We start from the raw sequence: 72,089 nt of genomic DNA on the forward strand, positions 1-72,089 counted from the left end.
CCTTAAAAATACATTTATTATCAGGAAGGATTATTCATAAATGCTATTTCTAGTGCATGAAAGAATGACAAATAGAATATTTATAGAGCCTCAAATTATCCTCCCACAAGATAATTATTAATTACAAAATAAAAGTAAGATTTTAGTTAGAAAACCTGGCAGATAGCATCTTAAGCAAGAGATGAATATCAATATTACTATTAAAGAATTACGTAATCCTGGTATGATGCATGGAGGAAATAATAATGTTACTTTTTTGGTGTTCTTACCTAAAATTTAAAAGCTTTAATATCAACACAAAAAATATCAGACAAACCCAAATTGAAGGACATGCTACAAAATAATGGGTCCATATGCTTAGAGACTATAAGGTCCTAAAAGACTGCACGACTCTCTCAGATTGGAAGAGATTAATATTAATGCAGTGTGGAAGACCAGAAAAAGGACACCAGGTTGTTGAAGTGTAAACAAAATCTTTAAGGTATTTAAAAATTTCTTATCGATATTAACTTCCTCACTTTAAAATCTTAAAAGGCTTATGAAATATGTTAACATTTGGGTGAAACACACACAGGAGCTCTGTGTACAATTTTCCAAACTATTTTTATAGTAAAAAATTATTCCAAATCCAAAAGGTTAAAACAAATTTAAAAATCTATGTATTATCCTTATGCAGCTCTCCTTTTATATACCTCACCTCTGCTTTTATAATTTAATTTAAAGATATTTTTGATAAATGTTAACTTAGTTTTTCTAACTACTTGAAGCCAAATTGTATAAATTTGATTTATTATTGGTACATGAGAATATTCTTTTCTAATGTGTGAATTTGAGTTTACTTAAAATGTCAACTACTGTAAATAGATATAGCCAAATTACTCCATAAGTAAGTAGCTAGTCTTTACACCAGATTAAATTTTATAAAATAATGCTTCATAAATTAGATATAATAGAAATATGGGATTTCCATTTTAAATACTTATTTTCTAATCAAATGTAGTGGAGTAAGAAAGCTCCCATTTTACCATCCACCCTATATTTTGGCCTCATTTTATTTCTAGGTAAAACTCACATTATACTTCAACTATAATGTGAAGTAATTTAGAGGAAAAGACAAGTCTATAATCAGTTTAAAATCTCTAAAATATTTTCCTGTATCTTTAATTTAAGTGGGCTTTGTGTTCGAGTTCTAAACAATAATAGTTTAGTTTTCCTCAATACAGTGTGACATTCAAAGTTTGTGTTTACGTGCAACAGTAGAACAAACAAACAAACAAACAAACAAGCAAATAAAATTATGTAGTGATGGCTTACTATGTGCCAGGCTGTGTGGTAAACACATTGCATATAGTATCCCCTTATTACTTGATAGAGCCCATTAATTTTGTTTTCCAAATTTGGCTTGCAAAAGATTACATATATGTATACATATATGTTTTAATATCCTATATAATAAAAGGGTAATATGCAAATTGACCCTAATGGTGGAAAGACCGGTTGCTATGATGAGCACTGACAACCAGAGGGCAGACGCTCAATGTAGGAACTGCCCCCTGGTGGTCAGTGCGCTCCCACAGGGGAGCTCCACTCAGCCACAAGCGAGTGCAGCGGCGGTGGAGGGAGCCTCTCCTGCCTCCTCAGCAGCGCTAAGGATGTCCAACTGACGGCTTTAGGCCCACTCCCCCCTGGGCCTAAGCCAACAGTTGGACATCCCCCGAGGCTCCCAGGCTGCCAGAGGGATGTCTGACTGCCAGCTTAGGCCTGATCCCCTGGGAACATCCCCCGAGGGGTCCCGGACTGTGAGAGGGCACAGGCTGGGCTGAGGGACCCCCCCACCAAGTGGCCTCTAGTATTTTATATGTTTACTTATGTGTATATGCAAACATACATATATACATATGTAAATATATATACACATATACATATGTAAATATATATATTGTTTTAAAATTTCAAAAGTAAGATACTAAAATATCTAATGAAAACAGGCATGATATTTTAACAGATATTTACACTAGAAATATTCAGGTGGCAAATAAGCGCTTGAAAATGGCTCAACATCTTTAATTATAAGAAAAATGGAAATGGAAACCATAAGGAGATACCACTCTATAGCCACTATACAGTCTAAAAATAAAAAAGACTGACCATTGGTGAGGGTGTAGAGAAATTAGAACTCTTATACACTGTTGGTGGGAATATAAAATGGTACAACAGCCCTAACCGGTTTGGCTCAGTGGATAGAGCGTCAGCCTGCGGACTGAAGGGTCCCAGGTTCAATTCCGGTCAAGGGCAGGTACCTTGGTTGCGGGCACATCCCCAGGAGCGGGTGTGCAAGAGGCAGCTGATCGATGTTTCTCTCTCATCGATGTTTCTAACTCTCTATCCCTCTCCCTTCCTCTCTGTGAAAAATCAATAAAATATATTAAAAAAAATGGTACAACAACCTTGGAAAACAATATAGTGTTTTTGGGTTTTTTTAGAAATTGGAGGTCCTACCATAGATCTAGCCATTCCATTCCTAACTATCCAACATATGTTCACACAAAAATTCATACATTAGTGTGCATAATAGCTATATATATAGTAGTCCAAAGTAATTTTTTTAAAAAAAATATATTTTATTGATTTTTTTATGGAGAGGAAGGGAGAGGGATAGAGAGTTAGAAACATCGATCAGCTGCCTCCTGCACACCTCCCACTGGGGATGTGCCTGCAGCCAAGGTACACGCCCTTGACCGGAATCGAACCCGGGACCCTTCAGTCCACAGCTGACGCTCTATCCACTGAGCCAAACCGGTTAGGGCTTAAAATTTAATAACAATTGAGTAGAAAAATAAATTATGGAATTTGAATTATAAAATAATTACTCTGAATTTTAGAAGCCAAACAAAAAAATTACATACTGTGTGATCTCTTCTTTAGAAAATTCTACAAAATGCAAACTAATCTCTGCTGATCAGTAGTGAAGCAGATCAGTGGTTGCCTGGGGAAGGAGCAGGATGGGGGTTGATGGGAGACTCTAAGGCAGTGGTTCTCAACCTTGGCTGCACATTAGAATCACCTGGGAATCTTTTTAAAATCCTGATTTCTGGGCCCCATCCTCCGGAAATTCTGTTTCTTTGTTATGGGGTGGGGCCACAACATTAGTAACAAAGAAACAGAACTTCCGGAGGATGAGACCCAGAAATCAGGATTTTAAAAAGATTCCCAGGCGATTCTAATGTGCAGCCAAGGTTGAGAAGCACTGCTCTAAGGAGTATAAGGAAATTTTTGTGAGTGATGGACATGTAGATTATCCTGTGTGATGATGGTTTCATCATGTATATATGTGATTTCATGATGTATATAAACATAAAATTATCACTTCAAAATTTCAGTTTATTTCATGCTATTTATACCTTAATAAAGCTGTTTTAAAAGGGAAGTAAAAAATACATGTATTATTATTTTAGTGGACTTTGGGAGGGAACAAAAGTAAATGTGCATTTTCAATCCACCATCACACGTTTTAAACAAATCTTAACATTTTGCCATCTTTGCATGAGATATTTCTTTCTGAAGAAATAAAACATCACACAGTCAGTGAAAGCTCCTTTGACCTTTCTCCAGGATCATTTCTTTCCCCACCCCACCATGAAGATAACCATCTTGAGGTCAGCTTATAATGTTTTCTTCCATAGTTATCTACCATCATTACACATGAATGTATCCATTAAAATGCATACTGTTGTTCCATATGTCTTACACTTTAGATAAGTGATGTTATATTATATGTAGCTGTATTCAGTTTTCTTTCTTCACTCAATATTCAGTATCTGAGATATATACATGGTGATAGATTGAGCTCTAGTTCATTCTTTATTGCCTAAGGATATTTTATTGGATAAATACTGTCAAACTGCTCTCCTGTGTTTCTACTAATTTATATCCCCACTAGCTGTATAAAAGAGCTCCTATGTCTCCACATCTTCTCCTACACCTGGTATTGAACAAGTTCCTTAAATGTTCAATGGTGATAACATGGGTTGTGTTACCTGTGCACTAAGTGACACAAAACATAACATTAGAACTGTGTCTTTTCAAGAATCCCACAGACTACAGCAGAAGGTAATATGGAGTCTGGGGACACCTGAGTTCTTTTGTCCTGACTTCTCTGTACCTTAACTTCCTCGAATGCTCTTGGATCATGACTGCTGCTATTCATGATGATACAGTGCTTTTGCTTAAATGAGCAAAGTTTGAGATGTGGGAATTTTGGGATTTGGGTACATCATGTAGGGGAAGGGTAATAGTAGTCTTCAAACAGATGGTGAGGCTGTTCTAGGAGTTCTCTCTCTCATTATCTTTCAACTTTCAGATTCTGATGCCAAGGTACTCATTAATCAGCGAGACATGGCTAAGTGACTAGCTCTTAAGAAGAGGCTCACTATTTGACTTGTGCTTCCTGGTGTGAGCACATCTTTAGAGAGACAGTGCAGTCTGGCTACTGTGATAGCAAAGTCTGTGTATAACCTTTATTAACACAATCAGCTCTTCGTTGCTAAGGGGGAAATATCTTCCCTCACCAAGATTTTCCTTCACTTTCCTCATCTTAGGCAGGTCTCTAATAGCAGAATGCAACAGGAAGTTTTAACATTGCTCAGCCATACTTCAGCCCTTTCCTTGCCAATAGAAATGGAGTTTCAAGGCCTCTGGGTATTTTGCTAATTTGGTGGGTTTTTCTTGTTTTTTTCCCAGCGAAGACTGAAACATATCTTTCAAATTTAATGTATACCTGAAAATGTACAAGGAAGTGAAATATATGAAAGTTGAACAACAAACACACCTTACAGGAGAAACTCAGTCATAAAGAGCAAAACCTATTTTCCATTTTCTAATTACATCTTTCTTTTTGTATATAATCTTCAATATTACATTTCCAATGTCATTTAGATGTTCTTTCTTTTTATTTTTCTTTGTATCTGAATGCATAATAAGTTGGCTTATGTCCAGCAAGAATTTAATTCAGATTAATGATTTTCTGCTATTGGCATGCCTGATAAGTTCCCTCTTTGTCTCAACTGAATAAGTGTATGAGACCTATGCATTTTATTGCTAGTCAGCTATTTAATGTTTTTTACCCTTATTTATACAATAATAGGGAAAAGTTTAAAAAATGGAATAATTGCATAAATAATGCTGTGTACACAAATACAGTGAGGTTGCTGAAATGAAACATTGGCTGAGAGGTGACTTGGAGAAGAAGTCATTTGTCACCTGAGATATGAATGTCCAAGTTTGGCATGGAAATTTATTAGGATTACATATATCTGTGTCTATCTATATCTATATTATCTATCCATCATCTATCTATCTATCTATCTATCTATCTATCTATCTATCTATCTATCTATCTAATCTATTTATCTATCTATCTATCTCACTAGCTGTCTAGGTATCTATCCACCCATCCATCCAGATATGTGAGTGGTTTGAAAACGGAATGCATGAATATTGAGACTGTCTGGATTGCTGCTCTCTCATCCTTTTATATACTTTTAAAGCTCCATGTCTTTCCCTTTCCAATTATTGGTCTATCATTCTCATCCATACATTTCCATTACAGAATTTATTCACATCTCTACTATGGCAGGTGCCTTTTATATAAAAGCCCATTTGATCATCCTATGTTGGCCAATCCACCAACCCCTTGTGAATTTCAGGAAAAAACTGAAGGATCCACAAATAAGCATGTAAGATCATCAGAGCTTAGTATATCTCAAAGGCTTGGGACCCACTGGTGATGTTAATTTTCTTTGACTCTTGGCTGCAGAGCATCAAGCATAAGGAGCCTAAAAGGTGAAACATCAAGTGCCTTAAATGCTCAATGTAGCACAAATGGATAGCACTTTAAGTTCCTGTAGCTATAGTATCTTCCGAGAATCTGGCAACAAAAGAAATAAGATTGCTATCTGAGAGTTAAATATTTAAAACAAACAAAATGAATTTTCTCTATAAGAAGGAGACTGTCTTGCTTGTCCATAAGATCAGAAAGAAAACTTACTGAAACTATTAACATATGAAAGAAAGTCTAAGTCAAGGTATGAATATGACTAAAGGTATTTGAGAGAGAGAGAGAAAGAGCACTCAAGAATTTTTAAAAAATATGTTTTTATTGATTTTTAGAGAGAGAGAGGAAGGGAAAGGGATAGAGAGATAGAAACATTGATGAGAGAGGAACATCATTGATTGGGTGCCTCCTGCACTCCTGCACACCCCCAATGGGGATTGAGCCACAACCCGGGCATGTGCCCTGACCCAGAATTAATTGGTGACCTCTTGGGTCAACATTCAACTGCTGAGCCACACTGGCGGGGCCCTTCCCAAGAATTTTATATATATGGTCTAATGACCTCCCTATTGTAGAGATTAATATATTATGTAAGTTTAGCCTAATGCTATTAAACATCCACCTCATTAACTCTCTTAGTTTTGATTCTATGTTCACCAAGTTACTTTGTTATTACAGCTTGGTTACCTGCGTAGTTAAAGCGCCTATTGAAAGAGAATGCCTGGACCAGTGGGTGTATGGGCCTTTTGGCATTTCATTTAACTGTAAATAAATAAGTTAATATTCTGGTTTCAGATATTAGACTTAGAGTTCAGTTAATATAAGTTCAGCTCTGAGCAATGGATCTTAAAAACATTTACTAAAGTAATACTCTGGGAGGCCACTCTTGACACACTCCCTTCAGTTGGTGTTAAGAGCTGAGCAAGTGTACCTGTTGGACACAAGACCTTCTATCATAAAGGAGGAAAATACAGGAAGGTACAAACTGTCCTTGGGGTATTATACAGATCTGGCTTTAGCTCATATTTCACAGGACCAAGAGGTGCTATATACATGTATAGACCTCCATTGTTCATTCTTCTTCCATGTTTTTCCTGCTTCCATTTTGGTTATTTTAGTAACAGACTGTTTCCATATTATAGGCTCTCTTCATTCTGTCTTCTTGTACTTCCCCGAATGCAGTTGTTAATGCGGCCCCCAATTTTCATAGAAGGGCCTCTATTCAGAGGGCAAATATCAATACCAGGGATTTTTAGTTTTTCTGTCACAGGAATTAGGATTGCATGCAACTCAAAGAAAGCCCCAGATTCCTTTCCTATGGCAGGGCATAAAGATCCAAGAACAGGGCTTCAACCGAGGGAATTTTATTATATATATTTTATTGATTTTTTTACAGAGGAAGGGAGAGGGATAGAGAGTCAGAAACATCGATGAGAGAGAAACATCGATTGGCTGCCTCCTGCACACCCCCCACTGGGGATGTGCCCGCAACCAAGGTACATGCTCTTGACCAGAATCGAACCTGGGACCTTTCAGTCTTTATCCACTGAGCCAAACCAGTCAGGGCTGAGGGAATTTTCTTGAGCAAAAGAGAAGTAAGAGGCAGAAGGTTGCAGCTGCTCCCTTCTAGTCATTGATTTTGGGGAAGACCATGCCTGTGGGGCCAGGTCAGTTAGGAGGGTTCTTTCAAGACAAATGAGTACCTTCTGAGTTCTTCCTAATCTGATTTCAACATCAGTAGTATCCCTACAGATAGTTTTAAAATCCTAAACAAACCAAAACAAAAAAGAAAGAAAAAATTTCCAGGATTATAAATAATCAGACATCAGAAAACAGAACTTTCTACAAGTAATAAAAGAAAAGAAATTACATGTCAAACTATGCCAGGCATTAACTTACATAATTTTTACCCTGACTGTTGTAAAGGGCCCATCTTCATAAGCCCTTTATCTGTCACAGTTTTATTGTTTAGTCTTTATGGGTAAGATCATAAAAGTGAAAAGCCCAAATCCAGTCTCTCATCACATGGCACAGGTGTCAGGCCCAGATGATGGATCTCAAGTGCAGGCGCATTGCTGGTTCTGAGGCATGGTGCCCACCACTGGCTTCTGGAGCTGTAATTTCACATTCTCATTATATTCAGATATTCCAGTCTCATTGGCAAAATTTCAGAATCTTTTAGTAAATAAAACCAAAGTTTCTTTGGCTCAGTTTACAAGTAATTGAAACAGCAAAACGGTATGGAGGTTGAGCTTATAAATGCCCATGTTCACGCGAAGGATGATTGATAGGTTATGCAAATTTGATGTCTGAGACTTACTGCCACTTTGAGGAGCTGGCCCTCCTCAGGAGGTCACGTAAACATACATTCATTTGCTGTGTCCCAGGCTGTTCATCTGGGATGTGTGAGCTGCTGGGCAGAGGAAGCAGCCCTGAATTTAGAGGTGGCGGTTTGGGAGATGGGCTGGAGGAACAGGCTTCCCAGTCTGTGAGCCTCTCCCCTTCCTGAGAATCATGTTCCTTTTGCCTCATGGGTGGGTTCCTGACTTGTCTCAAGTTCCCCCCAAGATATAGAGGACATGTGATTCAAGTTATACAGTCAGAATCTCTTTCCTGGGAATGGAGGAATTTGAACCTAGGAAAGTAATGTCTGTAATAGTTTGGTTAAATATTACCTTGTTCATGAGAAAGAAAGAGGCCTGTTTTCAAAGAAAAATAAGAATAAAGAATCTATGCAGAAATGGGGGAGGAGGGAGACAAGAAATGTAGAGAGAATACGTCTTAACGTTCTCCAATTTTCCAATTACTGCCTTCTGTCTTTTATTAAGAGCTGGTTATGTTTTTGCTTTTGGATTTAATGAGACACCTCAGTATATCCTTATAATAAAATCCTCCTTTGGTTTAATGCTTGAATTAGTTACTTGTAACCCAAAGAGTCTTAATTAATAGAAAGGAATAAACAGAAATTGACAGTCCACTTCCTTCTCACACCAGTGTTTCAGCCTTTCTCAGTAAGTGTTATTTGGATTGCATCTAAGAGAGTTATATGTGTTTTTGCTTTTTGTTGTTGTTTACTGTTTGTTTTTTTACTATTTTCTCTTCAGAAAATTGGGGTCCATCTTAAAAGAACATGTTCATTTGAAATATTGTTGCTTTTGTCTTCTCTGAGAAGCTGTTAATAATCCAATGCACATCTGATAATCAGTGCTATCACAGAATCAAGGAAATGCCGCATTTTAATGCAACAACACATTTTATGTCCCTGTTTATTGTATGAATATTTCTAAATTTCCAGATACTTGGCTGAAGGGAACAGCTGACCTACTTTGCGGACTCCTGTCAAAATGATTGTGCTTGTGGAGTGGTTGGTTTTATTTCCCTAAGAGATCTCATTTGACCTGGGCAAATTTTTCTTGTTCTATTATTTTCTTCTAACAAAATGAAGGCAATTAAAGTGGAAGGAGAACACCCGGTTTGGGAACCTGAACCCAAACTGGAGCCATTGCCACCAGCAGGAGAAAGCTAGTTGTCTTCCTGGACCTCCTGCAGGGTCTCCCAGTTAGTTGCCCCCTTCTCACATCACAGACCTGCATTTTCATTTTTTCCTGGCAATTAGATGGTAACAAACACATTGTGACTTTTCAGTGTCATTTTCCTCAAAATTAAAAAAAAAAATTAGGAAAACTTCAAACTTGATGTTGTTTAACAAGGATGACAATTCTCTGAAATATGAATGCTTTGGTTTTTAAATAGATGCCATTTACCTTCCATTACTTAGAACTGCTTCTTAGGATAGTTTGCAATTTAAATACATAAAACCACTAGAATGAGTAATAGGAAAATCAATCTTTATTCTTTCAGATGAAATAAACCTGCCCATGAAGAAAAAAAAAAAGAAATAAACCTGCCCATGGAAAATATCTTACATAAATTCCAAAATATAACTAGAGCTGTTTGTGTGTATATGTGTGTGGAGGGGGTCATTATACTACAATGGCTAAATCTTTTGAAGTAAGTGATTTCTTTATGTTTATGGGAAGGCTGATCTCAGGAGTGTGGGTCCAAGTACATACTCTGTTATGGAGAGGGGAGGGAATGGCGGGCTTTGGAAAAAAAGGTTTTTTTGTTTTGTTTGTTTGTTTTTTATGAATACTTGCTGCTGCACTAACTGGCTGTGTGTTCATATGTGACTCACTTAACCTTTCTGAACCTCAGATGTCTCATCTGTGGAATGGTAGTAATATTACTTATCTTTCAGGATGATCACATAGAACAGGGAAAGTGTGTAAAACAACCAACCCTGACTAGGACCACCACTGATCCTGTCATATGTGTCCCGAGTGGTGGGACCTAACGCACAAGTCCTTTCTCAAACTCAAAGCAAAGGAGATTAGGACATAGAGTTTTTATTTGTTTGTTTGGTTTTTGATTCTATGTTGAGAAGGTGGATTCACAGTATGGAAAATTATCAAAAGATTTTGGAAGCTACCAGTGACAGGTGTCCACTATAATGTCTTAGGTGTGTTAGAGGCATCTTATTCTTATCTCACCAAGCTGTCAGGGCATGAAGGCAATCCTGTAATCAAAGTAATGGCCACTGTCATCAAGATTTCCAGGGTCTATTTTCCTCATGTTGCTTCCCAGGTTACCAAGAGACAAATTGAAAATATAACTCATGTTTCACATGTTTTATGATTTATGAAGGTCTTTTCACAGCATTGAACTTTTTTTTTCTTCTCACAAACCCTGGAAGGTGGTTCTTATTAGTTCCATTTACATATAAGGAAATTGATGATTAATGAAAGTAAATTTTGCCAAAGGTCATTCAGCTAATAATAATTACGTCTAAATGTGCAATGGAGGTTTTATCCAAACTGGTTGTTTCTAACTCAAAATTCACAAATGGTTAAGAAAACAGACTTTTGGGTCTGGTACATGTGGGATTAGATCCTAGCCCTACCATTTATTAGTTTGCCACTTCACCTCCTTGAGCTCAAGTTTTGTCATCTGTAATACAAGAATGATGGTGGTATCTAGCTTGTAAGGTTATTGTGATGATTAAATAATATACCACAACTAAAGCATCTAGCACAGTGTCGCTGTAGGTAGTCAACGAATTGTGTGTAATATCATTTCTGCCATAGGGATAACCATTGTTTGCATTATACCACACCACCTCAAAAGAACTATGCATGCACATCTCTCATACCTTCATAAATGTGTGCTTTAAACAACCCTAGACAGGAAAAAGGCTTATTTACAGAGAACCCAGGCGAATAACACTTTAGGTCTATTTATTGATTTTTAAAATAAATGTCTTTTTAGAATTGTAAGTAGTTTTCTTTCTCCAGAAGAGAACATTTATTCATTCTTGGGCAGACTCATTTAGTTATGGGAAGGACCACCAAGTAACCTCTTTAAGGCATTGAGCTCCCTGGCAAACTCCACTCTAGTCTTGTATCTTTGCACAAATTTAGACGGTGCCCAAGGAGCCTTTGAAGTTCTGATGGATTGGGGTGAAGCCCACCTCAGGCAGAGCTCCAGAAAGGTTGGCAGGAGCTCTAAGAGGAAATCACTGGAGGGAAAGGGTATAAATGAATGACCCCAAGAGAGCACCAGGGCCAAGACTGTTGGCAGGTGTGTTTGGGACTCCAGGGTGGGTTTGGGTGGGAACATCATGGTGGAACCTGATGATGGGATTTAAGGAGTCAATACAAGGGATGGCATTGGGGCCATCAGCTTTGGGAAACCCCTTGGTTTGGGTGATGACACAGTGTCCCAGTAACCACAGCAACAGTAGCAACAAATGGGAATTACTACCAATTCCCAGGTTTTCTTAGTGCCTGTTCCAATGAACAAAGCTTTTGTTTCCCAGTGGCGCCTTCCTGATTTGGTAATAGTGTCAACATTGGCAATGAGCAAGACATTTCTTTGGCTTGCCTAGACCATTGCCTTTACCCTTAAAGCAAGAGAATCCAGACTGAATCTGAGGACCAAATAAGGATACCTGGGGGTTTTGATCATAACAGGGAGAGAGCTTCTTCATGTGATGGTGGGAAGTTTAGACTTCCGCTAATCTGGATGTGTGGGGATTCTGTGGCGCTGTAAATTGTTTAGGAAGGAAAAATGCAATGTTATGTTGTGAGCCCACTCTGATAAAGTCCAGGTTATATATATAAATAACTATTGTGAATGTACTTAGAAAACAATAAAGTGCTATTGAAATTGAAGATGGTATTTTATCCCAAACCAAGGAAAGGTTGAAGACTAACACAAAACAGTGAAAGTGGTGATTTTTAGCACACACAGGCTAAGTGCCACTTGAAATTCAGAAAGTGGATCAAATGTCTTTTTAAGGCTCGTCTTCCAAAGGGAAGACTCTGTTATGGCCCTAGAGCATGTTTATTTCTTTCATCCCTTTCCCCTCTTCTGTCTTCAGTAAGGGGGGGAAGTGGGACCTGAAGCCAATGAGGGCTTTCTTCATGCCACCAGCAGGCTTCCAAAGACTTTTCTGTTGATGATTGGATAGCTTTTCCCAACTCCTAAAAAAACCTACTTCTTTAGGGGCTTATGATTTGAAAATAGCTAGGAATTTTTATAATTTTGGGCTCCTTTATTATGTATTACTAGAGACCCAGTGCACAAAATTCATGCATGGGTAGGGTCCCTAGGTCTGGCTGGTGATCAGGGCCGATCTGGGCCTTCTGGCTGCTGACTGGGGCCTTCCTTCCCCAGCTGCCAGCTGCCATCCTGGGCCTTCGTTCTGCACTGCCCCCTGGTGGTCAGCGCACTTCATAGCGAGCTATCGAACTCCCAGTCGAACTCCTAAGGGGACGCTTTGCATATTAACCTTTTATATATATAGATGGAATTGGGCTAATAACGTCACGGGTGCCATTTCCACACTGGCAGTTTGCTTCTCATAAAACAAAAATCTGTTTCAGGCTGCTGTCTACCTTCTTCATTGGCGGCTGTGGGCCTCGAGTGAGTTAACTGGTGAGGGCACTGCAGTGAATCTGCTCTAGGCCATGAAATTGCATTCACCTTGAAGGGGAAGTCTGGGTAGGGATGAGGCTGCACAGAGAGGCCAGGCATGGGACAGCTTGCCATTACTAAGGGGCAAATTGAATCACAGCTGGCTCTCCAAATCTGTCCTTAAATGCCCAGTCCAGAGGAGGGATTTTTTTCAGTTCCATTTTATAGAAGAAAAAACTGAAGCTCAGAGTGGTTAAATGCCCTGTTGAAGGAAGTCTGGAGCAGAAATAGATATAATTTTATGGCTTCAAATTCAGACAGAGAGCTTATCCACAGGCAAGAAGAGCCCAAGGCCACGCCTTCTTCTTTTCCATTAAGGCAGACTCTTTCACTGCGAAATTTGTCTCGGTTCTTTAGACTTGCACCGAAATTAATAAAGGTCTCCTTTCCTAATTGCACAATCAAAATAAATTATGTCCACAAATTAGAAGGCAAGGAAATTGCATGCACATTTTGGGTGCCCTGATAATGTCCCGCAGTAAATTGTTTTCATATAAATTGCACGCTTAATTAATCGTTTTAAAAAATGCCCATGTATTTCCCTGCAAATACATCTCTGCCTGTGATTCATAAAACACAAAGACAAATTAAATTGCTGATCCCAATATAAAAGTGTCACCCTTGGTGTGTCCTGGCTGCGTTCAGTCATTCCACCTCCTTTTCAGCAAGTGCAATAAACCTGGTGAGCCTCTTCCTTTCTTCGTTGCCCCTAGGTAACTGATTCAACAGATTTGAGGTCTCTCTTAAATTACAGTCAGAGGAGGCAATAAAGTTAATGTGTGTGCTCCAACTGGTTGCATAGAAAATCTGGCTGGCTTAGGTGACTCCTGAGACCTCTCTCAGATGAAAGACAATGTGAGGCAGTGAGCTTTGGGAAGGCTAGCCACACATAAAATAAATAAATAACCCCCCAACATCCAAAATTAAAAGAAAACACTCCCCACACACAAAAAATTCATGCATTGTTTTCATGAAAATGGAGAAAAGTATAAAAAAAAAATTGCCTATCATAAATCCCAAGACCCAAACAGTCTCACAGACAATCATGTCCTCTTTGAACAGAAAAATACATGGTAAAAAAATTAATAATTGGCTGATTTAGATGATTTGTTCAGAAAATTATTTTCAGAGGTGAGTTTGAATTTGGACAATTTACATTAGTTAGAGAATTTTTCTTTGTTTTGAGCTCCCGCATACAGTATGCCTCTCAATAGGCAAAAGTTCATGCTTAGAAACAACCCTGGTGTGGCCTGCCTGCTGCCAGTCCTTCTGCTCTGATGTCTAGGAAGGAATTGTACTAAAAAAAAAAAAAAGTGAAGGAAATGTTTTGCTAGATATTAGAATTTATTTGCTAAAAAAGAATTCAATGCCTGAAAATTTTGTTTTTTAAAAAAATTTCAACAAGTGTTTTTGATATAGAAACCCTCCCTCTGGCTTCTCTTTCAACACAGGGGGGAAAGTTACCAGGTGACTGTTGGCTCCGCCAGTATTATCTGAGTCAGTGAGAGGGGACCCAGCAGAGCTGCTCATCAACCAGCACAGCTGGTCTTTAGCAGATAATTCTTGCAGCTGGAACTGGAGGGCTTGCCTTTTAAAAGCAAAGAAAACACAAGTCAGAGGGTGTTGTGATGGTCCAATTCGTGGGGTGTCTAAGCTGAGGTGCCTATTTACTCCTGTGGAGACGAGGGTGAACTTCCTGTTAAGCTAAATTTTATTGGAATAGTCAAAATGATGCTTGAAATTTACTGAAGTGTTATTTCCAATGATAGCCAAAAACAAAAGTCAAAACAGAACTGAATACTCTCCACTGATGAATTTTTGCAGATGTTGTGATTTGCCTTGCTTCTGGTTCCAGTGTTAATTCAGGATGCATCATGGGAAATTTGGCTTTAACAGGAGCCTAGCTCCTCCCTCATAAGGCAGCATCTGAGCTGTTGTTCAGAGTTAAGAAGCTACTGTCCTCCACACTGTACCATGATTGTATTGAGAATTTCTGGTTGACTCAAGCATCTATAGAGGTAGAGATCCTCTCAGGCTCTACAAAAGTCTGAAAAAGAAGTTGTTTTCAAGCAGAGTCTGCTTTGGGTTTTATAAATATACTAGAGGCCTGGTGCATGACATTCGTGCACTGGGGGGGTGGGGGGAGAGAGGGGGTCTCTCAGCCTGGCCTGCGCCCTCTCACAGTCCAGGACCCCTCGGGGGATGTCCAACTGCTGGCTTAGGGCTGCTCCCCAGAAATAGATGAGATAATAAGGAATTATTTCATGGAGGACCCTGGTCCTGTAGTATCAAGTAGAATCAAGAGTCTATGACACTTGAGTTGTCATTGTCACTATAACTGTTATAATACTCTTGGATAGATAAGGCCTAGCTGAATTTGGGTTTTAAAAATAAATATTACACTTCTTCCATTACCCCATTAGACAGAAAAATTTAGCACTTGAACCCAAATTCTCTCACATCTGTTTAGAGCAGTCACAACAGGGTAAAATTTTCTCAATTTCAGGCCAGTTATAAGTATAACAGTGTAGTGTGCCTGGTGCCAATAAAAAATAATATTTTGTACACCATTTTTCTTAGACTTTTAACTGTTACTGTTCTTTAACAGGACAGAGGAATATGATATCACCATGATTCTCTAACTTGCTTCCAAACCAAGATTTTAAGGGAGCTAGTTCATGGCCATTACCTTTATTTCTCCCACTCCTATTCCCTACTCCCATCCCTTGTTAAAATCTTTAACTTCTCCACAGATACCATAAGAAACTAAGCTCCACGCATCTGTTTTCTCTCATCTCAGCTGACATTATATTTTCAGAACTCTGGAATTTCAGCCATTGCTTAATCTTATATCCGGGAGCAGAATCTATGAAGCTTGGGCAGGAAGCAAAGTCTGTAAACTCTCTGGGATCCTGTCCTAAATTTTGCCTTTTGGAGGGGTGGGTGGTGGTGGTGGTGGCTTGGGAGGCGGGAAGCAGCTGTCAAGTTTCAATCTATCATCAGCTCCATGGAACTTCCAGCAATAATGGAACAATGATTTCTCAGGCCTCTGAAGGTGGTTAAGAGTGGGGAGCTGGGTAGAACCTACAAAGAAGGTGTCTGGCTTTGAATGAGTCCCAGTTTTGGAGCAGGATGTAGAAAATCAGAACCAGACAATAGCAGGAATGCAGGAAGCATGGCACAAGAGTAAAATTTATTGCAGGATCTTAGTTATATAAGTCAGCTTTCTGAGGCCCGTAAGTTATTGCTCAGAGAAGATGGAAGAGAAGGCAAATTATTATCAGGCAGGCATACAGCTCTTCAGACACATACTCCATTTAAATAGGATGCTGTTCAACATCATCCAAGAGGGTGATTCCTACTGGGAGGGAGAGTGGGGATTAGGGCAGAAAGCACAGGGCTTAGCACCAGGAGACCCAGGTTTTGTCATGATTATGCCAATTCATCGACAAAACTTCAATCCTTCTGTTTCAAGGTCTACAAAATGGGATTGAAAACCATCATATTATATATCTCCCAGAATTGCCATGAGGATCAAATGAATTCTCATGTGAAACAGACATAAAGCAGCAAAATAGCTGACCCACCAGATCTGATCACATTTCACCCACTCTCCCCACTCTCAGCTACCTTCAGAAACCCGAGAAATCATTGTTTCATTTCTACAGGAAGTCCCAGGGAGCCTGGCACATGGCAGGTTGAAACTTGACAGCTGTCCTCCTTCCTTTAAAAAGCAAAATTTAGGACAGGATTCCAGACATTTCACAGACTTTCTTCCTGCCCTTGCCTCATAGATTTTGCTCCTGGATGTAAGATTAAGCAACAGCAAAAAGAGTAAAGTGCAGGTCTGAAGTTGGGTCTGTGATATGTCATACTCATGGATAAAGCCTAAATAGACACCCATGATTCCAGCTGAACTCTTCCTTTTTCAGTTGGTCCTGTTGGCAACTTTGCTTCTTTTAGGTCTTGGACCAAATAAAGAACAGTTTTGTGGCATGGCCAAGTTGTTATTGAATAAATTATCCACGAAGTTGCTTAATGTCCAGGTCACTCCACTTCTCAGAGCCTATTTCTTCATCTGTAAAACGGACATAATAATGACCATATTGTAGGTTTCCTCTGAGTGTCCAGTGAGGGAATATCTGGCATATAGTCATGTTTAATCACTGCTAGTTTCAATTTGAATACAATACATCTCCACTTAACTTTTTTCCTCAACATTAAACTATTGTTTCCTGTGATGCAGGTTATGCTTTATTTTTATTAGTTAATAAGTGTTCTGCAACTCATTATGCCCGTAGAGGAGTAGTTCAAAGCTAGATTATAGGTTGTTGTGATAAATATACTTAGCTTAGGTTTTCTGCTACAGTGATCACTTCTTCACACTCCCTCATTATTCCACATCTCTTGTTCTTTTTATCTTTATCTTAATGGTTCTATTGTATGTGTCAAATGCGTTTGTTTTCCCCTTAGAAGCCAATACAAACCTCTATGGAATCAGGGATATGCAAGTACTAAATTTAAAAGGAAGGAGGGAAGGAAGGTAGGAAAAGAGAGAAGGAGAGATAGATTTCTCTGTCTTTTTGACTCTGTGATCTTGAATGTTTAAACTTGGACCCTTGATATCCGCCCAAGAATCCGGGTGTAGCTGTTTCCCTGGACAGTGTGTTGGACGGAGGGCTTTCAGGTCTTACCCACTGGCTTTCCCCTTTCCTCCTGCCTAGGGTTCCCTTTATTTCTGCCAGGGTCTGATTCATCAGCTCTTTTGCCTGTTCAGCCTCACAACTCTGAGCTAAGGTTAGCAATCCCCACCTCCCTGTCCATACACAGTTTGTTGGCGGACAACCTGGTTGATTAGTATAAAATTAGCTTTGAAAAAAGCCTTAAGTGCAAATTAACATATGAAATCAGATGTTCACTTCATAAAGGTAAATAAATCCTTTTTTAGCCAAGGGTATCTCTTCTTTTGTTCTTAAAGTGGGATGACTATCCTTCTTCAGAGGGACAGGAACCACTGCTTGGCCTCATTGTAAGCCCCTGAACTCTGTAGGAGCCTTCTCAAATTCAAGGTAAGGTGAGTGTGAAAGGTTAATGACTTTTTCTTTATATGGATACATAATTCATTCTAAAGTTTGTAAGTTTTGTAATCATTTGTTTTTTCATTGTAAAAATTGAATGGATGGACTTTGGCATGAAGAAGGAAACAGGGTGGCAGATTTTTCTGGCTGCCAGTATCAGACCTCTCAATGATGGAAAATGGATTTGGGAAAAAGCGTATCAATACACAAATGCTGAGTCCAATATAGAAACTGGAGCAAAATGCCAGAAGGCCCTGGGTTGTGTACTATTGGAACAGAGCAGCCAAGCCCTGAGGGGCCTCCTAAAGGAAGAGTCAGAAATAGAAGCAGACACACTTGCTGTTGGAAGGCATGGCGTTCTCTGGGGAATGCTGGAAGCAGCAGGGCGCCCTACTTTTTCTATTCTCTTTCCGGTCTTCTGATAATGGTCCTGGAATTCTTGTCCTAAATCCACTTGCCCTTTGATTGTAAGTGGATAGGGGGTGGGATGGGAGAATGAGTGTGTGTGTGTGTGTGTGTGTGTGTGTGTGTGTGTGTGTGTGAGAGAGAGAGAGAGAGAGAGAGAGAGAGAGAGAGAGGGAGATTATTGTGCTCGGATACTTCGCTAATGGCTGTTATGTTTCATATTCCTCACCTTGCCTTTAGGATCCTATGTGCTTTTATAGGAAGCCCATAACTAGAGAAGGACCCTCTGAATCAATCTCCCTATGAAATATGACTACCAGAGATAAGGTCTTAAAAATTGGAAGTACATCTAGAAAGCACATAGTTTCTGTAAGGTAAAATGAAGATTGTGAGACATAACAGCCATTAAGGAAATATAGAACACACATCTCAATCTCTTTTACACACACACACACACACACACACACACACTTACACACTTACACATTTATCCCCTACACCCACCCCTTACCACTTACAATCAAATGGCAAGTGAATTTAGAACAAGAATTTCAGGACCCTTATCAGAAGATCTGAAAAAAAATGAAAACAATTATTATATGATATAATTATATGATTTATATAATATATAAGTATATTATATATACATATACACACACATATATATATAGTAGTTGCTATTGTTAAAGTTACGTCTGTTTCTGTGTGTTGTATCATTGTGGAATAAAAAATTGTGCCTGCATAGTGACTTGAGCTTGAACATAGCATGACCTGCCTATTTTCCTGCCTGGGGTTTCCTCCATGGTTAGTTTCACTGGTAGCCATATTGTGCTCTCAATCAAGGTGGATTCACCAACTGTCCTTTACACATTCCTGCATACGTGTGCACACACATGCATTACCCACTCATTTTCACCTGCTCGTTCATGCCAGAAATTCCCTAATACACAAAACCTGAGGGGTGTGCATGAGCTTCTGTTTGTCTTGTGTGGATGTGAATAAGAAGCTTTCCTGAGGTCAGTTTCTAATGGGGAGGTGGCACTGAGTCTTTGTGTAGTAATAATGCTTCCCATTTGAATAACATTTCAAAATGTACAGAATATGTTCACATCTCTTTCTTATGCTCACCTGCTATGATTGGGTCTTCTTGGACGTTCTCTCATCTTTCACTGGGTTCATAGAAGTCCTGCAGGAATTGCTGTGGTTCCTGGAGGGTCTTCAGGCCTGAAAGGGGTCTTCATTGTTTTTATTCCACAAAGCTGCTGCTGTAAAATTTGAGGCCTTGCTCATCTGTTGAGTATGGTTCTTTTTGTTTGTTTGTTTGTTTAAGAATAGGCTACTAAGAAGCCTTCACAGTGACTGTCTTCACTAAAAATTGGTGAACTCTTCCTGCTCTGCCAAGATTTAGAACGCAGATTCAGAGCAGGCTGACCTTTAGGAAGAAGGGGAGGGATTCCTTTCTCAGGTTTTTTTTTTTTCAGGCTTATTAGAGAAGCCAATACAAGATAAAATTACATTAATATTTTTTTTCTGCCACAGCCCTGAAAATGTAGACATGGTCTTTTATGTTCAATCATAGCATCAGAGGATCATGACTAAAGGCTATGGCTCTATATAGATTGACATACAAGAAGCAAAAGTATCCAAATCACTTGTATTATGTGGGATATGGGTCCAGGCAATAACTGTATGCTTTACTGCAGGTCTTTACATACACACCGCCCCAAGAAAGAGTACCAACCAGGTTTCTCAAGATCAAACATCCTTTGGAAATCAAATCAAATTCATCTCAAGTTGAATGTATTTGCCTCTCAAAATTGCTCCCTTCTGCTGCTTTCTCCTGGTTAATGGCATCACAATCTACCCAGACAGCTAACATAGAAACTACAGAATCACCTTTGCTGTTTTCCTTTTCTTCCAAATCTTTCTTCAAAACCCAACTTTAATTTCATCCCTTCATGAAGTTTTCTGCTAGTAAACCAAGACTCTTTTATACCTCTGTTAACAAAGTTGTTAACAAGTCTGCTATGTGGCTCTGAATTTTCCCCTACCTAATTACTGTCTTCCCTCTCCTGAGCTCCTTTGGCACAGTCTTAAAGCCTTCTTTACCTTTGTATTCTTCTGCCTCCAAATACCTAATACCGTATATTCTATATACAGTGTGGACTCACTGAATGTTTGGGAAATTGAAGGACTTAGACCAGTGGTCGGCAAACTGCGGCTCGTGAGCCACATGCGGCTCTTTGGCCCCTTGAGCGTGGCTCTTCCACAAAATACCACGTGTGGGCGTGCACATACAGTGCGATTGAAACTTCATGGCCCATGCGCAGAAGTCGGTATTTTGTGGAAGAGCCATACTCAAGGGGCCAAAGAACTGCATGTGGCTCGTGAGCCGCAGTTTGCCGACCACTGACTTAGACTGATCATACCTTCCTCTCCATTTCCCCATGATCCTTTGATGTTGATGCCATTTCTTGATCAATGGGTCATGGGGTTTTCTGATGTTCTAACAGCAGGTGTTAAAATAAGAGAAAGAACTTAAACTGTTATCTTGGCAACACTCTCAACTTTGATAGTTCAAATGGAGCTGCTTTCCATAAAGTTTAGGCTGCAGGATTCCCCCATGACACCTAGTGCTTCATGTTTATGCTACTCCCTTTTGCGTAGGTTGCCTACTTCCTTTTCAGTGGTCCTGAAGCTTGCAGCAAAGGGAGGAGAGAGGCAGGAAAGGCACGACTTGTTAGCTGTAGCAATTATACTTCAATTCCCTGAAATGTCTTTTGGGGCTTTCTAGTGTCACCTTTTAGGAAATGACTTCCCCTACATGCTACCCTCTCACCCCCAACCTGTTTGCCCTTTTGTAGACATAAGGTTTAAAGAATCATAGTATAGGTATTTAAACAAGATGGCCTTCTGGATTCTGAAGATCCTGTTAAATCTGCCACTTTCGATCTCAGCTCAGCTGGGAAATCTTTTCTTTTGTACAAATTTGGGAAAAATCGATATAAATGCGCTGTGAGATACTGAAATTAATCCCCACTCACCCCAGCTGTTGTCTTACATGCCATCCGATTGATCTTGAAATAAAAATGGTCTTTGGTTTCATGGATAATTTTATACTACTAGCTATAATGGGAATAATTTTTTTCTTGGAGAATAATAAATGGTAATTTTTGAGTCCTTCAGTTAATAAAGGAGAAAACTTTTGTTTCTGAAAGACCTAAGGGTTGTGTGGTTTGGGTAAAAAGGATCCCCTTATGGGTATCCGTGCTGACATCTTTCCACCCTCCCTGGAATGTGAGTGATGTGGGTGAGAGAGTCATGGGCTCCTCACAAAGTAACGAGAATCTCCACGCACTGACCTCTAATACAGCTCATTGAAAATATCCCTTTTCACAGCATGTTTACACAGTGACTACTTGGCTGTTGAGCAAATACTGTGTTTAATAGGCCCAGAGTGATCTGCTTACATGGAAGCCTGTAACAATCAGAGGGAGACCATGCCAGAATATTAAGAAATTAATACGTGGCTTAGACAAGCAATGATCCTTGAAGAGAACAACAGTTTGTGGAAGACAAGACAAACGCCACCTGCCACAGTGACTCCAGGGGAAGATCCAGGGTATGGTCTCCCCTGAAGCAGAAACAGTTTTCCAGTATCTTGCACAGCCAGCTGAGGTGGAACGCTAGAAGAATGAGTCAACTATTTGGTTGTTCCCTGGATAGTCATCTCCCACATCACTGGGGATGACATTGTGCAAGTTATATAGCAGCTGCTGTTTTCATTCTGTGACACCATATAGTTCTGTGTGGAACTTCAGAGGGTCTGTGACCATCATGTTTGTCACTTATTGTGCACTCACTCTGTGCCAAGCCTAACACGTATGCGCTTTACATACATCATGTCATTTAATCCTAATAAACGTCTGCCTATTTTTAATCTCTATCTATAGATAAGAAAATGTAGCCCACAGAAGATAAGTGACTTGTCCAGTCCAAGGGCTTATAGCTTTTACATGGTGGGTATAATACTGAAATGTTGGCTCTTTTTAGTCCAGAGCCACTGAATGAGAACACTCAGTGCACTGTATCAGATGGAGGTCAGAGAGTTGCTGGATAAGCAGCCTTACACAAGTCATGGTGGGAATACCCACATGAAAGTGTCAGCTATTGTGTTTCCAGGGGTGGCCACCTTTATAAGGAGACCTGGACTTCCCTGACCCTGGCCACTACCCCAATGTCTAAGGAACATCAGGTACTTGAGAGAGCATTTGTGGATTTGAGATGTCTGACTTCTAAACCTATTCTCACGTGACACACCTCTCACATAAAACAGGAAGGATTTATTACATACCATGTCACTGCATTCTAAGGCTGGAAATAATTGTGAGGGGTAAAAAAAAAATAACATAAAATATGGTATGGCACCTTTTTGTTAATTCGCTCTGGTAGGGTCCTTAGGCCTGGCCGGCGATCAGGGCATACCAGGGCCTTCTGGTTGCTGGCTGGAGCCTTTCTTCTGGCTGCCAGTTGCCGGCTGGGGCCTTCCTTCCCCCAGCTGCCATTTGCTGGCCGGGGCCTTCCTTCGTTCCATGCCGCCCCCTGGTGGTCAATGCACATCATAGCAAGTGATCGAACTTCCGGGGGGCACTTTGCATATTAGCCTTTTATATATATAGACTAGAGGCCCGGTACACAAAAATTTGTGCACTCGGGGGTCCCTCACCCCGGCCTGTGCCCTCTTGCAGTGTGGGACCCCTCGGGGGATGACCACCTGCTGGCTTAGGCCCGCTCCCTGGGGGATCGGGCCCAAGCTGGCAGACATCCCTCTGGCAGCCCAGGAGCCCTCAGGGGATGTCCACTTGCCAGCAGGGAGCAGACCTAAGCTGCAGTCGGACATCCTTAGCGCTGCTGAGGAGGCGGGAGAGGTTCCCACCACCACTGCTGTACTGGCAGCTGTCAGCCTGGCTTGTGGCTGAGCAGAGCTCCCCCTGTGGGAGCGCACTGACCACCAGGGGGCAGCTCCTTCATTGAGCATCTGCCCCCTGGTGGTCAGTGTGTGTCATAGTGACCAGTCATTCCCAGTCGTTCTGCTGTTAGGGTCAATTTGCATATTACCCTTTTATTATATAGGAGTGCCTGGCCAGCCTGGGTGAGGGGCTGATGGCTGTTTGCAGGCTGGCCACAGCCCCTTCAGGGTGGGAGGGTCCTGCTGGGGTGCCTGGCCAGTCTGGGTGAGGGGCTGAGGGCCGTTTTCAGGCTGGTTAAGCCCCCCAGCAGGGACCCTCACCCCATGAGGGTGTTGCCAGCCTTGGTGAGGGGCTGATGGCTGTTTGCAGGCTGGCCTAGCCCCCCAGCGGGGACCCTCACCCCATGAGGGTGTGGCCATCCTGGGTGAGGGGCTGATGGCTGTTTGCAGGCTGGCCACAGCCCCCAGCCACCCAAACTCCCAGTGGAGGCTGGCTGGAACCAGGAATCTGGGGTTTATTTAGCTTCTATAATTGAAACTTTGTTGCCATGAGCGGAGGCCACAGCCAGCTCAGGGCCGGCGGGAAGCTTGGCTTCCTCCATCGCCCAGGCAACCAAGCCTCCTGCTTGCTCCAGCTCCGTGGCTGCCGGCTGCCATCTTGGTTGGGTTAATTTGCATATAGTCGCTCTGATTGGCTGGTGGGCATGGCTTGGGGGGCGTAGCGAAGGTACAGTCAATTAGCATCTTTGTCTTTTATTAGTGTAGATTGTTTTGTTAATGGGGATAATGGGTGATGGATTTTCATATAAAGCTTGAAAAGACAGTTTTGGAGCGGGACCGGGAGAAAGTCTGGAGTTAGTGGGACAGAGAGTAGATTTGGAGCAGCTGTGATGATGAATAGATTGTGGGGCCATGAGCAGGAAAGAGAATCCTTTGTCACAATCATCTAAGCTTTTTCAGAACTGATTTTCCTTTGGATGTGGCACTGCTGGGGTTTGCCCATGAGGCATACAGGATTATGTGGATTATAAAACATGCTATCCTCCCATGTGCATAGCACTGTACAGCTTAGAAAGCATGATCACTCTCATCTATATATATAAAAGGCTAACTGACTGACTGTCCATCCGTCTGACTGTCCGACTGGCTGCTACATATGATGCGCACTGACAGTTTAAAAATAAATGTTGACTCATGCATGCGCGATACATATAAAGTTCTCACTGGCACCAATTGTATGTATTCAGGGAGATATTAGAATAAGCTTAATCAATTTATCAGTCATTGTTTTTATCAATGTTTTTATATCATGTTTTAGTTGTTTTTATATCATGTTTTTGTTGTTTTTATGTCTTTTTTGTTATGTTGTTATTGTTTGTTTATGAATCAATTTATATATTATTTTCATATACATTTTTACTAATTTTCTTTCATCTCTGACACTTTTATTATAGAGAAAGGGTGAATAGCGATATTAAAATATTTCTTCTAATTAATTTCCTTTCAGTGTGCATGAATATGTGCACCGGGCCACTAGTTTTTCATAATACTGTGATGGAGGGAGGACAGCTATAATCAAGCTCATTTCACAGATGAGTTCATAGAAGTTTTGAGGCTTTTCAGAAATCACACAGCTTTTAAGAAGCCAGGGCACGGCAACAGCTGGATTTTTTGATGCCTCTTCCCATGGGCTCCTCTGAAGGTTACCTTTCAGACCACAGCCTCAGGGGTTTCTGCTTCCGCTTTCGTAACAGCAGTGGCCACTCCCTCCACCCCTCCGCCTTATTGTCTGTGGCTGAGCCCTGAGTCTCCCCCACCCCTGCGGCCATATTGTTTGTGACTGAGCCCTGTGGTTCTTTCCTTCCCCCATATTGTCTGTGGCTGAGCCTTGTAGCTCCACCCCCTCTTCCATATTGTCTGTGGCTGAGCCCTGTGGGTCCGCCCCTGCCACCATATTGTCTGTGGCTGAGCTCTGTGGCTCCGCCCTGCCGCTGCCATATGTCTGTGGCTGAGCTCTGTGGTTCTTTCCCTCCACCATATTGTCTGTGGCTGAGCCCTGTGGTTCTTTCCCTCCACCATATTGTCTGTGGCTGAGCCCTGTGGTTCTTTCCCTCCACCATATTGTCTGTGGCTGAGCTCTGTGGCTCCGCCCTGCCGCTGCCATATTGTCTGTGGCTGAGCCCTGGGTCTCCCCCTCCCCCTGCCGCCATATTGTCTGTGGCTGAGCCCTGTGGCTCCGCCCTGCCGCAGCCATATTGTCTGTGTGAGGAGAGGGGCGAGCACCGCTACCGCCACCGCAGTTGGAAGAAAAGCGGTTTGAAACGAAGTCTACATCCCCCCTCCCCCAGCTGCCTCTGGATGGGACGGCGACTGCTGATCTCCAAACATCAAGTTTCCCTTCGTTCGCCACCCTGACATGTCGGCCGGGCCCAGCATGGCTGGGGTTCACAGACGTTCATCCGCGGACCGAGGACTGGGGTCAGGAGTCCCGCGTGGTGGGATGGGGAAGGCCGGGGGCGGCAAGCCGGTGTGGGAACTAGGCCTGGTAAATGCGTGAGGTAGCTAAAGCCGTTAACATCGCAAATAGTGAAAAAGTTGTTGAAACTCTCAAGCCCGTAAAGGAGGAAATCAAGTGTGAAATAAAGATTTCGGAGAACTTGCGAGGTGGTCCCCACGTCGGCACACGGGCGGGCGGGCTTCGTAAAAGACCCGGGTCACGAACCCGCCTCGGTTTTAGAACTTGTGTCAACAGCACGGATTCAGGCAATGATGCCGGACGCCCACGTGTGTGAGGTTCTGAGGCCCGGATTGTGGTCACGGCTGGAGGTGATGCACCGAGATGGGCAGCCCCGTAACGCCATGGTTGATCGCGAGCACAGAAAGCGTTGCTAATGGACGGGGTTTGGCTGAGTTTCACCTCCCTGGCCAAGCATACGCTGTCCGAGGTGCTTCGCCATCACCTCAGCGGTCCGAGCCTCTTGTAGACGCTCAGATGCACGATGCACGGTTACCGTTTGCATATGTGGAGCTTGGGTTGTGTGCTGGCGAATACGATTTTCCTGAAGAAGCCGTTTTTCCATGGAAATGCCAGATGATCAGTTGGCGAACATAACCGAGGGTCTGGGGTCGGAGATTTATTTGACCATATTGATATACGCACCATTGAATTAGATGCATGTCTTGGGTAGACACTCCCGTTAGCAATGGGAAAGGAACGCTTTGTCCGCAGTGAAAGCCAGCACCTTGCCAGCCCCCAGGCCTTGGACTTCCTGGACGCGCCACTGCAATATGACCACCAGTCCCGGCAAGAGAAGCCATGGAGCGGGCACCCCTATTTCAACGCTGGTACGAAGGGCCGTGCTCAAATGGGCTCAGCTAGGAGGCAGGACGCCTGTCAGCAGCCCCGGTATGTCAGGGGTTTCTTAAGGGGCAGCCCCTTCACCCCTTGGACCTCTGGCAGGCCCACCAGTGATTGCTGCTGCCAACCTCCTCGGGGTGCCTGTCCCGCTGGCGCTCAGCAGGAATGCCCGCTTCTGTCTCCTGAGCCCAAGCAGAGGTGGGGGAGTCCACTCTCTCCTTGATGCAGTTGCACCTGGCAGGGAGAGGTAAAATAGTTAAGAAGCATCGTTTCTGAACAGTTGCTTGTGGATTCATAGTAGTTCAATCATTAAAAAAAAATTATAATAGGCTGATTTCTTTTTTTTTTTAACTTGAACTTTTCATAACTCAGGGGGTTCCCTGAAAAATTACCTGCAAGTGGAATAATTCATGGACACATTTTTTTTCCTCCCTTTTCAAATTCAGTTCTTCATTACTAAAGATGAACCAGCCTTAGTTCCAGTTGCTGCATTTGGGTGCAGATTTCTTCCTATGCCCACCATTACCCACCCTCCATCCCACACTTTGGGGATTTGTGTCTCATGCTCTTTTCCGGGGATTACAAAAATACAGCTTCTTCAAGGGAGGTGGGAAGGAAGGAGGCAGGACCCAGCCTATTAAGGCGGTGTCCTGCTAGTCATATCACTTTATTCCATAAGTCCTTCAATGGGGTTATCCCGGTGAATCTAGTGGAAATATGTCTTTGAGATGCTGAAAAATCTAGCCCAAGTGCAGACAGGTCCTGAAAACTTCTCTTCAGTGTGAACCATTTCTTATTGACCTGACCCTAAATCCAACTCACTCATAAGTTAAGTTTCAGTTTAGTTGAAAACTTTAATAACCTTCCCTCCCAGACTCCTTACCTTAGTCCTCTTCCCTTTCATCTCCCAACATGCTCTATAGCTGGTAGGAGGGGGGAGGCAAAATCTTTTTCCATTTTCTTTGACTTGGCCATTTTGAATTCAGTTAGTTACTGGGTATCACTTAATGCTTTTTACAAATGAAAAAAAACATTGCCTATGTAGGTTTCATCCTAACAACACTTTAAGAGCTAAGATGTGGCCACACTGTTTCATTTTAAGCTTTCTACCTTCTTTTCCTCTTACCTTCCCCTTTCCTCACATACCATCCAGTGAGAAGGCCTGTCGCTCAGTCTTGTAAATGTATCTGAGAGGTAGGAACAGAGCCTCTGTTTCCAGTGAAAGTGAAATGGTAGACCTGTAATTGTGGGAAAACTATAAACTCTTGTTACAGCCCTACCACTCCTTGCTGTGTGTGTGTATATGTAATACTTTGTCCTTCATAGTGAAAGATCCAGTGTTGGAATTCTTTGGTGTAAATACATGTTTGGTTTTATTGCTCAAGGTTAGATGTAAGTTCCCCATGTTAAGGTCTCGCTGGGTGGGTGCCTCAGGTTCACATCTGAGGGGCCTGCAGGCTTGTATCATGGAGGCTTCCTAAGGCCCCTATTTTTATACACCCCTTGTTCAACCCATGGTACCAGACATGGCCAAGAGACCTTAAAAAAGCACCACAAGCCAAAGTGTCTCTGGGGATTAAACATCCTTTGCTATAAAACTCACTTTGTGTCTCAGCAGTGCAGGGATTGGGGATGGAAAAAGTTGCCAGTTTTTGTGTGTTTCTGTGTATGTAAAGTGGATTTTCCACTGTAATCCAACCACCTAAGTTTATCAGGTGCTTCACTGAGGAAGTCTAGTTTTTTAAGCAAAATAGCTCTGTATTTTCTCCTGTCATCTTATTACAGTAGCTGCTTGTGGGGACTTGGAAAAATTCTTCCAACGTATTTTAAAGCCTAAAGTCTTAGTTCCCCATTCTCCTGCCTTTATGGATTCATAAGCCTTTCTCATCTGGGCATCACAGATAAATGTAATTATTTGAGCAGTTGAATTTAATGAACTTATCTAACTTTATAACCCATCTTGGCTCTAGTAACTTTATGAAGGTGGTGGCTTTAGTGAATATAACGGTGAACTTTAGAGAAAGCTGAAGCCTCCTTTTATAATGCTTCTCAATCATAGGGAAAACATTCTGACTGTGTGGTAGGATGGTTTTCTTTTTGTGGCTACTCACAGTCATTATTGTTCTTGACCCTTTTATATCCTAGAATGCTATGGGGGTTACCATGTTGAATTTTTCCAGAAGCTAAAAGCACTGGATGTGCCAGAGATGCAATTTGTGATTACGTTTGCACTGGATTGCGATTTGAACTTACAATGAATAAATTCTTTTTTTTTTTTAGGTGGGAGGAGGGTTGTTATAAATCAAGACTTCACATCCCACCCTTGTAGCTCAGAGAGTCTAGATGTAATAAAAACTGATGTGGGGAGCTGCAGACAGCTGAACCTCCTAACATGCATCAGACCTTGCAAGATACTGAACGTGAATGCAAAGGACTTGGAAATGCCACCAGAGAGCCTTCTAAAAGAAATAGAAGTTTTCTGCGAATACTTTGTAATAATCAGGGCAGGCTAAACATTCACTATATTAAGTTCTTTCCCTAGGTCTGGTTTTGTAAATGCTGGTGATAAACCAAGTCTGATTTATATGATTAACCTCAGGAAATGACAGCACAGCTAGTACCATAACTTGAAGATAACCTCTGCTAATTTCATGATTACCAGTTGTCATTAACTTAATTATAAAATTATTATTGTTTAAAATAAATAAATTATTTAAAAATATAGAAGTTTTAAAAATGCTACTTAAGGAGTCACTGCAGAAGCATGAAAAAAAGACCCAATTGGGGGGAGGGCAAGGGTTTACAGAATAACAACTTCTTTGTTGTTGTAAATTACCTCATCTCTATACCCTGTATTGAGGCACTTTATTTCTCAGCACTACCTGTGTCTGCACTGATCAGATAGCAGGAAATAGAATGCCGATATAAGACAGTTGTGTTGGCAATTACGCTGAAAGATTTTTGTAAGTATTTTTTAACTTTGAAGTGGGCTCCCTCCCTTTTTTTTTAGAGTTTGAAGTCCTCCGCTCTCCTCCTTGATTTATTTGTTGTAATTGTATTGTAATTGGCATAACGAAAACATAACTGTGTTGGGACGAAGTTGTGCCATGAAGGTTTTTAATTTAAAAAAACACACAAAACCCATGCATTTAAACAAATGGGGGATAAAAGAATACAAGGGCAATAGATATGCCATATTGGGTCGGTTTAATGGTTCGTTCCACCGTGTATTTCATTTGAACAGGCTGGAACCAGGGATGTTTTGTAAAGGAGTGTGGCAGCTTCCTCTGCAACATCAAAAGTCGGGAACACATCCAAACTCCTTGAACCTCTCTTCAACAACCGGTAAGAGCTTGGGCATCTGCAATTTTTCCAAACCCTTCTTGAACCTATTTACATTTCTTGGCTTGTTCAACTCTTGGGGAGTAACAAGTTCCATATGTTTACCACTTGCTGTGTGAAGAAGTACTTCCTTTGGTTATTATTTTAAATGACTGCTTTCCAGGCTTAAGTGCTCCCGTACCCAAATCGCCTTCCCAACTGGTTATAGTCCTCAGGATGCAATGTCTGCCTGGTTCACAGCCCCTGGCATGCACATTGCTGCTGCTGTTGAGGTGCGCCTGGTGGTTATATCCACAGGATCGCAGCACGAGGAAGCATGTGCCCATGGGATTGCTTTTGGGCTGCAAATGCTACCTTTGTGCTAGAATGAAAATTGGAATGTGTGGTTTCCCCCCAATGTCCTGCCAACTTGAAAAAGTGAAGCAAAAATTGCCCTTCTGAAACTTTTGCCTTTTCTGTGACTATGCCCTTCTGAAAACCTTCACTGTTCTAAGGATATCCATGCTAGTCCAAATGAAATAACTACAAAATCATAGTTGTGTGAATGTGCTATTCCAGTTTGAATCCTTTCTAGCGACTGACCTTGCTAATGCGAACATGTTCACATAGTTAAGATTAATGAGTCAATTATTTTTATACAAGCTATCCCTCATGTAGGCTGTTTTCCTTGACTTGACTATGTTAATTAATAAAAAGCATTCAATCCTCCTCTTACAGTTTGTGGTTAATCAGGTACAATTATCAATAAGGCTTTGGTGAATGTCTCTGTGCTCAGGCACATCTAATGAAAATAGGATATATTTGGCTATGAAGAGAAGTACTTAAAGTTCCTCTTCAGTGAGTGCTTCCAGAAGGAAATAAGGCTATGGATCTTGGAAGGCACAAGCTGCCATTATAAATATAGTTGTGCTTTTAATTAAATAAATACTGAAACAAATGTGATTGAATATGAGATAATCCATTCATGTGGATATTATTTTGTGTCATGCCTTAAATTAATGCTTCCTAGGGCTTAGCCTGGCTCTTGATAGTTGAAGAGAAGAGTACACAGTGTATCCTCCATAAATACACAAAGGCGTGCATGCTCTCAGTTCACCTGCACTAGGACTCTGAAATGACAACATTTTAGGAAAATCCAAAATAAAATGAGCTCAAAGTTATAGAAGAATTTAAGAAACTAGGACTTGCAAAGCTTAAGGAATTTGCTCAAGGTCATAGAGTTCATAGCACTAGGTCTGTCTGTTTCCCAACCGCACATTTTTTCCACTGCCCCACATTTCATTTCAAGTATGAAGCTATCTGTTACATGTGGATGATGAGTAGAAACAGTAAATACCCTGGGAGTGAAAAATCATCAGGGACTGTGGACATGAAGTAGATGGTCTTTAGGGTGAAAATTAATAGTTTAGGTGATATTGTATTCTCTCTATTTGATTGCTTTGGTGACATTTACTTTAGCACCTTGGCTGATCTGTGATAACCTTTCCCATGGAATCCTAATCTGAAATATAGCTTGACACATATATAATGCAGCAGAAGGCTGAAGAATGAGGATTGGATTCCTTTTCCTATCCCATTCTCAATTCAGTTATCAAGAAAAGATCTTTGAGATCAAAACACTTTATCTCCCCACCCGCAGAAAAGATGTCAGACAAAAATGGTTAGAGATAATTTTGGATGTGTTAAACTTGAATACTGCATCTGAAGACCAAATAGGACAGCTATAGGGTTTAGGGTTATCTCTTAGTCAAAAAATGAAATACTAACTTTTGGTACTTCTACAGCTTGCTTCACATTACTTAACTTAGCTCCTCTTGTGATCTCTGAGTGAGATTGTATACCATGTTTCCCCATTCTTCAGACTAGGAAATTAACTCTTACTCCTTAAATGATAACTTGAAGTGACTCACCACTCATGTGTACTGTATCAAAAGTTGTCACAATGGTAGACAAGAATACAGAAGGAAATCTGCAGGGTTGGATTTTGCATGTGAGGGGTTAGGAACTGGATAATAGTTTATATTTAGACTTGCCATATTGTAAACATCTGTAGGGTGAAGGACCATGTGAGTAACTTCCGGATAGCCAGTAGTTAAAGGGGCAGCCATTAGAGCCCCATATATTACCCTGCAGTAATAGAGTTCTTGGTTGGAAACAATGAATTCTGATTAAATTAAGAAAAAGGATTTTCTTGGAAGGTAATTGGGGTAGTTCATGGAATCTAGGAAGGTTGGAGAACAAGTTTAGGTAGGAATCAAGGGAGGCAAGACATAGCTGAGGCATGGTTGTGGAATGATCCTGCTGGGGACACTTCTGTTTCCTACTTGAGGTGTCTCCACTGCTGCTGGCACCACAATCAGTGAACACTCATCATGATGCTGGATTGTGTCTCCCCTAGACACTTATTTCCCTGCTTCTGGACCCTCTGATCCACCAGTGACCATGAAAAATCTCTGACAGATTCCACAGTCTTCTTTTAAAGATATATGGGAGGATAAGGTGGAAGTCACATTGCCACACTAGCCTCCTGGGAGGATAGAGGGAGACTGCCTCAGAATTCCCCAACAGGAAGTGAACTGTGCCTGCTGCCAATACTGTGATTCACCTAAATAGGAGTGGAGTTTAGATGCTGGGCAGTCTTACATAAATGGGTAGCTCTACATTTCCTAGTTTTTGCATAGAAATGTGCCTAAAAGAAGCTGAGACAGCCTTGTTTATAAGGAACACTATTCAAATAAGGCAGGCTTTTATACTAATGGCAATGAGTCTGATTGTGACACATTTATTTCTCTAAATCTATGACCATCCTGAATCTATTGTGTCCACAAAGCAAATTTGTCCAAGCTCTGGGTTTGTCTGACTCAAGCAAGAATGCTTGAAAACAGACTGATATCTTTCTCACTGTGTGGCTTTGCAATTCAGAAGATGTAAAGAGGTTTTCCCTGGCTTTCAGCCTCCCTATCTATTTTGATCATAGAGGTTAATAATGCTGAAAAGCACTCAGAGTATATAAGGCCGCTGAGGAAATGAGAGCTCTATGTTTTATGGCTGAGACATGACTGGTAATGTATCTGCTGGGAAAGTTGCCATTCGGAGTGCAGCAATGAATATTGGATTCCATCAATTCTCAGTGACTTCTCCCTTCCCCCACTCCACCCTGCTCCCTTGCTACCCACTGGGGAAGGGAGCATGCAGAGCCCAGATCTGAGCATGCTGGTTGCTTCGTTCTTTGTAGGGTCTGCCAGTGTTGGGCAGTGGCTTACCACTGTGGTTCCACATTGGAATGACTTGGGAGTTTTCAAAAAGTCTGATGCTCAGGTATTACCCTAACCTCACCATGAACCAGCCGTACTTCAGGAAAAACACCAGGCAATAAAAATGGAGATACCTCCTACCCCTTCTTTTTTCTTTTCCTCAGGATGGAAATGGTCATTCCTGAAACAAGGGCTTGCATTTCAGTTTTCTAGCTGTGTGGTCCTGGGCAGGTTACTTTAGCACTCTGCCTTTCAGTTTTCTCGCCTTTAGTAATTTCTGCCTAATAGTGTTTTGGGGGTGGATTAAATAAGACATTTTATTTAAATTTATTAGTGTGGTACCTGGCACATTGTAAGGTTTAAAAATCCTAAGTAGCCTTATTATATTGCACACAGCCCTTAGAGTTTCATTAGATTTTTTGGCACTATTCTTTGCTATAAGCTAGTCTAGAATTTTTTTTGCCCCCATTTTAGAGATGAAGAAACTGAGATCAGGAAGTGCAGTGAATTGCTCATATTCACACAAAAGGCATCATGATAATAGGACTAAGACTTCACTTCAGGTATTAAGGCTCAAACAAGTCTTTTTCATACTACAATGAAATATTACAGAGGGGGACAAATGAAGAAAGGACGTGGGAATACATAGGGATAAGTGAGGTGGAGGTCTCTGTTGACTGTAAATGGTGGAAGAAGAGACTCATAGGGAAGCTCCTATGTATTGGATTTAACTTCGATGTGTTGAAGTTATAAATGGGACAATCGTAGAATTTATTTAAAGCAGCTCCTTGACTTAACTCGTGCTTCACTATCGGTGCATTTATGGAGTTTGGGAATTGAGGAGGGTAACAGAAAGTAGTCATATACCACCTCCAAGAACAGGACAGGGATGAAGGAGAAGCTAAAAAGACCCATATATTATTTTGAGCCTGAATCAGTGATTGTGACTATGTGACTATTATCTGAGGTGTGTGTGTGTATGCGCACATGCACATATGAGTGTTATAGCCTTACATAAGCTTAAGAATAGAGAAGAATATGTAAAAGGTAGGAAGTCTAAGAGTATTGTCACAGGGTGGCTAAAAGTTCAGTCTTCAGAATCAGAGTTAAGTGACCGTATTAGATATACCTCGAGCAGTTACTTGTTTGCTTTGACACTTGGTTTCCTCATCTGTAAATTAGGATAGTACGAACACTTAGCTTATAATATTTTATGAAGGATTAAATGAAATAAAAGATGCTAAATACTCAGTCCAGTACATAGTCAACTCTCAACAAATATTAGTTGTAATCAGTCCATCTATCAGCCAGGAGTTGGAGTTCTGAGTCTGGGAACCTGGCTTCTACCAGTCCCTGTTCTTCTCACATAGTTTTGGGACCTTCCTGATGTCAAATTAACCTGTATCTCAATCAGTTTCTCCATAATGTGATAGGAAAAATTTACCCTTGTTAAAAATTAATTGCTCTATCTCCTTCTTAAATGTCACTTGAGAAGAAGAAAGTCAGGGTGAAGTCATCCTTGTAGGAGGAAGGAAGATATAAGGAGTTCTGAAATTTATTATTTAACCACAAATCCCATGCTGTAAAATGGCCTGAGACTAGTCATTGTGTTTCATATGGTTGAAAGCTTTCTTTCATCCTGTTCTTCCATCTATTCAGTTAAAAAGCACAGATAGTCTTTTATATGCAATGTTTATGGAGGGATGCAAGGTGAAATTGACATACTGGTCATTTCCTGCTTTCTAGATCTGTTTGCCCTGTTTTAATGTCCCCTGTCCTATTGTTCCACAAAGCTGTACTAGCACTCTATGGGATCAACTTCAAAATGTAATGTCTTTTGCACTAACTTTTATGCCAGAGAGTAACATAAGAGCATCCTGAGAGTGTGAAAATGAGAGGCTGACAGTGAATTGTGAGCTGCCTCCAGGTGAAGGGCTATTTTCAGGGGGAGGCTAGGAGTCAAGGTGTGCATAGATAAGGGCGAAGATCTTGGAGGTCGCTTCCTCTGGTCCTTATGTTCTGGCATTGCACAGGCCTTAGAGACTGGACTAAGTTACAGTCTTATATAAAGAACTTATGCAGTATCCTGAGGGTAATAAGAAAGTGAATTCCATGGACTAAGTTACTTCTCCAACCTAAATTTCTTATCTCTAACATGGGAATGATAGTAAAAGCTTATTGCGAGGATTAGATGAGGGAATCCTAAAGTGTTTAATAAAGGTCTTGGTATATAGAAAGAATTTTTAAAATTGGATAATTTTTCATACTATGATAAGGTGATAATTTGTTCTTTGTTTTCTGGCACAGATCAGAACAAAGGGAGAAATCTAATATTTACTGTCCATCTTTTAGGTTTCAGGAACTTTCCATATTATATCTTCAAATACCCTCCCCTTACCCCCATAATATCATGCAATGCAAATTCTTAGTTCCATTTTACAAGTGAGCAAATTGAGATTCAGACAGGTCAAGCAATTTGTTTAGAGTCAAAGCAGTTAGTAAGCTGTGGACTATAGATTGAAACTTGTATGTGACCCTGAAGCCCATGCTTTTTCTATGTAATTGGCAGCATGCACTAACTGAGACAAAAGAAAATGCAACCCATCTCCTTACCATTATGTTTATTCAGTTCTAAATTTAAGACACAAATAATGATTTTTATTGACTCAACCAGTTGTAGGGATCATGTAGACCCAGTAATTACTCAACCAAAAAATGCTTTCTTTTACTTGAGATTAAACAGCCTACCCAGAAATGTAGTAGAATCTCCCTCTGCCAGAATTCTCTAAAAACAGGACAGGTAATTTGTCTCTGCCTGTTTCATCACTGGCCTTTGAGGGGGTAATGGAAGAAAAACAGCCTCCTGGAATTCTTCCTCATCTAGTCTGTCTCTGCAATATGTTGCAAAAGGCATTTTTTTCCATCCTAAGCAAAATCTGGGAGAACTTAGTACATAAAACAGTATTGATGAAAGGAATCAATACTAATAACTAACATTTGTATAATAATTTCAGAGCTTCTGGAACTCCTTCACATATATTTTCCTCTGAAACTCATATCAGGTGAAATAAGGGAATAAGGATTTACTTTTCATGTGAGAAAACGGAGGCTTAACACCCAGTATCCTGAGGTTAATAAGTAACCAAATTCAAGCTTGAATCTGTTCAACACCATAGCCAGAGCTCTTTACCTAAGACCTCACTACTCAAAGCAGGGTCGTAGGATGAGGAGCTGGCAGCTTGTCACAATGCAGAATCTTTGATCTCACCCCAGACACCTGAATCTATATCTATAGTTTAATAAAATTGCTATGTGGTTCGAATACTCAAATATTCTTCTCTGAGAAGAGTTAATTCGTAGGTAACACCACTTCTTGCATAAGTAAGAATTCAGTAACCTCCGACTGAACACTGCCCTTTCCGCCTTTTAAGTAAATGGGAATTACCTTGCTTTTAAGCACAAAGCAATCTTGTTTTTATTTTTCTCTTACTGGTAACTTTGAGTCATGTTTTGGGGAGCCTAAAATGACTAAGTCAGGATAAGGTGGTAGAAGTCACTCAGAAAGTAGTGCTGAACAAGCAGAGAGGAAGCCCATGGCCCTGGCCTGTGTATCTCAGTTTGTTGAGCGTTGTCCTGTGCACCAAAAGGTTGCTGGTTCCATTCCCAGTCAGGCACATGCCAGGTTGTGGGTTTGGTCCCCAGTTGGGGTGTGTGTAGAAGGCAACTGAATGATGTTTTTCTGACACATTGATATTTCTCTCTCTTTCTCCCTCTTCCTTTCTCTCTCTCTCAAATCAATTATATATATATTAAAGAAGGGAAACCCAGGCCACTGGCATGAAACCAGGAAGTCTGAAAAGCACATCCTGAAAATCACATCCTGAGAGGGTGAAACAATCCATAGCTGGCTTTATCTGAGAACCTTCTCCAGTTTTAAAGCAGTTATTTCTGGCTTGCTTAGAGACGGGATCTACTGAGGCCAGATGCCCTACATGAGGGACCCTCTTCAAACAGCATCTGGCTAGCATCATTCAATCCCAGCAAAACCCCACTTTTGCTGCCCAATGCCTTAGCTTTCTTTTCTTTAGAGCCAGCTGTGTTTGTAAGAAATGCACACTCTCCATGCACGCTCTCCAGGTGGGCTTCCTCAGTTACCCTACCCCTGGAAGGTGTGTTCGAGAGGGCCCAGAGGTCTGCTGGCATTGTGGCCCTGGCCAGCATGCTGTTTTCTTGCTAGGATGCTTCTCCATTCTCTGCTGGATGATGCTGGTGAGTGAGGAAGAGCACGCTTTAGCACATTTTTGCCCTGCTGTAAAAACAAGGAATTTATGAGCATGCTGGTTTGAAAAGAGGGCCTGGGGAATCATTACTGAAAGCATAAAAGACTAATTTTCCCCATAAAGTGGCAGCAATAAATGTCCTGTAAATATGGGCCTGACTCCTTCAAAAGCATAATTTTACCCCCAATCCAGTAGAGTTTATTTCATGGTTAAACTGTGTAAATGACAGACTCAGTGGCTATTCTCACACACCTGGAGTGAGGCAGTATATACTAAAGCCCAGGAGGACACCAGTCAGCTCAGGCTGCCTCCATTCCAGGAGGAAGAGAGGGAAGGAAGGAAGAAAGGAAGCAGATATGAGGAGGAAAAGCTGGCAAAGCAGCAGCACAGGAAGTCATCAGTGTGTGAAAGTCCACAAAACTAGCAATGGTGAAGTGGAGGCATTGCCCTCCTGAAGCTTCAGTAGTCTGGGAGGATTCTCCTGATTATAAAACATTAGGAACAATGGTATTTTCATAATATCTATTTCAGGAAATTAAGGCCAAATTTGGATATAAGTTCTGTATATTTCCCTGTCCCCCAGTTTGTGGCTGTAACAAAGCATTTGAAGTTAAACAGTTCTAGAAAATGTGGAAATTTTCACTTACTTTTGCTAGGTCAGCAAATCAACAAGCAGGTGCTGAGTTTGCGGGGTGTCAGCCAGGAGGAGGATCCCTGCTTTTCTGAGATGCTGAGAGACTGTGGCAGCCCAGGCAGCAGGTCCATGGGGAGGAGACATCCCTGGGTGGATCCTGGTGGGGAGTGCAGATGGTGATCAAGGAGAAGAAGGAGCGATGTGTTCTTTCATTGTCATTAAGAGAATCTCTGTCAGCAGTAATGATGATTTAAAAATAAAAAAGAGTTGGCAAGTAGAATGTTCTAGATTATTTATCTGTATTATACCAATAAACCTGTAAATATTTCTTTCTTCAGCTTTTGCTTTCTGAGGGTAGGACAGTCAGGCTGATTAAGGAGTTCCTAGCTGGGAAGATCCAGGACCTAGGCTCTGGACGGAAGGTATTGTGGGGGCATATAGAAGCAGATACACTTCTGCTGCTGTCATCTCTATGTCACCTGGTTAAAAGCCCAGCTTAAAAGGCAGAACGACAGAGGTTTGGAAAGCAAAAGCTAAGACCAAGGACTATGGAACCAGACATGTTGGGTTCAAATCTGTTCCACCACTTAGCAGCTGGGTAAACTTATGAAAGATTTAATTTGCTTGTGCCTTAGCGTCCTCAATTGTAAAGTGGGGATAATAATAGCACTGGTGTGAGAGTTAAAAGAGGTAATATTTGTAAATGACTTACAGTAGTGCCTGGCACAGGGTAACTTCATATGTTCTTGAAGTTGGCTTCATATATGTGTTCACTAAGTTATTATGAATTACATGATTATCCCACTTGTCTTTCTATGCCTCATGTATAGGAGAGTATATCTGTTATGAAAGAAAGGGTTGTATTCTTTCCCCACACACACTTTTGAGGCATCATTGACGACAGATTGTGTTTATATATTTAATCAATGAAAAGCACACATTTTTCAGATAAAGTCAATGACTGCTTCTGGGAAATTTTATCCTCCCCTTTCTCCTCCCCACCCCCTCTGTTGCTTTTAAGGTGACTTCATTTGAGATGACTGAACATTAGGCATGTTCTAGTTGTTGAGTTTTCTGGTGACTGTGCTTAAATTCCTGATGCTTGCCCTGGCACAGTGGTTCAGTTGAAATTAGAGAGTACACCAAAAGGTTTCAGGTTCGATTCTTGGTCAGGGCATATACCTAGGTTGCAGGTTCGATCCCCAGTCAGGGTGTGTACGGGAGGCAACCAATTGATGTTTTTCTCTCACATCAATGTTTCTTTCTCTGCCTTCCTTCTCTCTAAGAATTAATAAAAACCTATCCTCAAGAGAGGATTAAAAAAAATTCCTGATGCTTGAGTTTTGATCTCTTCTATTTTCTCATGTTCAGCTGTGATCTCTCCTCTTCTTGAGGTAACTTAATTCATGGGCTCTTTTCCAGCTGCCTCATAGACTGTTATCATCCTGCAGGACTCATGCTTCCTCATTCCACTGTGGGAAGATGTCTTAGTCTCCTTATTCTCAGTCACCATTATTTGCTTCTTCTTCCTCCATGACATTCCATCTCCCCCCACATTGGAGTCTTGTTCTCCTGTGGCTCTCGCAGGAGGAACCTATGAAAGACCTACTTTGATAGTCATAAGATGCTAGGAGGTGAGGGCCACACTGGGGTGGAGCCAGGCATGGTGGCAGGGCAAGTTGGTGGTGGGGAAAGTTACTTCTCTTTCCTGGATGGCTACACACACTCGTGCTTCTGGGTAAAGGATGGGAGGGTCAAGCCTGCTTCTTCTAAATCCTGGGAAATAGGTTGCTGAGGCGTCCTCAATCACCAATCAGATGTTAGGTTGTCACCAACTGCCTCAAATTATTCTGTTGGTTATAGGGGGTTTAGACAAAGGGTAAGAGATGTCCCTCAGCCATAAGAATGTAAACAATTACAAAATTGTTTTGTTAAGAATAAATACAATTAGGAGAATCATTCTCTAAATGATAAGAATAGTAGGAGCTTAGAGATGGAGTAAGGCCTGGTAGCTTCCAAGAGAAAGGGAGATTTGAATGAAGAACTCAGGTTAGATAAGGGGCCTTGGACAGGGAGGAGGAAATATTCTAGGTGGCAGTGGAATATGGGGTGTGAGGAACTATGTCCATGCTGGCCCAAAGGACTCCAGGTAGGACAAATGAGAATAATAATAGCAAAATCCACTTTGAGAAGCAAAACCTACTTCTCTATTTCTGAAGCAAATTCACATGCAATATCTGATTAGAAATGGAACTGGTTAAGTTGGAGATCACAGACGTTTGCTAAAATGAGATCACAGACATTGGAAAAATGAAAGTGCTCTGCCTACTCCTAGTGGAGTCATGAGATTGGCTTGTCTGGCTCTTTTACCCTGAATTCATGAATTCTTTACAGAGATGGACCAGTCCTAATTGAACTGGTCTTCAGGTACCTGGAATTCCAGCCTCAATTTAGTGGCTCTGTGCCTCTGTTTTCCTTCCATGTCCTTTTGCTTTGTCTGAGATAACTCACTTTGAGTCCCAATGTGAACCCTGTAGGGAATGCCAAAGATCAATACCAATGCTCTCTGTCTTTCACTTGCTCTAAAAGTAGATAGGCCCATCTGTTTAAAGACTATTGGAAATAATTAACATTTTTCTTTAGCTGGGAAGAAGCACATGTTAATACAGGGGGTTTTTCAAAAAAGAAAAATGCATGTATTAGTTTGACTTCTTGCTTTATTATTAGCTATCATTTTCAACTTCTCAGAGTGCTGTCACCCACCCCAGAGGACCTTCATTGGGCTGATATTGGCACCAATTTAGATTGTATTAGTGTTAATTTGGGTTTTCTACTGCCTGCTGCTTAATAACTATCAGCAGGTTTTGTCCCCATAATATCATTAGCACCTTTTTCCTTCAGGTGCTGACTGGGGGCAGCAAAAACCCCCAAGCTTCCAGCAATTTACACCTACTGACTCTCCCTGCAGCTAATTCATCTTCATGATCTGTCAGATTTTCACTCAACTTCTTAACTCTCTCACTACTCTTATGGAGTTGGCCAGTCCAGCATCAATTGATTTTGAGCCTTCTAACAAGGTTAGGGAGGCGAGGAACTTTGCAGATCATCTTGAGGTCCATCTTCTGTTTTCTGGATGATATAAATGAAGGTCAGGGAGATTAAGTAATTTGTCTGAAGTCAACAGGAAGGAATAGAGACAAAGCTGAGCCCAGACTCTGCTCATCCTAATTATCTTCATTCCATATTCTTTCAGATTCTCTCATTATAGTTTGGAACCAGGCAGGCACCTCCACAACCCAATCAGCCCTTGGATGTATGATCCCTTGAGATGGAGGCCACAACACTTAGGGACAGTTTCTAGGCTGAACTGTCACATTTTAATACAACTAAAACAGCTAAAATCAAGATTGCAGAAAATTTTATAACATAACACATGTAATCCTCAGAAGACTGCACACATTAAATTTCTATAGAGCATATGTATCCTTACCATAATGGGTCAAATGGTCACTCTTTGCTTTCTCTTTTTTTTCCTCTCTGTATCTGGTTAGTCATCAATCCAGCTGAGCATTGCCTCTTGAAAGCATTTATCAAATTCTTTTCTCAGTTTCTGCTACAAAATCTCTCTCCTTCTTAGCTGGTATCCTTGAGCCCTGCATTCTTGACCCCCATAAATATGCATTCTTGACCCCCATAAATATGTCTTCAACATTCATTCCAGATTCATGGTCGAAAACTGATCCTATCCTTTCTCAGCATAGAGAAAGTCACATGCTGCCCCACAGAGAAGAGTCTTCAAACTGGGCTACACACAAGGGATACACATATATGGGTAGATTTTAAGAACTGATTTGCCTGGTCTTTAATATCCAATGAGCCTACAATCACAGGATTCTTCTACCCCATAAAAAACAGAGGTAGGCTTTTTACCAATCCTAAATCTTACTTTGGTATATTGTACTAGGATGTAAAAACCTCCAAATACCAAATGAAAGGATAAATGGAACTGTTGGTTTTTATAAAAATTTCCTTTAATGGTTAATTACTACACTTTGATTCCTCAACCGAAACAGTAAATGATTAATGATGCTGATTCTTTTTAATGTAACTGGATTGAATGGGGCTATTGCGTTTTTCAAAAAAACTGAATAAAAATCAAGATAAATATTTCACATGGTTTCTCTCAAATTCAGTGTGCTTTATCAACAGGGTAGTTAAAAAACTCTATCAAATCATAAAATACAATATTTGTTTAATAAACAGTTACTTCTTATTTTATAAAGTATTTAACATTTTTTTTAAAAGTGAGCCTATTGTGGAAAAATTTAAATATGTGTGAGTTTGTTTTCTCCCAAATATTTTGTTTTGAGAAAATTTTAAACATATAGAGGTGGTCAAAGAATTATACAGTGAGCACCCATATATGCACCACTTTTTGTTTTAATACTCACCCGAGGATATGTTTTTATTGATACTTTTCTTTTTTAGAGAAAAAGAAACATCAATGTGAGAGAGAAACATAGATTGGTTGCCTCCCATATGTGCCCCAGCCAGGGATTGAACCCTAAACCTGGGTGTTTGTTCTGACTAGGAATCAAACCCACAACCTTTTTGGTTTACAGAATGGCCAAGGCCATATATGCACCACTTTTATAATATACTAGAGGCCCAGCACACAAAATCATATGAGACCCCAGACCCGCCGCGCCACCACGCCACTGCAGGGGTGGGACCCCAGACCCACCACGCTGCCTCAGGACCCCAACCCACTGCACTGCAAAACTCATCAATGTACCTCTTGGTGAGTCTGGTTGTTGGTTGTTAGGGCGTTATGACCTCAGGCCTTTTATGATATACAAGAGGCCTGGTGCACGACATTCATGCACTGGGGCGGGGGGAGGGTTCCTCAACCCAGCCTTCGCCCTCTCAAAGTTCGGGACCCCTCGGGGAATGTCGGACTGCGGGGGGCAGCAGGCCTAAGCTGGCAATCCGACATCCCCTGAGGGGTCCTTAATGCTGCTGCGGAGGCAGGAGAGACTCCTACCACTGCTGCTGCACTCGCCAGCTATGAGCTCGGCTTCTGGCTGAGCATCACTCAGAACACACTGACCATCAGGGGGCAGCTCCTGCACTAAGCATCTGCCCCCTGGTGGTCAGTGCATGTCATAGCTACCAGTCATTTCACCATTTGGTTGATTAGCATATTAGGGTTTTATTATATAGGATTTGCCTTATCACACATCTATCTATCTGTCTATCTATCTATCTATCTATCTATCTATCTGTCTATCTTTTTTTTTCTCAATGCAATAAAAACTAAGTTGCAAACATTACATGCAGAGATTTTTCACTTATTTTAGTGGATATATGAGCAGAAAAAGTTTGGACTTATAGAAGAGAGCTTGAACTCCTCAGCCTGGCTTTGAAAGGCCTCTGTGGAGGGGAGGAGCAAGCCTTTGGCAGATGGTGGTGTTTGTTGTGCTTCTCTTTTGTGGGTTGTCCTTGGCATTTGCTGATTCCAGTGCTCCAGATACACAAAGCCACTCGGAGTTCCCTTGCATCAAGCTGATTAATGCCTCTTTGTCATGGCAGCATAGTCTGTTCACTGGGCCTGGAGTTTCCTCCCTGCTTCTAGCTCTTCTGTCTCACTTGTGCTTATCCTTTTAGACTCAAGGGGTATCTCCTATATCAGTGGTCGGCAAGCTCATTAGTCAACAGAGCCAAATATCAACAGTATAACGATTGAAATTTCTTTTGAGAGCCAAATTTTTTGAACTTAAACTATATAGGTAGGTACATTGCTATTAACTTAATTAGGGTACTCCTAAGGCTTAGGAAGAGCCACACTCAAGGGGCCAAAGAGCCGCATGTGACTCGCGAGCTGCTGTTTCCTCAAAACTTGCCTCAAAATATTTTGCTGCATTGCTTATATTTTGTTTTAAAGTATGTATTTTCTCCATTATATTATCCTGTAAAAATGTCCCGAGCTGATTCCTTTGTGATTGTATTTAATTATATATATATTTAAATAATAAAGTTAAATATGTTTATAAAATAATATATTTATATTTATAATATAATTATGTGTAGTTAAATATATTTATATTTATATTCCTATGTTCCTGGTCTTTTTAGGGAATGAAAGCCAAAGTCCAGGTACCATCAACACCAACTGTCTAGCCTTGCAAGGGTCATTTAATCTTTCTGGATCTTAGTTTGCTTATCTATTAAATGGAGGTAGAAATACTCTACCTCGCTCGCATTTTCTTGAGGATCAAATGTATGTGAAGTAATGTTTCCAAGTGTTTTGGAAATAGAAAATGCAGGATAATACAAGTGTTTTTATGCCATATCCAGGGAGGAGGCATTGCTGGTGAAGGTCAGTTGTTTGGGTACCATGGATATAAGCCTATGTAATAATTCCAGCCATACCCTCTCCCCTCACTTCTTCTAACTTCTCACACATGTGGGTCCTTCCTATCTAATCTCAGTGCCAGCTGAATCCAGTATGAGAGCCTTCCAGGTCCCTGACCTGGTAGATAAATGATTGCCAAAGAGAGGAGAGGATTCTGATCAGAACAACATTTGGGCCTCAATGGGAAGTTTTATAGAAAGCCTTCACTGCATGTATCTTATGCAAAATCCCATGACATTGAACCATGTCCTAGAGTCCAGGTCTATGCCTATTTCCCGGCCAGAGTGGAACAAAAATATGGTACCTCCTAGTGTGATTCCCTCAGTGCAAGTAATAGAAAAGTAAAGCAGCTGGCGAAAGCAGTAGGGCATTTGTTTTCTCATGTAGCATGAAGTGAAGATACAGGGACTCCAGGATTGATCACTTCAGTAGTGGAGTCATCAGGAGTCAGCATCCTGCTTTTTCCAGCAGCCCAAGCACCACATCCAGACAAGACAATATTAGAGAGGAAAAAAAGAACGACTCTTCTTTAAGTCAAGGAAATCTTTCCTCCAAGTTCTGCAGTGTCATTGGTCAGAATTGTTTCCCATGTTTATTCCTGAACAAACCACTGGCGGGGGAGGGCTGAGGCTACCATAAAAAAGCTAGACCAGTCAGAATTCACACCTGTGGATCTGGATTGGGTCAGCCTGTTTTAAAGCTCAAGGCTACTTGAATAAAAGAGAAGAAAGAGGATGACTATTGGAGAGGCAAGCAACAGCATCTGCTAACCTCCCTTCATCTAATTTAGCAACCTAAGGGAAATGGGGGAGATCTGTATGTACAAAGTAAGGATGACGCAAATAATTAGTGCAAGCATGTATTGTTGATTTATTTTCCTCCCTCCTTCTCTTCTTCCCTTTTTCTTCTTCCTTTTTTTCTTTGTGGCTAGCCATTTTGATTAATTATTACTGTTTTAGTTACCAAATTATTAACCTCTGCACTTCCATCAACTTACATTATCTTTTCATTTTATCATTTTAAATTATTCAGGTTGCTCTCTTAGATCTCCTCTCAGAATGAATGTGTCTCCTCTGTATTTCTATAGCATGGTTTGGTAATTCTTAACATAGACTCCTTCTGCGAAGCTATTTCTATAGGGTTTGTTTTCCCAATAGATAGTGAACAAACAGAGCTCAGGGGTTATCTATCCTCATTTCAGTTTTCTGAGCACCTTGCCAGTGTTTCATATATAGCAGGTGCTTACTACATGAGTGTTCACTTGAAAAAAGGGCTTGTGTCCTTGGCCATGTGCATATGCGGTCAGGAAGTAGTTTCTTTATTCATTTTGAGTGAACTTAACAACCATGACATTGGTTCCTTTGCTTCTAGATGCTTTTGTCAAAGCTTTTTTCAATTAGCCTGCAACCCTTCTGAGGATTAAAAACCAAAAATTAAAAGGCTCTGTGATTTTCTTTGGTCTAAGGGGAGATTATCTGCATTCAGCCTTTTCTAATGGCGGGTTTCAACCAGATACATTGGCAGCATTCCCATCCTTTACAGTAGTCCCTCCAGTGGCTCGAGCTACCAGTTTCTGAACAAACTTTCCTTTAGGTGAAAACAACTATTTTCTTTAGTTTGGAGGCTGCTTTACTTTTACCTCTTTTATTTTCATTGCAGAGTGGCCTTTAAAAGCTTAGCCCCCAAAGCTGAGCTTCTTCAGGAAGATTGTACACTTTGCATTCATCCTGGGATGTGAGCCTGAGAACTTCCTTGCTGGACTCAGGGCTATCTTAACTCCAGAAGGAGATTTCCATTTCTGTTTTAGCTTCTTCTCTTCACAACTGCTCATCCAGTGACTTGCAAACACCTGACACATGAATTTACAGGCGAAGGTTTGTGATACATTGAAAGAATAATGGATTCATCATGGAGCCCTACAGATTCAGAAAAGTCCTTTGAATTAATATATTATTTTTGTTTTTATCCTAAAAGTTGATCAGTTGGCTTTAAAATGGGAAAGGGAAAGTTATTTGTAATGTAGCCTTGTTCTATCCTTGGCCAGCCACTCCCACAGGTCAGATAAGAGAAGAGGAGGAAGGGACAGGGAGAGGGAGATGTGTGTCCTGCTATTCGGATATACAGAGGGGGCAAAAGTAGGTTTATCGTTGTTTGTATGGAAAATAATACAATAATTCATAAATGCTAATACAAGAATAAACTTGTACCTGAAACTTAGAGACCTACATTCAAGGCCTAGCTTCACCATAATACCGTGTGAAACTGAGCATATAGCTGTGTTCCTATGAGGTTATCATTGATATCCGTGTTTTGAGTACTCATAACTATAAATCTACTTTTGCCCCAGTCTGTAATGTGTTCTGTGTGGGAATGATGCTTTAAATTATGGTTAGGTTCACAAGTTAATCCAAGAAATTCTTCTTTATCCATAAAGTACCTGAAGTCCAAAGTATATGCCATAACTGTAGTTATGGTACGCTTTTGTGTATAGTACTTTATTTGACCTTAATAAATATGATATGCTAATATGATATGGGAATATTCCTCATCCATTTTACAGATGAGGAATATTTCTAGCTCACAGTGTCTATCACATAGTAAGTGCTCAGTACATGTTTATTGGATAAGTGAGCAGTCAGCAGTGAGGCTAACACTTTCCTCAGTATCACATGATATTATGGTGAAACTGGGCCTTGAATGCAGGTCTCTTGAGTTTCAGGTACAATCCAGGGCTCTTTCCATCTCATTGCTTTTCAGGCTTTTCTCTGTTGCTCACAGAAAGACCTCAGTATTGGAAGAGAGTCAATGAATCAACTGTTTCGGGACAGCCTGAATTTTCCCAGTCAGAGATTTATTAAAGAGTTTAAGCTTCATTGATTAAAAAAATGTTTCCCCCAAATAAAAGAAAAGTCCTTTTCTTGTTGGAAAAAGAAACTCAAACAATGCAAATTTATATAAAGTAAGCACAGGGTTAACTGCCATTTGCAGTTTCTGTGCACATCTGGGTTTTATTTTAAAGGTGTGAATTTAGTCTTCTCTATATACTCATCTATATGTTATGTTTGAAATGACTTATCATCAAGTGCAACTGATTCCAGGAAGACACCCATGTGTATCCTGTGATTGTGGAGTCCCTGGTACATTTTGGCTTGCTCCTGTGGGTACAGGGAGTATCACATTTAGAGGGCAATGGAGTCCTGTTATGAGGGCTGGCCTCTTGTTAACCATAACAACTCAAACTGTTTCCATGGGGAAATACGTGCTCAGTTCTTGAGAAATGAATGTTTGGAACACGAGCTGGAGACTAACTGCGCGCCTATGAGGTTATTGATCCTAGAGAGTGTTTTAATTTTAATCTCAAACTTTTTTGTGAATTCCTTCACTGGCAAGCTATAAAATTTCTCCTTTTCCTTCTTATCTCACATCGACTGCATCTGGAGATAACTGGAGATTGGTAGTGCCTTGTGTTGGTTGCCACAACACCACAGACTCATGACTATGGAAGCAGCATGTCACCATTTCATGCAGTGATGCTCTGATCAAACCTGTTTCAGCATCTTTGAATCAACTTTCGTGTTTCCACCCTCATTTCCTTCAGAGCACAACTGCCCTTAAAAAGCTGAAGGTAAAGGTATTTACAGAGAGCAGTGAGGACTACACTTCGCTGTTTTCAGTCATACTGGTGTGATCAAAACAATGAGCTTTGGCTTTGAATAAGGAGAGGGTAAAACTGTGCTTCCTCCTTTTATCCTCACCTGGGCTTCACCTGCTTGGTCTGCGTGGATAGAACATACATTTTCTCACCCTTCCTTTCCTCTCCTACATCATCCTTCAAATCTACACAAGTAAAGATGGATGGTCTGACTTCATTTGGTAGAAAATCATTCTAATTTAGATTTTGAAAGGGGTGAAAGTGTGGGTGGAGGGAGACAAAGAATGAGTTCAGTGAGAAATAAACTGAGGAATGTCTTCTCATTCCTGACTCTGGAAGGTAACTATTGTACATGATGATGGAATTGTGGCTAATCCTCCTGTTTGATTATGTTCCTGCACATTTCAGGAAATGGCCTGTTTGTGTAGCCATTGCCTCAGTATTGTGTTAGGCCCATCACCCAGGCATGACTTGGATGATTAAAAGCAGCACTTGCTCTAGGTCAACAATAACATAGCTTTTCTAAAAATATACATGTGTCCACTATGGTGTCATTGCATTGGGAGCCAGGAAAATGATCTCTATTCTCAGGAGAAATAAAAGGGAAAGAGAATCTAAAGCATCATTATAACTCACTTCTCCCTTAGTCCCTCTTGTGCATTTTAGAGTTTCTGGCAGATATTTTTTCTTCTATTCACTCTCTTGGTACTTTTCATTAAGAAAATCTGGTACCTGCTGAATTGTGGCTCTATGATTAGAGTAATATGATTTCCTCTCATTTGTTTTTAAAGAAGCTGTTTGAAGTGGAGAGAGCTTGGGTTTAAATTAAGATGTAACTGACAAGCATGAGAAAATGTTTAATTAATGTAATAACCCTCTGGTAATAAAGGAAAATATGACCTGAGATATGTTGGAAGTGGCTACCTGAAATAAAGTGAAGTCCACTAAACAAGCCTGCTCAGAAATAGTGACTCATCTTATTCCTATTGGAACTGGAAGGAGAATAATCAAGAGAAGAGAATTAACATTTATTGAGCACTTACTATGTGTGAGGCATTGGATTTACTGTAAGGATGTTCTAACATTTAAATCTGCAACTCACCCTGTGAGGGAAGTATTTTTTTCCTCATTTACAGAGTAGGAAACTGAGGCTTAGATCAGTTCAATGATTTGCCCAAGATCACACACCTTGAAAAGGGACAGAGCTGAGTTTTGCATTCAGCCTAACTTCCCATTATACCACGCAAAAAGGCAAGTGTTAATTTTAGTATTTGTGATGAAATTAAACATATAGAGGCAAGTTTTACATTGCATAACTTGAGGATTCAGAAGAGGATCCATACTCCAAATTCTACCATTACAGATTTATTCCTCTGGATTACATGATGATTTTTTATAATACCTGGAAAAAACAATACTAAATCCCTGGTGTTTCAAGATTTGATTCTCAGTGCCCTTCTAAGAAAAGAACAGATCTTGTGTATCCCAAATCTTGAGAAAACTAGTAGCTGCTAGTAGGTAGATATGGGGTGGTGGAGATGGGATCGTAATGGGCGGGAACCAGCCACCATGCCACTTTCCTTAACTCCTGGACATCTCAGTAAAATCAGGTTGCTACACAGAGATGGCAGTTCTATAACTACCTGTCACAAATTGCAGGAGCTCAGAGTCCAGACCTCAAGGAAATGTCTGAAATGCTGGCAGAAAGAGGAAGAGGTGAGAATGAATCCCATTGTGGGTTCAGACTCAGTGTCAGGGTTGGGGGGAGGAGAGGGTTAGGGATTAACTCATCCTCTCCCCCAAAGCCCTCTTCTGAATTCTCCAGTGATTGTTTCTGTCACTAGCATCCTTCAAGTCACATTCAGGCCCAGAATCTCAGTCATTTATTATTTTTCCTGGTCTATAACCGCTCACCCCCACATCCTTCCTTTCTTTACTGATAACACATCAAGATCTGCCAGGATTTTATTTTTACTTCACTAAATTTTAATCTACCCAAAGACAGAATGTTATTAACAATAATTAATGTATTTATTAAACAATCATAAATTGATGGTAATAACTAACATTTAGTTTGCTCATACTAATTTCCTAGTTTCTTGGTGGGTTAATTGTAGCTTATTCCTTATTTTTAGGAGAAAAAAGTAGTGGTAACATTTTGTTAATGTTACATAGTAATTAGCTAGGCTGGGATTTGAATCTATCTTTATGTTTCTACAATGTCTGTGGTATTACATGCCAGGATCTTGCACAACTAATTATGAATGGCTTTCTTCAGATTTTCCAATAAATATTTAGCACTAAAGTATCTGTAGGTGGCACTCTTAGCTCTGATTACACCTCTGCTGGCAGGAATTTAAGCTGGCTATGGAGAAAGTACAGATGGAAGCTGAGTTTGCTAGATTGGCTCTAGGACAAGGAGCCTAGTGTAGGACTCAGTATCTCTTTGGTTACCCATAGGTATTCCTTCAGGCTAACCCCTTTCACTTCATCTCATTCACCAGTACTACAGTCTCTTCACTCCCTATTTTTAATTAAAAAAATTCTTTATTGTTGAAAGTATAACATATGTCCCCCTTTCCCCCATTGACCCCCTCCAGCCCATCCCCACCCCCTGCCCCAGGCCTTCAGCACCCTATTGTCTGTGTCCATGGTTATGCATATATACACATACAAGGTCTTTGGTTGATTACCTCCCACCCATCCTCCTTCCCCCACCTTCCCTCTAAGATTCCACACTCTGTTCCATGCTTCCATGTCTCTGGATCCACTCTGTTCATCAGTTTATTTTGTTACTTAGATTCCACATATGGGTGCGATCATGTGATACTTATCTTTCTCTGACTGACATATTTCATTTAGCATGATACTCTCCAGGTCCCTCCATGCTATCTCAAAGGGTAAGAGATTATTCTTCTTTACGGCTGCATAGTATTCCATGTTATAAATGTACCACAGCTTTTTAACCCACTCATCTATTGATGGGCACTTGGGCTGTTTCCAGATCTTAGCTATTGTAAATTGTGCTGTTATGACCCGAGGGGTGCGTACATTCTTTCTGATCGGTGCTTCGGGTTTCTTAGGATATATTCCTGGAAGTGGGATCACTGGGTCAAATGGGAGTTCCATATTTAATTTTTTGAGGAAACTTCATACTGTTTTCCATAATGGTTGCACCGGTCTGCATTCCCACCAGCAATGTACTAGGGTTCCCTTTTCTCCACATCCTTGCCAGCACTTGTCATTTGTTGATTTGCTGATGGTAGCCATTCTGACAGGTGTGAGATGGTACCTCATTGTCGTTTTTATTTGCATCTCTTGGATGATTAGTGACTTTGAGCATTTTTTCATATGTCTCTGGGCCATCTGTATGTCCTCTTTAGAGAAGTGTCTTTTTAGGTCCTTTGCCTGTTTTTAAATTGGATTGTTTGTCTTCCTTTTGTTAAGTTGTATGAGTTCCTTATATATTTTGGATATTAACCCTTTATCAGATGTATCATTGCCAAATATGTTCTCCCATACAGTGGGCTCGCTTCATTTTGTTGATGGTTTCTTTTGCTGTGCAGAAGTTTTTTATTTTGATATAGTCCCATTTGTTTATTTTTCTCTTTAGTTTCCTTTGCTTTAGGAGATGTAGCTGTAAACATATTGCTATGAGAGATGTTTGAGATTTTGCTACCTATGGTTTCTTCTAGGATTTTTATGGTTTCATGACTTAACATTTATGTCTTTTATCATTTTGAGTTTATTCTTGTGTATGGTGTAAGTTCGTGGTCTAGTTTCATTTTTTTGCATATATCTGTCCAATTTTCCCAACACCATTTATTGAAGAAACTCTCTTGACTCCATTGTATGCTCTTGCCTCCTTTGTCAAATATTAATTGAGTATAATGGCTTGGGTTGATTTCTGGGTTCTCTGTTCTGTTTCTTTGATCTATATGCCTGTTCTTGTGCCAGTACCAGGCTATTTTGATTATGGTGGCTTTGTAGTATAACTTGAAATCTGGTATTGCGATTCCTCCCACTTTGTTTTTCTTTCTCAAAATTGCTGCAGCTATTCACGGTCTATTTTGATTCCATATAAATTTTTGGAGTATTTGTTCTAGCTGTGTGAAATATGCCATTGGTATTTTAATAGGAATTGCATTGAATCTGTAGATTGCCTTGGGTAGTATGGACATTTTTAAAAATATATATATTTTATTGATTTTTTACAGAGAGGAAGGGAGAAGGATAGAGAGTTAGAAACATCGATGAGAGAGAAACATCGACCAGCTGCCTCCTGCACACCTCCCACTGGGGATGTGCCCGCAACCCAGGTACATGCCCTTGACCGGAATCGAACCCGGGAACCTTCAGTCCGCAGGCCGACGCTCTATCCACTGAGCCAAACCGGTTTGGCAGTATGGACATTTTAATGATGTTGGTCCTACCAATCCATGAACATGGTATATTCTTCCACTTGTTTATATCTTCTTCTCTCTCTTTTTTCAAAACTGCATTCTCACCAGCAGTGTACTAGGGTTCCCTTTTCTCCACATCCTCACCAGTCTGTAGTTTTCTGAGTACAGACTGAGTATAGTCTTTTGCCTTCTTGGTTAAGTTTATTCCTAAAGTGTCATAATTTTTTTGTTGCATTGGTAAATGGGATTGTTTGTTTAGTTTCTCTTTCTGGGAATTCATCATTGGTGTATAAAAAAGCCATCGATTTTTGGGTGTTGATTTTGTATTCTGCGATATTACCAAATTAATTTATTAAATCTAGTAGTTTTCTGGTGGAGTCTTAGGGTTTTCTATGTGCAATATCATGTCATCTGTGAATAATGAGAGTTTTATTTCCTCCTTTCCAATTTGGATGCCTTGTATTTCTTCTTCTTGTGTGACCACTGTGGCTACGACTTCCAGTACTCTGTTGAATAAGAGTGGTGAAAGTGGACATCTCTGTCTTGTTCCTGTTCTTAGGGGAAATGCTGTTATTTATTTATTTATTTATTTATTTATATTTTTTAGGGGAAATGCCCATTGAGTATGATGTTGGCTGTAGGTTTGTCACATATGGCCTTTATCATGTTGAGATATGCTCCCAGTATTCCCACTTTGCTGAGAATTTTTAATAAAAAATGGGTGTTAGATTTTGTCGAATGCTTTTTCTGTGTTTATTGAAATGATCATGTGATTTTTATCTTTCAAGTTGTTTATGTGATGTATCATATTTATTGATTTGCAAATATTGTCTCAGCCTGTATCCCTGGAATAAATCCCACTTGGTCATGGTGTATGATCTTTTTAATATATTGCTGGATGTGATTTGGTGATATTTTGTTGAGGATTTTGGCATCTAAGTTCATCAGAGATATCAGCCTGTAATGCTCTTTCTTTGTAGTGTCTTTATCTGGTTTTGGAATTAGGATAATGCTGGCCTCATAAAAAGAGTTTGTAAGTGTTTCTTCCTCTTATATTTTATGAAATAGTTTGAGGAGTATAGGTGTTAGTTCTTCTTTCAGTGTTTGGTAAAACTCCCCTGTGAAGCTGTCAGGACCTGGGCTTTCATTTGCTGGGATTTTTTTTTATTACTGCTTCTATTTCATCAGTTGTTATTGGCCTACTCAGGTTTTCTAATTTCTCCTGATTCAGTTTGGGAGATTATATTTTTCTAGGAATTTGTCCATTTAATCCACATTGTCCAGTTTGTTGGCATATAGTTGTTCATAGTATTTTCTTACAATCCTTTGTATTTCTGTGGTGTCAATTGTTACTTCTCCACTTTCATTTCTCATTTTATTTATTTGGGTCCTCTCTCTTTGTTTGATGAGTCTGGCTAACGGTTTATCAATTTTATTTACCCTTTCAAAGAACCAGCTCTTGGTTTCATTGATTTTTTTTTTAGACTCTATGTTACTTATTTCTGCTCTAATCTTTATTGTTTCCTCCATTCTACTTTGGGGTTTTCCTGTTGTTTTCTAAGTTGTAGGGTTAAATTGTTTATTGCTGATTTTTCTTGTTTTTTGATGTATGCCTGTAGTGCAATGAACTTCCCTCTCAGGACTGCCTTTGCGGTGTCCCAGAGATTTTGGGTTGTTGTGTGCTCATTTTCATTTGTTTCCAGGAAGTTTTTTATTTCTTTCTTGATCTTGTTGGTAACCCATTCATTGTTTAATAACATGCTATTTAGCCTCCATGTGTTTGATGTTTTTGGGTGTTTTTACTGTAGTTGATTTCTAATTTCATTCCACTGTGATCTGAGAAAGTGCTTGGTATGATTACAGTCTTCTTGAACTTGTAAAGACTTGTTTTTTATCCTAACATGTGATTTATCTTTGTGAATGATCCATGTGCACTTGAGAAGAATCTATATTCTTCTGCTTTGGGGTGAAATGTTCTATAAATGTCAATTAAATCCATCTAATCCAGTATGTCTTTAGAGTCACTGTTTCCTTAAATTTTTGTCTGGAAGATCTATCCAGTGAAGTCAGCAGGGTGTTAAAGTCCCCTACTATGACTGTATTGTTGTTGATCTCTTCATTAAAGTCCTCTATAAGTTTTTTCATAATTTAGGTGCTCCTATATTGGGTGCATATATGTTTACCAGGGTTATATTCTCTTGTTGGATCAATCCCATTAGTATTATGTAGTGATCTTTGTTGTCTCTTTTGATGGCCTTCATTTTAAAGTCTATTTTGTCGGATATGAGTATTACTACTCCAGCTTTATTTTTTTCTTTTCCATTTGCCTGGAAATTTTTTGCCCATCCCTTCACTCTCATCCTGTGAGTGTCTTTTGTTCTGATGTGAGTCTCTTGTAGACAGCATATGGTTGGGTCATGTTTTTGTATCCATTCAGCTACTCTATGCCTTTTGATTGGAGCATTTAATCCATTTACATTTAGGGTTATTATTGATAGGTCCTTATTTATTGCCATTTTAATTCTGTATGCCTAGGTTTTTCTCTCTGCTTCTTCCTCTCCTTAGGGCAGTCCCTTTACCATTTTTTTTGGGGGGGTGGGGTCTGGGAAGCTCTTTATTTGACTGTCTATTTTGAATGATAGCCTTGCTGGATACAGTAATCTTGATTTCAGGTTTTTTCTTTCCATTACCTTGAGTACTTCATGCCATTCCCTTCTGGCCTGTAGTTTCTGATGAGAGATCAGGTGTCAGCCTTATGGGTGCTCCTTTGTAGGTAACAGTTTGCTTTGATCTTGCTGCCTTTAAGATTCTCTCTTTAATTTTTGGCATTTTAATTATCATGTGTCTCAGCGTGGGCCTGTTTGGGTTCTTCTTGCTTGGGGTTCTCTGTGCCTCCTGAACTTGTGTGACTTTTCCTTTACCAGGTTAGGGAAGTTTTCTGCCGTTATTTCTTCAAACACATTCTCTATCCTTTTCTCCCTTTCTGCCTCTTCTGGCACACTTGCTATTCTAATATTGTTACATTTCATGTTGTCCCACAGCTCCCTTAAGCTGTCCTGTTTTTAAATGGTTTTTTTCTTTTTGGTTCTCTGATTGAATTTTTTCAACCCTATCTTCTAATTCACTGATTCGATCTTCAGCTTCCTCTAATCTGGTGTGTATTCCTTCCAATGTGTTCTTTATTTGTGTTATGTTGTTCTTTATCTCAGACTGTTCTTTTTTCATAGTTACTATATCTTTTTTTCATGCTGTTGAGCATCTTTACCATCATTACTCTGAACTCTGTTTCAGATAAATTTCTTATCTCTGCTTCATTTATCTCTTCTTTTGGAGAATTCTCTTGTTCTTTCATTTGGGGGTTGTTTCTTTGTCTCCTCATTTTGACTGTCTTTTGGGGTTGTGACTATGTATGAGGTACATCCTCTATGTCTATCAATCTCTAGTGCAGAGTAGTGTCAAACTATGTTTCTGACTAATTAGGTCAGGCAAAGACTCAAAGCCTCTAAAGACTGCCTCTGCCTATAGACTGATAGGATTCTGACTTGATTTGCCCACAGGCAATCATCCTCGGGTGTGGCGAGAGTTTTTTTCAATGGGGTGGGGCAGTTGCTTCTGCCTGGAGGCTAATTGTTATTTTTAGTCTCTTAAGTGGCCTCAGGGCAAGGTGTATTCCAATAGGGTGGGTCAACTGTCTTCCCCCCCAGGCAAGGCAAATGTCTATGTGGGAAAGATGTCCTCCACTGTGTGAGAGAATGGATCAGCACAGGAAACTGGGGGTGTCTGCCTTCTGAGCTCTAACCCCAGAGTCCCCAATCCTGGCTTCTGCTCACACAGCTCTAGTCCACTCTTCCCTCCCTCTGCTGGAGCACAAGATGGGTGGCTCCACAGGGAATTTTGTGCATTGGCCCTTTAAGGGGGTGCCTGAATTTTCAGCTGTCACTCCCTGGCAGATAGCAACCCCGCTGCTTTACACAGCCAGATGTTATGTGGATACCCTTCTCAGTTGTGGTGCTCTCTGCTGGGGATGCCGACTTGGGAATTAGATGCCAGAGTTCTCAATGGCAACCCCCAACAGCTGAGATATCTTTCTGGAACTTCAGTTGCTATCTGTCTGTGAGCACCCGGCCAGTCCTTTTGTGCCTCCGCTCCTCCTACCAGTGTCTATGTCTGGGGTCCTCAAACTATGGCCCGCGGGCCACATGCAAATACAAATATTGTATTTGTTCCCGTTTTGTTTTTTTACTTCAAAATAAGATATGTGCAGTGTGCATAGGAATCTGTTCATAGTCTTTTTTTAAACTATAGTCCGGCCCTCCAACGGTCTGAGGGACAGTGAACTGGCCCCCTGTTTTAAAAGTTTGAGGACCCCTGGTCTATGTGGTCTCCACTTTCAGTCCTCGGGTATTAGGTTTCTCTCCTGCGAGTCTTCCATCGATTATTCAGGAAAATTTTCTGTATTTTAGTTGTAATTCCAGTTTGTTCCTGAGAGCATGTTTGTGCAGCATCCACTTACTCTGCGCCATTTTTATTTTACTCCCTATTTTTAAATCATTGTTAGAAGTTGTATGTTATTGTGGTTTCACCTCAGGGCCTATCCTACTAAGCTACCCCTGGTAGAAACCCTAGGTCAGTGGTCAGCAAACTGCAGCTTGCGAGCCACATGCGGCTCTTTGGCCCCTTGAGTGTGGCTCTTCCACAAAATACCACGTGCAGGCGCGCATGTACAGTGTGATTGAAACTTCGTGGCCCATGCGCAGAAGTCGGTATTTTGTGGAAGTGCCACACTCAAGGGGCCAAAGAGCCGCATGTGGCTCGCGAGCTGCAGTTTGCCGACCACTGGCCTAGGTGGTCCTGTGCTTTACACTCTGATTTTGGTTTCTCAAGGAAATCCTGTAGCTGGCAAAGTCCCCTGGTACACCTCTGTTCTTCAGAGAAAAAGTTGAGTAAGCACAATTGCTATGATTCCATACTCCCAACACCACTGATGACTTGGTGGAATCTTTGACCAAACCTTGGGGGAGGCCAGCTTCCTCCCTCCCCTTTTATGTCAAACAAACAAATAAACAAACAATGAAACAAACAGCAGCAAGAAACCCCAGAAAGGAAAACTCCATTTTTTTTCAGCTGCATTTGTGGTTCAAATAGAAGCAGAGAATGCTATAAATGTTCTGACAAGGATTTGGAGTATTTTTATGTTGACAGACTCACATATGGGAGCCGCCTGTGGTACCACTTTAGAAGGAAGGTTCCAAATTGCCCAGGTCATTAAAGCCAGGTGTTCTTTCTTGCTTGAGTGTTAGCCTCCATTTGGGCTAAGACTGGTGAGAACAGGCTTGTGCTGTTTAAATTCAGTTTTTAAAAAAACCTGGTGTTTATTGTGAGCAGATGACATGGATGTGGCTTAGACCCCCAGCTCTGCTTCTGGGGGCCTAGAAGACTTAGAAATGGCTATAACAATTTATATAAACTGCCAGCTTTCCAGAGCCCAGATCTAGAGGAAATGACTAGAATGCTGAGTGAGACAAGGGGTAGTGGAAGGGGAATTGTTTTGTGAATTCAAGTTCAACATAGAAAAATATGGACTCTTCTTTTTCATACCTTCTACTTTTCTGATTTCTTTATTTCTGTTTATGCTACTAGAATTTTCCCCAATATCTGAACTTCCTGCATCCTTCTTCACCTTCATCTCATATCCATCCAATCAGCAGCCACCTCTTGCCAGTTTTACTTTGTTCTATAAATTTTACTTATGTCTGTATTTCTTAGATACATTCACACATACATGCACACACATACACCTCACATCTCTCCATTCTTTATCATCACCACTCTAGCTCAGGCCTTTATTAGATAGCTTTCCCCCCTCAAATATCTCTTTCTGCCAGTCCATGGCACTCTCTAGGATGAGACTGCTGGTCTGATCACATTACTCACTTCCTCATATATCTTTAGTGGTCACTCACTGGACAATAAAGTTAAGACTCCTTACTTAAGAACTGTATGCCCATTGAGAGAAACCATATTTAATTAATATATATATTTTTAAGAGTGCCTAGTATCAAAAAATATTTACTGATTTGAATTCACTTGAATGGAATGCAAAGTCTTTGATGTTGCCTCATAATTTGGTGTTTTAGCTTTAGTCCCTGTATCAGATGCTGCTAGTAGCTCACCTTGTCACCAGCAGCTTCAGTGGACCAGCCCAGGTACACTCAAAGGCTTCTTGCCTCAAGCTCTTGTGTTAGCTGGCAGTAGAATTAACATCCCTGAGGCAGTAACCTTCAACCATTGATGGATGGGCGTTGGTGGCAAATTACCTCAGCTTCCTTGTCCTTGGGGAGGACAATTTTGAACTGTGTCCTGATGGGTCTTTCAGTAGGTCTCTAGTGGGAACATGTTCCAGTTGCCCACAGTAGGAACCCAATAACTCACCCTTCATTGGCTTTTCCTCCCTGTCCTGGCTGATTTCCCTATTCCCTCTCTTGAGTGTTCTGAATCACTCCAAAATAAACTGTATAAACCCCGATTCTTGACTTAGGTCTGTGTTTAGGGGAACTCAAGTTTCCCTACACAAGTCTAGCTTCACCCACTGGGCTACAAACTATTGTCTGAACAAGTCCTCTGATTTTTCTACCTCTGCTTGAGTTGTTTCCTCTGCCTGGACCACCTTCCTTTTCTTTCTGTGGATGAAAATTCCATTTATCCTTTAAGACCTCAAAATTTTATACTTCTAAGATATGAAATATATCCTTGCCTTGTATGATAATCTTTATGTGGTTTTCTTTATTTATTCTATAATATTAGCTCATTGGAAATATAGTGGCCTCTATCTTTGCATTCATCATATGTCTGGCACTAGTAGGTGCTCCAGTAAATGTATATTGACTAATACTTAAGTGGGTGGTCAGGGATGACGTCTTTCAGTCTCCACATGTCTGGTTCCTTACAGTCTGATTCACTGCAGCTAGGGTATTTCTAATTCTCAAGATTTCAGTGGATCAAGATCTGATTCTCTTTCAGTTGGTTTAAGGATTCCAAGCATTTACTGAACGCCCCTGCTCTGCAATTCTGAAAGCAGAACACCAGAGTGTGATTATTTTTTCAGGTTTGGAACCAAGTAATTGCTATACGTTTTCTGATGCCTGTAGCCCCCTGTGTAAGAGCCAGAGCTGACCTATAGCAAATGTATTTTTAGTGATCTTAGAGAACATTGCAGCCTCATCTTCCAACTATAATTCTTTCTCACCATCTTGAGTGATTCAGAGTGATTACTAGAGGTATCAAAGAGGGAAAGATAAGTGGGGTTAGAAAAAAAGTGCTAGTGGAATATGTGTGACCTGTGCATGTCCCCAAGGGGTCATTCATCACAGATGTTGTCCTTCCTTTTAAAATCTAGGATCACAGAGATGGCCCAAAATTGTTGGGCTACAACATCTCTTGCTTGGAATAAATGCCTTAGCTAGGCCCCTACCTTGTAGTCTGGGCTACATAAATCACAAATAGTTGATTGGAAGTCATACTTTTAGGGTGAGCAGTCAGAACACAGCAGCTAACTGTTGACAGGATCCCAGATTCCTCAAGTTTGGGTGGGGTGTAAACTTGAACCCTTGACAGTCTGTTCCAGCTTTTGGTGTCTTCCATGTACATGAAGTGAGACTGTGTGTGTGTGTGTGTGTGTGTGTGTGTGTGTGTGTGTGCCTGTGTGTATTTAATATGGCATATGATCCTAAAGCATCTTGAGACACAATAGGATTATAGTTCAACATTTCCTCAAGAGAAGTAAAATGATGTCTGTAGTGATTTTTGCCCACGCATCTTCATACCAGAGCCAAGGGGAGGCAACTTGATTTAAAAAAATTTTATTTCTACTTTTGCTTATATCTGTATGCTTCTTGGGAAGTGAAACTTTTATTCCCAGCAAGAGTAGGAGTGCTGTTTCTTTCTTCTACATAGACTTGGACCATGTAGCCAAAATGTAGTCTTCATTTCATAACAATGGGTCTGTCCCCTTCTCTTTGAATATCTGTGGTTTAATTTATAAAATCCAGTTACTACATTGTGATTTATGCAACTTGCATCTTTTCTTCCCAGCTTTATTGACATATAATGGACATATAAAATTCTGTAAGTTTAAGGTGATGATTTGACACATGTATAGAATGCAAAATAGCTACCATAATAAGATTAATAATACACCCATCACCTCACATTGTTACTTTTTTTTTGTGGTGAGAACTTTTAAATTATTCTCTTAGTAACTTTCAAGTATAGATATGGTATTATTAACTACTAGAGGCCCGATGCATGAAATTCATGCAGTAGTAGGCCTGCCTTCCCCTGGCTGCTGACACCGGCTTCCCTCTGGCACCTGGGACCCGGGCTGGCTTCCCTCTGGCTTCTGGCAGGCACCCGGGACCCGGGCTTCCCTCCAGCCCCGGCTCTGGAAGGATGTCCAGAATGACTTCCGGAAGGATGTCCCCTCTAATTAGCATATTACCCTTTTATTACTATAGACTAGAGGCCTGGTGCACAAAATTCATGCACGGGGGGTGGGAGAGGTGTCCCTCAGCCCGGCCTGCACCCTCTTCAGTCTGGGACCCCTTGGAGGATGTCTGACTGCCAGTTTAGGCTCGATCCCTAAAATCGGGCAGTCAGACATCCCTCTCACAATCCAGGACTGCTGGCTCCTAACCACTCGCCTGCCTGCCTGCCTGATTGCCCCTTAACCGCTCCCCTGCTGGCCGGATTGACACCTTACTGCTCTCCTGCCAGCCTGGTTGCCCCTAACTGTCCTCCCCTGTAGGCCTGGTCGCACCAAGCTGCCCTCCCCTGCCGGCCTGATCTCCCCCACAACTGCTCTCCCCTGCTGGCCTGTTCACCCCCAACTGCCCTCCCCTGCTGGCTATCTTGTGGCAGCCATCTTGTGATGATGTCACATGTGATGCCACCTAGGCTTTTATTATATGGGATAATCAGCATGCTGTACCATAGATCCCCAGAACTTACACATTTTATAACTTTACTAGAGGCCTGGTGCACAAAATTCGTGCATAGGGCAAGAAGGCCTTCAGCCCAGCCTGCACCCTCTCACAATCCTGGACTGCTGGCTCATAATTGCTCGCCTGCCTGCCTGTCTGATCGCCCCTAACCACTCTGCCTGCCTCATCAACCCTAACCACTCGCCTGCCTGCCTGATTGCCCCTAACTGCTTGCCTTCCTGCCTCATCACCTCTAACCGCTCACCTGCCTGCCTCATCACCCCTAACCACCTCTGCTTCGGCCCCTGCTGCTGCGGCTTCATCCGGAATGACGTTTGGAAGGTCGTTCGGCTCTCTGGTCTAATTAGTATATTACGCTTTTATTATTATAGATTCCCTTGACTAACACCTTTGTACTCTTGACCAAAATCTTCCCATTTTTTCCACCTTCCAGCACCTAGTAACCACCACTCTACTCTTTGTTTCTATGCATTTGACTTTTTAAGATTTCATGTATAGGTGATATCATACAGTATTTGTCTTTCTCTGATTTATTTACTTAGCATAATGCCTTCAAGGATCATCCATCTTGTTACAAATGGCAGGGTTTCCTTTTTTCTGATAGCTGAGTAATTGTATATATACCACATTTTTTTTCTTCATTCATCTAAGGAGGAACACTTTAGTTGTTGTCATGTCTTTAATCTTATCTAATAAAGAGGGAGTATGCTAATTGACCCTCACGCCATTGTAAAGATGGTGGTGCCCACAGCCAATAAGGAGGGAATATGCTAATTGACTGCCCCAGCCTCAAAGATGGCGGTGCCCACAGCCAATAAGGAGGGAATATGCTAAATGACTGCTCTGCCCTCAAAGATGGCAGCACCCACAGCCAATAAGGAGGGAATATGCTAATTGCCACACCCTCAAAGATGGTGGCGCCCACAGCCAATAAGGAGGGACTATGCTAATTGACCGCCACGCCCTCAAATATGGCGGCATCTACAGCCACGAGATGGCAGCGCCCAGTCCCATCAGCACTACTGGGGCGGCAGGCGTGCGGCAAGGACGAGACCACCCCCAGGTGGACCCGGCCTTGCCGCATGCCTGCCTCCAGAGTCTTCCAATCTCTTCAGCCTCCCAGCCGCCCAGGGCCAGCCCGAGGTGCAGGCAAGCCTCAAATGGCGGCTGCCCAGCCACCCAGGGTTTCCCAAGACTCAGGTAACCAGGGCCGGCCAAGGCTTGCACTGCCAGCAGTGGCAGCAGCAGAGGTGTGATGGGGCATCGCCTGCCCCTGAATGCTGGGTCGCCTCCCACCCCTGAGGGCTCCCGGACTGTGAGAGGGGGCAGGCCGGGCTGAGGGACCCCCCTCCAGTGCATGAATTTTCATGCACTGGGCCTCTAGTAGTAAATAATGCTTCAGTGAGCATGGGGGTACACATACCTTTTTTGAGATAGTCATTTCATTTTCTTCTAATATATACCTAGTAGTGAAATTGCTAGATCATATAGTAGTTCTGTTTTTCTTAAATATATTTTTATTGATTTCAGAGAGGAAGGGAGAGAGAGATAGAAACATTAATGATGAGAGAGAATCATTGATCGGCTGCCTCCTGCATGCCTCATGCTGGGGATCAAGCCTTCAACCTGCAACCTAGGTATGTGCCTGACCGGGAATTGAACTGTGACCTCCTGGTTTATAGGTTGATGCTCAACCACTGAGCCATGCTGGCTGGGCTAATTTTCATCTTTTTAAGGACTTCCATACTGTTTTCCACAATGGCTGTACCAATTTACATTCCCATCAAGAGTGTATAGGATTCTCTTTTTTCCACTTCCTTGCCAACACTTGATATATCGTTTCTTTTTGATGATAGCCATTCTAACAGGTACTAAGTGATCTCATTGACTTGTGTTTCCCTGTTATTTAGTGATGTTGAGCCCTTTTTCATGTACTTGGGCCATTTAAAAACCTTTGGAAAAAATGTCTATTCAGGTGCTCTGTCCTCATTTTAATTAAATTATTTATGGGTTTGTTTTTCATTTTGCTGTTGAGTTGTATGAATTCTTTTTATAGTTTGGATATTAATCCCTTATCAGATATATGCTTTAAAAATTCTAAACTTTATTTATTAATTTAAAAAAAATCATGAATGGATGCTGAATTTTGTCATGTTTTATTTACTAGTATATATACTGAGGTGATCATAGAATTTTTATCTTTCATTCTATTAATGTGATATATCATCTTTATTAATTTGTGTGTGTTGAACCATCCTTGCATCATAGGGATTAGTCCCACTTATCATGGTACATTATACTTTTAATGTGCTGTTAAATTTGGTTTATTGGTATTTTGTTGAGGTTTTTTTGCACCCATAATTATCAGACATATTTGCCTATGGTTTTCTTTTCTTGGAGTGCAATTATCTGGCTATGGTAGCAGGGTAATTCTTGCCTCATAAAACAAGTTTGGGAGTCTTCCTTCTTATATTTTTTGGTAGAGTTTGAGAAAAATTAGCATTATATAAATGTTTGGTTGAATTCACCTGTGAAACCATCTAGTCCTGGGCTTGTCTTTGTTGGGAGACCTTTTATCACTGATTCAATCTTCTTACTTGTTACCAGTCTGTTCATATTTTTTATTTCTTCATGATTCAGTCTTGGTAGGTTGTATTTTTCCAGGAACTTATTTTTTCTAGGTTGTTCAGTTTGTTGACATATGGCTGTTTATAATAGTCTCTTATAATCCTTTGTATTTCTCTATTTAATTCTATTATCTCCTCTTTAATTTATAATTTTGTTTATTTGCATCCTCTCCCTCTTTTTTTTCCTTTTGTTTAGTCTAGTTAATGGTTTGTCAAATTTGTTTATCTTTTTCAAAGAACCAATTTTTGGTTTGTTAATCTTTTTTATTGTTTTATGGTTCTCTACTTCAAGAATTTCTGCTCTAATTTTTATTATTTCCTTTCTTCTGCTTGGCACTCAGTGAGTGCTAGATCTGTTCTTATTACATCTTGGACACAGGGAAACAAAACCTTGAGAACACATGTCTATGATCTGAAGTCCTGGAATATTTTGAAAGTCATTTGAGGATTACCCTTTCCTTAAAACCTCAAAAAATAATTCTACAGAATTAAATAGTATAGACTCCATATTCTGACCACAAAATGCTACTTTAGGCCTCAAAATTATCAGATATGGAAATTTGAAATTTATAAATGATGACAAGAAGCAGGAAAAACTGCCATTCTGAAAGGGTCAGCAATTTTTTATTTTTCTAGAAGTGTAGATTTGAATTCACCTTTGAACACAGATTTCTTTATTGTTTTAGGAAAGCACCAATAACCAAAATAACAAAATCAGCACTTTTTGGAACTTGTTTGTGCAAAGGTAAATCAAAGATCTTTTTCAGATATGGGGAGGCTCTAAGCCAGAGGTCTCAAATAGGTAGATCACTCCCGTAAATATTTTTGATCCATTAATGATGTTTAAAAACATTATGGTACATATAAAAACTAGGTGATATCACATAAAGCTCCATACTTTTTTTAAAAAAATCTGAACAATTTGCTCATATATCCCAGTGTTCTCACATGGAAACAGTGACCATGTTCTAGGTAGGGGCCATCCCCATTTGGTTGCTCACTAAGATTGCATACACATTACCATCCTACTTCACTGGTTTGTGTTATCTATCTTGACTTTATAAAAATGTGAGTTTGGATTCTAGATCTATACAAGAAGTAGCTAAGCTGTTTTGTATAATAATATAAAAGGTTATAGATTAATTATCCTGAAGCATAGTTCTGATTCCTCTGAAAGCCCTCCAAGTGTCTTCATTGCCTAGCAAACAAGACCCAAACTCTGTCTCACCAGAACTTCAGTGTGCTCCATGATCTGGATACAACTGTTTTCCTTTTTCTTTTTTTCCATTTTCTTTCTACTCTACTATGTCATTATTTATGATCCCTTCTATGCACCTCTACATTTCCCCCACATCCTTGACTTTATTCAGGGCTACCAGCACCCATAGCTACCATTAAAAGTTCTATGTGCCCATCAAAAGAATTAGGGCATGTCTTAGTCTATTCAGATTGCTGTAACAAAATATCAGTCTTCATAGCTTATTAAAACAGAAATTCATTTCTTACAGTTCTGCAGGCTGGATGTTGAACATTCGGTGCCAGAATGGTCGAGTTCACAGACTTTTCTCACTGTATCCTCAATGATGGAAGCCAGTAAGGGAGCTCTCTGGAGACTGTTTCATGAAGGCATTATATAATCACCCCAAAGGTCTCACCTCTGAATCCTATCTAATAAAAGAGTAATATGCAAATTGACCATCACTCCAACACACAAGATGGCCACCCCATGTGGTCAAAGATGGCTGCCACAAGATGGCTGGCAGGGGAGGGCAGTTGTGGGCGATCAGGCCAGCAGGGGAGGGCAGTTGGGAGGGACCAGGACTGAAAGGGAGAGCAGTTGGGGGTGATCAGGCCTGCAGGGGAGGATAGTTGGGGGCAACCAGGTCGGCAGGGTAGGGCAATAGGGGTGACCAGGCTGTCAAGGGAGGGAAGTTAGGGGTGACCGGGCCAGCAGGGGAGGGCAGTTAGGCCGGTGGGATCGGGCCTAAATGGGCAGTTGGACCCTCGAGGGGTCCCAGATTGGAGAGGGTGCAGGCTGGGCTGAGGGACACACACACACACACACACACACACACACACACACACACCCTGTGCACAAATTTCATGCACCATATTAGGCATTAGGATTTCAACATATAAATTAGGGGGGCATAGACATTCAGACCATAGCAGGGCTATTACTCCCATTTTACAAATGATTAAATTAAGATTGAAAGGAGTAAGATAATTTGTTGAAGTTGCACATAATAAAGTAGTAGCATAGGGATTTGAAGTTTGATATGTTTGATCCCATAGCTCACTCTATTTTCAAGATACTATATTGCCTCCCTCTGCTCTCTGCTATAAATATCTTTCCCCTTGCACACTGCATTCTTGTAATCTATTAGCCTTTTTTTTTTTTAAAAAAAAATGTGTTTTTATTTACTAGTATTTCAGAGAGAGGAAGGGAGGGAGGGAGAGAGAAAGAGATAGAAACATCAATGATGAGAGAGAATCATTGATCAGCTGCCTCCTGCTGGTGGTCAAGCCAGCAGCCCAGGTATGTGCCCTGATCAGGAATGGAACTGTGACTTCCTGGTTCTTGGGTCGATGCTCTACCACTGAGCAACACTGGCTGGGCTAGCCTTTTAATTTAGGTCAAATACCAACTTTTCCACTAAACCGTCTTGATTTCCTTTGCATTTTACTTCCTCTCTCCAGCCACCACACTTCTAAAATAACCTCAGCTAAATAGTCTTTTCTTTTCCTAAATAACCAAATAACTTGGTATTTTACCTCATGGTAATAATTGCATTTGAACATGTATTTTATTGTGTGTTAAAAAAATATCTATTCACATGCCCCCAAAATATTTATTACTGTGTCTCATGGGTAGCAAGGTCCAAATATATGTTGAAAAAAAGAAGAATCTAAAAAACTGGTTGTTACTCTCCTCTGTGCCTTAGCTGATTTTTTTCTGGTGGCTTTCCTGATCACTTATAGGCAACTCAGCTTGTTTGCCACAACCCAAAGGAGCCTACTGGAAATAATAGCCAATTGTACTGATGATATACACTACACCCAAAATTGAAGTGACACAGAGTTTACCCTCTTTAAAGGAAGACAACTCCTTATGGAATAGTCTGAGCTAATAACAATGACTTAGTGTTGCTAGAGCAATTATATCAAACAAGTCTCTTTGCATCTCTTATGGAAACATTCCAGTGTCCTTTGCCCTGGGAGTACAGGATGCCTAACCGGCACCTTCTCTTTACTTCCAACAAAGCAGCTAGGCAGCCCATTGCTGGCTCTTTGGAGTTTCCAGACAGTTATTAGGAGAAGGTTTACCATGTCCCCAAGCTGCAGGGTCTCATTCCCTTAAGGTAGGGGCAGGTACTCTTCTACCTCTGGTCTCTGCTTGAGGCAGAGGGTGAGAGTAGTTGAAATTATAGCCATTCAGCCTTTATCTTTAGAAAATTCCTTCTGTGCAATTTTTGTGTGAAGACTCTTATAAGGCTAGGATACAACCCTCCCTTCTCATATAGGGAGAGAATGTGGGCCATGCAGCATTTCTCTCTCCAAAAGGAAAAGTAATTTATCCAAAGTAACTCTTATTCACATAGTTCTCCTTTTTAAATCTTCTATTCCAATCCTTATACCCTAGATGTGATGAGCAATTTGTTTATGTGTATTATAATCTTTGATTATATGCTGGATATTGTGAGCAAACGAGCAGAACAGACTGAATTAAATAATATTAACCACCAGAAAAGGGCACATTCTTTTTCTGTCAGATTTATACTGTGGGAAGCTGAATCAATCTACTCTAATTGTGCAGGGCCTAGGCTTTATTGTAACTTTAGTTAAATTCAGTTTCCTCTTGACTTCAAATGTTTTGAGGACAGGGTTAGGATTTTCCCATTGTCAGATCTTGAGACCTTAGTGTCTGAAAATCTAGAGATTTCTCTCTGCTTTAGAAGATAGTCACCAGATTTCTAAACTGTGATTGACTTCTCTGTTTCACTGCCTGTATGTCAGATTTTTGGGTCACTCAAATTTCTCTGTTCTTTAGTCCAATTCCTGGTGTTTTGAACTCTGGGAGAGCTCTCTCTTTCTCCTGCCCTAGCTTTAGATGGATATACCAGTAGCTTTGGTGTACCAGGATAAGGCTTGGATTGTCTTCTGGAATATCTTGAAATATTTCTGTCAGCTCTCTTGCCTGTCTCAGACTCTTAGTAAGCCACTGCCACTAAGAAATGTCCCATGTGCTTCTTGTAGGATTTCTCTCAGCTATATTTCCCTGACCCCCCCAGTAAACCTGTGAACCTTTGACTTTGAGAAGGCTGGTAGAAACAAATTGATGGGTAGGTATGGACTTACTGTGTGACTGGCACTCATCAGGATTTTAGTTTTTATGGTAGTTCACATACAGCTATTAAAAGTTTGTTAAAAATATAGTTTGTGTATCTTCAACCCCATTTAAGATGGCTTTCTCTTTCTCCTGTCTCTCTACCAAAGATGAAAGCAGCTGTATGTCTCTTCTCTTATAAAAAAAGGCTGTCACTTTCTGAAATTTAGTTCAGTTAACTTATTTTTTTCTATTTTTCAGCTCTTTGACAAAACTATGCTTTTGTAGCTTATCTGTTTTTTCTTCATAGAGTGAGAACTAAACTCATTTAACTTTTCATATTTTAATTGGAGTCCAAATGTAAATATTATTATTGTCCATAACTATACCAATTTATTTAACCATTCCCCAAGAACAGAGTATTTAGAATTGTTCCAGTTTTTCACTAGATTAAATAACTTTGTAATAAATATCTCAGTTTATAAGTCACAGTCTCTTTTCCTAAATATTTTCTTATTATTGATTCCTATAAGTGGTGATTGGAAGGGGAATGAAGGAGACTTCTGAAGTGCTAATAATCTGTTTCTTAATCATTATGCTACACTAGTGTGTTAATTCTTTCAAAATTCCTTAAACTCCAAGCTTAGGATTTTTTTCTTTTCTGTATGTATGCTAAACTTTAATAAAAACTTACTTAAAACATTATTGGGTTATAATTCTTATATTCAACTTTGTTCCTTTTGAGAATTATCAGTGTTTTATGGGCTGATAATTTAGATCAAATTTAAACTTATTAAGCTTTTCTATACCTCACTTTTCTCATCTATAAAATGGGACAATGAACATCCCATACTCATGTGAATGAAATGAGATAAAACAATTGAAAATACTTTAAAGATTTGGAAGTTGTATACAAATGTGGGTAACATTTTAAAAAATATATGTTTTAATTGATTTTTAGAGAGGAAGGGAAAGAGAGAAAGAGAAACGTCAATCGGCTGTGTCTTGCACGCCCCCTACTGGGGGTGGAGCCACAACCTTGAGCATGTGCCCTGCCTGGGAATCAAACCAGTAACCTCTCTGTGCATGGGATGACGCTCAACCAACTGAGCCACACCGGCCAGGGCAATGTGGGTAACATTTTTCTTATACTTAACTTTGTATCAATTTGAGTCACACAAAAGTCTAGGTAACATGAAACACCTGAGAAAGAATGAGTGCCCCAGAGAGGACAGAAGTGTGTGAACTTTGGGGAAATCTAGAACTAAATGTAATAGCATTAACTTTTGGCATAATTTTGCAGTTAGCAAAATTTGCATTTAGTGTCTTTTCTATCCTGGAATCTCCATCAGACTTCAAAGCCAGTGTTCTTTCCATGCCTCCCTGATTCTTATCTCTAGCAGTCTGAAACAGTGGCTTAGAGATCCAGGCCATTCATGACTCCTGATTGTAACGAGCCTTCACTTTGTTCATTATTATTTTGTTTGCTTTTTGCAAAATGGTGGTTTCATTTGGCTCATTCACATTGGTTATTAGGTTAAAATGGATATAAACACCAAAATCCCGTTAAGGGGGTACACATAGGAGTAGGTTAACCTTTCTTATGATGTGTTTAATGGTAATTTATAAGGAATTAGAATGAGTCAACCCAGGTAAAAATATCAAGTATTACATCTGGCACACCTTAGACCTTCAGTCAATGGAAAGTCAATACTTTTTTTCCTCTCCTTTTCCAGGATTTGTGTCAGTGGAAATATACTACTTATAGCTCTCTTCCTAGCTTCTCTGACCTAAAAAGAATTCCTGCCAGTTAACTAACCATGGAGGAAGGGGAAAGTAGAGGGGGCTGGCAGTACCCCCTGCTGGGAAAGGACTGTATTTTACAAACTGGTGAAGTACTTTTGAGCACACTCTTTAGAATGCACAGTGCTGAGTGTAAGGACTCATTACTGTAAATTCTAGCAAAGTATAGCCTAATCATAGTTTACAAAGGAAAGGGGAGGAGAAGGCTGCACTTCACTTTTAAAAAAATTGATGGTGTTTTCCTTGAATGGCACTTTTTTCCTGTCAGGCTTTTCTTTACTATACTACCTTCTCAGGGGCTGACACCAACATTATCAAATATCAGATTCTTGGTTCTAGAAGACTATTTAAAATTACCTTTAGGCCAGTTTATCGAACATCTGTCTATAGTAATGGAGATGATGTTGTCTACATTTGGGGGCTTGACAATACTTACCAACCTTCCGACATTGAAACTGCTTCTCAGATTCATAAATGAGAAGAGTTAGAACCTTTGAGATGATTTAGTTCAGTGTCCTCATTTTTTAGATGCTGCACCTGAAGTACAGAGAGTTTAAGTTATTGATCCAATGCCTCTGAGTTAGTTGGTGCCAGATATAGAACTCAGGTATAAACATATCTGATCTGGGGCATTTTCTGGGACTGGTAAAGAAATGCAGTCACTTTATTGGTGATTGTATTAGTTGGTTCAGGTTGCGATAACAAATTACCACAGACTGGTTATTTTAAACAACGTAATTTTATTTTCTCATAATTCTGGAGGCTAGAAGTTCATGATCAAGGTGCTTCTCTGTGTATCCTCACATGGCCTTTCCTCTGTGTATGTGTGGAGAGAGAATGAGAGAGCTCTCTCATATCTCCTCCTTCTCTTATAAGGACACTAATCCCTTAATATTGGTGCTACCCCTATGACCTTATTTATTTCTAATTACCTTCCAAAGGCTCCTCTCCAAATACCATCAGATTGAGGGTTAGGGCCTTAATATTTGGATTTTGGCAGATGTAATTCAGGCCATAACAGTGATGAAAGGCCACTATTTTTGTCAAAGTAGAAGATGAATGGCCTGGATCTCTAACCCACAGACTCCAACTATGGAGGGCTAACATGAGGTTGGGTGTTAGAAATATTGGAAGGATATGTAGGTGACTCTGAAGAGAGAAATAAAAGTTTAAAAAAAAAACAGAGAAAAGATTAAAAGACAGATAAATGTACAGCAGGCCTAGCCAATGATGGAAAATGATCCAGGCCAGTTCTGACTTAAATTCTGACACCTCTGGACAGCACTACCTCATTTTCCTTGGCTTCCTTTCAGTCCCCCTCTGACCCACCTTATATGCTTAGAGAACTGAAGCTACCCAGAGGAAACCCCCTTTTCTACCTCCATTTTTTTCTATTCTTCTCTGACTGTGCTCCTTCTTGCCAAGATTAACACCTCAACCAAATGCTATTTTTACACTCACGTGCATTTCCAATTTTCCTCTAAACTAGACCTCTCCTTTTATCTGCTCCATCTAATCAAATATCTGCTCCTTTTGCTTCCCATTTCCCTGAAAGCCTCGAGCACCAGCTGTGAGTTACAGACTGTGAACCCAAAGGTGGACAAGGCATAGTTACAGCTCTTGAGCCATTCAGGGGTGTGAGATATGCATATGAAGACACAGATGAGAATGCTAC

General features: G+C 40.7%; 1 pseudogene; it reads left to right on the forward strand.

Moving 5' to 3' along the window:
- The first annotated feature begins 26,159 nt into the window (after positions 1-26,159).
- LOC111828231 lies at positions 26,160-26,929 on the forward strand (annotated as a pseudogene).
- The last annotated feature ends 45,160 nt before the right edge of the window (positions 26,930-72,089 follow it).

The sequence above is a fragment of the Myotis lucifugus genome, unplaced genomic scaffold (genome assembly GCF_000147115.1).
Source record: "Myotis lucifugus unplaced genomic scaffold, Myoluc2.0 scaffold_305, whole genome shotgun sequence".
In the NCBI taxonomy this organism is placed as follows: Eukaryota; Metazoa; Chordata; class Mammalia; order Chiroptera; family Vespertilionidae; genus Myotis; species Myotis lucifugus.